We start from the raw sequence: 72089 nt of genomic DNA on the forward strand, positions 1-72089 counted from the left end.
TATTTTGTTAGTTATTTTTAGAGTAAATATATGATGACTAAAAACGAATTGATCAAGAGTAGTGAATCGATGCCAAGAGCCGCTATTCTATGAAGCTACCCTTCACGACGCCATCTTGTGGCACTAGTTCCGTGACGCTCACCTCAGCATTTTACTGTAGAGAGAAAAAGTAATACAATGCCAGTATAGAAGCTTTGTTTTAAAAATATGCCATAAGGAAAGATATAAAAGTATTCTTGTCATTATATTATATTGCATACTGTATTATTAACAAAATTTTTCATAATACATTCTGATACACGCTTTCTCTTGCCGCTAACGAACAGAAGTTTTTATTAACTTTTCGGTAATATAATTATGTAGGTATTTATATTTTTAACTTCTTACCATAATGCTAGAGTACAAACTTAGTTATACTCTACTGTATTTTTTTCGTGGGGGTTCTATTTTTTAACTGTGTGATGAATTCTTGTATTTCAGTTCGTACGATTTGCGTTAATTAATTTAATGATATTTCTGGAGTTACAAGTGTATACTCAGTTTCTGTTGTTCCGTTTATTTATCTGAGATATGTTATTCATTCTTCTCTAGGGATGTACTTGATCTCAATCAATTCTTTGATTTGGTTTTTGACCTCTTTCACATCTGTTTCAAACCCTCCGGCGGACTTTTAGGTCTTCATTTTATATAAGCATTTTTTTCTTAGCATTTTACTTTTACCTCTTTTAATAAAGTGTGTCTATTTTTCTTTCTCAAAGAGCCTCTTTTATTTTTGTTTTTATGTTGGTATTATAATTTTTCAAATTAATTCGACATTATTTCCACCTGATTCTTTTGTTTCAGTTATTGCTCTAGCCTAATTTGACATTTTTTTCCTTCAAATCATTAAATTTTCATAAATTGTTTATATTTCGTTGTAGTAAAATTCATATTTTCCGATAAGCCTAACATATGCAGCAGCGGTGTCATGAAACCGAAATAATCCAGTTCTGCATAACGTTTTTGCTGATCGATTTACAAATAAATTTTCAAACACATCAAATTGATCATCCTTTTTACTTTCGTATACGCTCATACTTATCCAAATTAAATTTTCAATGTCCAAAAACTTATGATACCTCCTCAATCCGCAACCCTGCGCCACGGACAATATCTATTCCGGCTATCGACATCAGTCTAACAAACCTATCTCAGTTAGTTTCAAATTGTCGTCAATTACAACCATCTTTTCGGCTGAATTATTCGCAATTCTAAAAAGACAACCCCCTTCTACTTCTTATTAAAAAAGAACTTAAAAACATTTCAAATAAGAACATCCAAGTTCATTTTTTATGGGTGCCTTCTCATGTCAGAATTGAAGGTAACGAAGTTGTAGATAAACTAGCTAAAAACGCACCAACTAACCTGATGTCCGAAGAAAGTAACATAATGGTACAAAACTATTTAAAACCATACTTAAAACAAAAAATAATTCAAAAATGGCAACAAACTTGGAACAACACTCCATTAAGGCTATACGAAGTTAACAAACATCCATATCTTTGGAAACCAAAAGTAAAAGACAGAAGAGAGCATGTGATGCTTACCCGTATCGTCTCCGGTGTAATTAATAAACGTATGAAAAGTCGATAGCATCTTGGTGCAAGTTTCCATGTTTATTAATGTCTCAAACTATTGCGCAATATGTTGCAATATTGCGTAGTTAGCCGGTACGCCCTTATTGTGGCATTGTCTTGAAAAAGACAATGCCTTTATGGTTTATTTACTTTTGTAGAAATAAAACACAGGTTTTCTAAGAATAAAAAAACTCAGCTTCAGAGTCTTAGAAAATTCGCAGAGCCCTTCGAGCAAAGTGCTCTAGAGAGCTACCCTAAACGGATAAAACCATACTGACTTGAGATCCGAAAATGTCCCATATTTAAAGATAAATTAACTTTTATATGAAACTTTTTCATTTCTCAACAAATTAAATTTAATTAAAAGTTCCAGAAGGAAGGGCAATTCACATCGAGGTGCGTGATTGGTGGCACCTGATGACACCCGTCTCCGTATCGGCCAGACACGACTTACTCATGGCTATTTACTACAGCGCAAAAATAAACCAGTTTGTGAAGTGTGCAACCATGTTCTAACGGTAAAACATTTTTTAATACAGTGTCCTAAATATAACAGTGAACGACTCAAATATAGCATACCCAACTGCCCTAGAAGAAAATACAGATACCCAAAGAATAATTTCTTATCTTAAAGACTGTCAACTTCTTCATAAGATTTAAAACATAAATTGTAATACACATACATATTATTATTATTAATTGTAAACTAATATATATACACTATTTGTATCAAGTGTAACATTAATCTAAATACGCTAATGCCTCTGCGTGGTAGATGCGTTTAAAAAAAAGGTATTTTTATTTGATTATATATTATATTAGATTTATATTAGATTAGATATTCAGTTTTGTGAAAGCGCCTGTCTTAGACAAATTAAAGGAGCGCTCCTAAGATTTTTCGGGGTTTGGCTTAAAATTAATTCGTAGTTTATTTTTATTATATTTAAGGCATCATTTAGATTTTTTTTCACTTCAGCAACAAAAGTTTTGGTTGTGCAATGTATCGTCTACATGAAAGTCCTAGTATCTACTGGTATCGGTTAATCATTTGTGTAAATGTAATACAGTGTAGGTGCCATTACGCTACCCCAAGCGAGACCATTCATCTGCGTTCTTCATCTTACCATTGAATGATACGAAAAATTTTCTGTTCTGTAGATATACGCGGATAAAACACGTGATGTTTTTATCTAAGGCGATTTCATACAGTTTTGGAGAAATGTCCTCTAATTTAATATGTCGTAAGTGGCATTTAGATTGACAAATACCACCCCTGATACCCGATATCTTTTGTACCCGTTGTTGCTTTTTGCAAAAACGGGTACGTTATTAAGTACGTTAATAAGTATTACGAATAAAAATAAATAAGCAAGAAGAATATAAGTGATCTATGTTTAAACCAAATGACAAAAAAAAGAATATTATATATACATTTACTTCTAAATTAAATATTAAATTTTGATATGCCTGACAGTGAAAGATACAAAAACACAATTATTTAAAGTTGAAATAACGATAGCTTGTACAATCACAAAGCATTTAAATCAATAAGACCGAACATATTATATGTAATTGTAATAGATATGTTGCCGAGAATCAGGTTACACTAAGGTACCGACATATTTCTTCTTTTAGTATCTGCCATAAGTGTATCTATGTGTTTATGTGTATCTAAAATATAGTATATAGGATATTGAATTCCCTACATTTAAAAATCTTAATACTGAAATTAGACAGTAAAAAATTGGAATTTTAAGAATGATTTATAAATTGTTATAATTCAAATTTTACTACTTCATGAAACAAATATTTTATTCGTCATAAACTGTAGCAATCGAAACATCGGAACGTACATTTATAATATAATAAATGTTTCAGTGCCAATGCATTAAAAAACATACTAGTACATAAAAATGGACCCTTGCCTTTTCAAAGTTTATAATAGACACTAATTTAAGTTTATCTATAATTAAAGCAAGTAATATAAATTACCACCATAAAATATTTAACTACAATAACCAAGTACGTATTTGTGAAATTTCTCGATGACTAAATTAATTGATATTTAAATAAATTTGAAGATCCAAAACGTACCTGCTGTAAAATTTAAAAATCTACGACTAATCAAATTATTGGCAACATCGGAGGAGTTTAGTTGTGTACGCAAAGAAATGTACACGGATCCCAAAAGTGTTTTAACCTATTACGGAGTCCACTTAATCCGACGTGTTGGTCGGAGTCCACATAAAGCGCTACCCAGATAATAATATACACGGTGTATATTCGCCTGGAGTTAGTATAATACCGTTTTAGAACGGAGCTTACATTAACCGCTAGATGTATATATATATATATATATATATATATATATATATACATATCTATATATATATATATATATATATATATATATACATATATATATATATATATATATATATATATATATATATATATATATATATATATATATATATATATATATAGAAATGTAGCCATAAGCTCCCTTACTATTAAGAATCAGCAGATTCCGATATCCGACGTTATAAATAGGAAGACATCAATATTTTAATTATTATTGTAATTATTATGTTTCAATAGTCAAGTTAAAATCATTAAATGTAGTAGTTTGTAGAATTTCTCAAAAATTGTAACTTATTTTCGAAATAAAGTTTTTTTTTTGGGAATATCGACGTTGAAGAAACATTTCTGGCGCTGCGAACCACAGGATATTTCATACAGAAACATAGTCGTTTCCTGGTCTACATTAGTTTAATGAAATCCTGAAGAACCTGGTAAAAGAGAAAAATGTATTGGAAATCAAACACGATCATCCTTGCGTAAGTTTTTCCTTTCTTTACCATTGTTTATGAGCATTTATTATTTTAATTGAATTCTTAAACATTTACATTGAATTTATTATTTATTGTTTATTGAATTTATATTATTTATAACATTTTACTTCAACGAATTTTTATATATACTTGCATTTATATTTTTGCATATATTTTATGAGTACATTGAATGATATTTCCCAAAATAGTATCGAAAATTTAAGTTTACTATTCGACAATTTAAATTTAAAAATAAAAAGAAATCTACAAACCTCTAAATCTAAGCCTGCATCTAAATTACGTTCCAAAATGCCGATGACCAATAGCGATATTGCTAGCCTTTGCTCAACTCTGCCCGAATTCTCTTCTGGAGACAACCTCTCCACCTTTATCAAAGCAGTAGATAATTTAATAGTTTTCTTAGGCACCCAAGATTTAAATCCGTCCCAAGAATTTATCTTAAATTCCCATATCGTATCTCGAATTAAAGGAGAACCTAGAAATTTCTTAAACTATTCTAATAAAACCAATTGGACAGAAATTCGTCCAGCGTTATTAACTAAATACGGAGACAGACGTTCCGAAGACATATTAGTAACACAACTATCCACTACCGTCCAAAAACATAGTGAATCCTACGACAATTATCATCAGAGAATAACTACAAATCTGAACGATTTACTCCAACACATCACCCTAAACGATAATCCCGCGACAGTCACTTTTAAAACTCCATACTTCAAAAACATTGCCCTCAAAACTTTCTGTACCGGAATCAACGAGCCTTATTGCAAATACTTATCGCATTTTGAATTAAATTCCCTAGAAGAAGCCCTTCAAAAGTGTATTGCCTACGATAACCACAAAAATCAACAACAATACATGAACTTCCTTAAGAGCCAACAAAACAAAAAGGCCCCACTCAAAAATAAACCCTATCAATCTTCGAATAATCAAAGATCCACAAACTTTCAACCCACATACTCAAACTTCCAACCCACGCATTCAAATTATGTGAGACCTTCAACTCACAACACAGAGCCCAATTTTAACTTCACTCCACAACAGAACTATAATTTTCCTCAGAGACAAAATTTCAGTTCTCACGAATAAACTCAATCCTTCCAACGAAACAATGTTCCGAAAAACAACCAACAAAGATTAAATAAATATAAAGCTCCTCGACCCCAACCAAATTTTGCTACTCCAATGAGCGATGTTCAAACTACCACAACCAGAAACCATCAGCCCATGACAATTACAACTAATAGAAGCCACAATTTTCACATAGACTCAAATGATACCCAATATTTCGAGAATGATTTCGAAAATTACGAATCCGAACAAGAGCCCGATTTGCATGATGAAAATCATCAGGATTTTCAAGCCATCCCGTTAAACGATCATCCACCCCCTGTATAAACCTACATAATATCGAAAGTTCCCCTGGGTTACCCTGCTTCGTTACACCCAAAACACATCTACGCGTTTTAATCGATACCGGCGGTTCCCATTCAATTTTAAATCCGCGAGCTCTCAAACTATTTGATAAAAATCATATTTATCGAAAACCTTTTTCGCTAACGTCAATGAAAATTACTTCCAAGCACGACTTAAATATTAAGACGCCACTATTCCTAGAATATGGAATTCCACAAACATTCGACGTAAAAGTCGCAGACTTTAGTCAGCACTTTGATATCCTCCTTGGAACTTACGATCTGAAAAGATTCCACGCCACAATTAGCTACGCAACTCATACTTTAACCTTTGAGAATCCTCACGTTAGCATTCCATTTGAAACATTATACCAAAAAATTCCAGTAAGCGTTCATAATGGCGAAGTTTTATTGCGCGAAAGACACTTTCAAGGTATCAAAATTCCCCATTCTATTCACGTTGCAAAAAACGGCTTTCTAGACACTTTCGACTTACCTATGCCTATGAAATTTAATAAGAGAATTGAAGTTGAGAACTTTTGTAATTATAATATAGTAAAAATTCCAACGACGCATTTTAATGAAAATAAAATCCGTACTTCGCACTTAAATAACGAAGAAAAATATAAAATTATTAATCTTTGCAAAAAATTTAAAGACGTATTTTACGACGAACACAAAAATTTAACTTTCACGTCAGCTGTTAGACACGAAATTAAAACGAAGGATGAAAATCCAATTTATGTAAAGGGATTTCGGCATCCCAAAGCAATGCAGGAAGAAATAAAAAAACAAATAAATAATTTATTAGATAATAAGATAATTCGACCGTCAATTTCACCGTACTCAGCTCCAGTTTGGATAGTACCAAAAAAAGCTGATGCCTCAGGTCAGAAAAAATTTAGATTAGTAATTGATTACAGGAAGCTCAATGATCATACTGAAAGTGATCGCTACCCACTTCCTCAGATAGATGAGATACTGGATAACTTAGGAAAAGCCAGTTATTTCACAACATTAGATTTAGCTCAAGGTTACCATCAGATTGAAGTTCATCCGGATTCTATTCGGAAAACAGCCTTTTCAGTTCCGCATGGTCACTTTGAATTTTTACGTATGCCCTTTGGTTTAAAGAATAGCCCAGCAACATTCGAAAGGTTAATGGACAATATTCTTAGGCCCTTTATTCATAAGTTTTGCTTGGTCTACATGGACGATGTCATTATTTTTTCCAAGTCACTGCAAGAACACTTAGTTCATATTGCGACTATTTTTGACACTTTTAGGAAAAATAATTTAAAAATTCAGTTAGACAAATCTGAGTTTCTCACGAAAGAAGTTTCTTTCTTAGGTCACGTAGTGACAACCGAAGGAATCAAACCTAACCCAGCAAAAATCGAAGCTATACAAAAATATCCTCTACCAAAAACAGTAAAAGAAATTAAATCATTTCTTGGTTTAATCGGTTACTACCGAAGATTCATACCCAACTTTGCAAAAATAACATCTCCATTTTCGAGATGTACTCGAAAAGGAGCAACTATCGACCCCACAAATCCAAATTATTTAGAATGTTTTGCAAAATGCAAACAATTGTTAACTAATTCTCCAGTCTTACAATATCCAGACTTCGAAAAGCCTTTTGTACTGACTACAGACGCCTCTAATATAGCTATAGGATCAGTATTATCTCAAAATAATCACCCTATTGCCTACTATTCTCGAACTCTAAATTCCGCAGAACGAAACTACTCCACTATTGAAAAAGAACTTTTAGCCATACTAGATTCTTGTAAACACTTCCGTATGTATTTATACAACCAAAAATTCACTGTAGAAACAGATCACAATCCTCTCGTATGGATCTACAAAATTAAAGACCCCACTTCTAGATTAGCCCGATGGAGACTTAAACTAGAAGAATATGATTTTGAAGTTAAATATAAAAAAAGCAAAGAGAATCAAGTTGCTGATGCTCTTAGCCGAGTCCAAATAAATGCCCTAAGCTCGAGTTCAGAATGTGCTGAACCCCCGAATTCAGAATGTGCTGAACCACCCGACAATTTCGACATAGACGATTTCCTTGCCGATTTTGACAACTTACAAAACAGTACTAACACACAACATACATCAGTTGAGAACCCTATCACTGGAATAGAGATTTCACCTGAACCAATTAATTTATCCTCAAACCAAATTATTTTTAAACCAGAGTCAAATAATTTTGAAATTAAATACAAAAGAATTTTTAACAAACACCGTTACACTGTCACTTTGACAAATAATTGAAAAACAGAAATAGCAAATACCTTCCAAAATATCCTTAGACCAAATCAAAAATTTGCAATAACAATCCCTCACGAATTTAGACCTTTTATCTGTAACTATTTTAAAGAAAAAATAAATTCCACAGTCAAAGCAATATTTTGCAATATACTACTTCAGGACATAGAAGAAGAAAACCAACAAATAGAATGCATAAAGAAATATCACGTAGAAAATCACAACGGAATAATTGAAACCTACAAACATTTAAAACAAAAATTTTATTGGCCCTCAATGCAGACAACTATTTCTAATTTTATCAATAAATGCGAAATTTGCCTAAAAAATAAATACGAACGACGCCCTTATAAACTTCCCCAATTAGGACCGTTGTTAGGTCAAAAACCTTTTGATATATTACATATCGATCTATTCCACTGCAATAAAAACCTGTATCTCACAATAATAGATTCTTTTTCCAAATACGGTCAATGCTATAAGCTCACCGACAAAACTTCCATTTCCATACTAAATAAATTAAGACACTACTTTTCGCACCACAATTATCCAAAAAAGATTGTATGCGACAGCGGCACCGAATTTAATTCCGCAGTCATTAAAGAATTCCTAAATATCCACAAAATCGAAATACATTTTACAACAGTAAACAATTCTTCCTCAAACTCTCCTGTAGAGCGCTTTCATTCAACTCTTATTGAAAAACTTAGGACCTTACAAGCCCAAAATCCAAATGATTCGTTAGACGACATTCTAACACACGCCATTCTTATTTACAACCAATCAATCCACAGTTCCACAGATTATTCCCCGTTCTCAATTCTGTACGGACCCTATGCAGAAGAAATACATTTCGACTTTGATCTTCCGATATACGAAACATATAATCAAAGACATAAAGAAGAACTCCAACCCTTTATTGCAGAACTATATAATAAACAAAAACAAAAAAGACAACAACTCTTAGATAGACAAAACGAAAATGCCGAAGATATTCCGGAAATAGACCTTACAAAATCCCTATATGTTTCTAAGAAAAAACATAAGTCCAAATTACAAGCCCCTTTCTCCACTATTCATCCAGAAACGCAAGTCAAAACAAAAATAATCGGTAAAACAGATAAACAAAATTTAACAAGCACTCACCTTAAATATGTAAAACGAATACGAAAACATGTAGATAAACCTACTCAAGACCCAAATTTTTCACAGGACAATCCTCGCCCTGGTCCATCCACTCAATATTCAGGAGATTCCGAATAATGGTTACTATGCTGAAGAGATAGGCAAATCAAGAGAAATCTCCCACTATCACAGACATTTTCTTCACATTCCACTAGACAAATTATCCGACAGTATTGACGCTAGTCCGACAAGCTATTTCAAAGATCACTTCAAAAATGCACCTCTCTCGCTACTGTACTCCCAATACACCCACATACAAGAACAAACAAAAGACGATCTACACAGGATTACGCGAAAACAGAAACGCGGACTTTTTAATTTTCTAGGTACAGCCATCAAATACGTGACTGGAAATCCAGACGACTCTGACTTAGACTTGTTAAAATCACACATAATCTCTTTAGAAAATAAACAAAACGAAATCATAAAAAAATTTAATAACCAAATATCTTATGGAAACTCTTTTAACACGAGATTCGATAAACTTTTAGAAAAACTGAATTCTGATAATTCAATTCTCATATCTGCACTCAACAAATTATCAGCTGATTTTGACAGCTATATCATTCTACACAATGAGATAATTAATCTCGAAAATATAAACGAATTTCTAATGAAACTTATAAGAACCATTACTTTATCTGAACTTAATATCTCTAATATAGAATTATTCACTTTAAAGGAAATAATAGACCTTAAAGAGAACCTTCTCAAAATTTATCCCAGAAATTCAATTCCCAATAGTAATGAACACCCTTACGAACTTATAGAGTCAACAAAAACTTTAGTTTGTGTAACTTCAAATACAATGCTCATAATAATTAAAATCCCTATACTCCATGAAATTCCTTACACTACCTATACAATCTATCCCATTCCAAACAAAGATCATGTTATGATTCTGCCACCTGCAAGCTACTATACAAATAATAAATGGTTCAACACTTGTATAGGACAAGGCGATAACATAGTTTGTTCCAACTATGTACAATCCAAATGTAACATACCCAATGTAGATAATTGCACAAAAACATTAATCACAGAGAACTTTTTCCAAGAAACCAGCAAAGTCATATTGCTAGGAATAGTTCACCCAATGAGAATCCAGCAGATAGAAATTAATTCAACCAGCCTCTTGACGACAGATGTACCAATAATGATTGAAGGTATCCAATTTAATAAAAAGACGTCTCAAGACATTTCCATTCCAAAAATTGTTCCAATAAAATTAATACCAAACCATGAGATGAAACTTGAAAAATTAACAATCCCAGAGACACATGGCCAAATTCAACCAATAGATACCATAGAAGTACTACCCCGATTATCAATAGGACTGAGCACCACTTCTGTTGTAATATTTTTAACTATTTTAGCTTTCCTAATAATCTTCCTAATTAGGAAAAGAAAACGAATTTCCAAAATCCTATTTGAAGAAAAAGTGCATCCTGCCCAGATCCAGATATTAGACGAGCTGATAGCCGAAGTAACCAAAACTTCGAGGACGAAGTCCCAACCAATGGAGGGAGGAGAAATGTAGCCATAAGCTCCCTTACTATTAAGAATCAGCAGATTCCGATATCCGACGTTATAAATAGGAAGACATCAATATTTTAATTATTATTGTAATTATTATGTTTCAATAGTCAAAAGTTAAAATCATTAAATGTAGTAGTTTGTAGAATTTCTCAAAAATTGTAACTTATTTTCGAAATAAAGATTTTTTTTGGGAATATCGACGTTGAAGAAACATTTCTATATATATAACAATGTATTTTGAAATTTTAATATAATTTTTGTCTGTTAGATGAGCTTTTGATATGATCATAACATCAATTTTCTTCTCGTCGAGAAAAATTTAGATTTCTTGGATATTCTATCTCTTTATTATTTTATTTAGTTTTTAGTTCTACATAAAAAAGTAAAAGCGCCGTTTTGGATCCATTCTTATATATATATTAGCAATATTGGTTATTTCGTCTTCCATTTTTTCTAACATTTTTAAGCATTTTCATCTACTATTTGATGAACATTACGAAGCACCACTCTAAATTTTCTTTCTTCCTTTGTTTGGTAGGCATAATAGTGGGTGTCTTTCTCATTAAGTGCTTTGGTTATGTTTCGGGAATGTTCAGAGATCATTGGCTGGATTTTTACTTGATCATTATAAAAACATTTGATGGAGTATCCCAGTGGGGATGTTGTTTTAACAAATGTCTAAGAGGTCATATACCACTTACATCTGTAACAAAAATGGATGGGCGTTGAACATCTTTTTTATCTTTACCAAATTCGGTTTGGTTGGTCTCATCAGGTACTTCATCTAAACTAGCAAATCTATTAGACAGTGTTATTGTGTGTTTTAGTTGTTTATCATCTTAAGGGCTGTCATTTTGCTGTTTTGTGAGATTAAACAGTTTCCCATACTTGCTCTTGATTTTCATGGCTATCTTGTGAATTAACATTATATAGTTGTGAGACGAAGAAAAAGAAGCATGATTAGAAACAAAAGAATTGTTCGTGTTGATTGTCAGTCGACTCCATCTCTTTAGGCAGTATAATATTTGTTGTGCAGTTATTACTTTATGATTCGCTAGACGAGGTTGTATTTCTTGATGGTTGTTGCATGGTACTTATTTGCAAGATAATGGTATTTTCTTTCAAAGCTTATTTTCTCATCGGAGATCTTTTAAAATTAACGATTTTGCCTTATTTTGCAGTTTACGATGCAACAAATTAATTCTATAACTTGTTTGACCCACCAGAACTCGTGCTAGTTAATAAATTAATGAGACAAACAACACTAATCGATGTGGTGACACCTAACAACAATAATCTGCATACTAAGTACAACGAACAGATCGCCAAGTACAGAGATCCAGAAATACAAATCAGAAGACAATGGAGAATGGAAAGTACAGAGACAGTACCTATTATTCTATCTACTATCGGTGGTATTCCCAAAAACCTTAGAGAACAAAAAACAGCTGAGTCTATATAAATATCTCAAGGCCTTGCAGAAAACTGTACTCCTCGCGACGTCCAGACGTGTACTAATGTTTTTGGGAGATACTCCAGCATACCAAGTCACCTAGGGCTCGATAACACGGAAAGAGTCCCACCAGAGCTCAATCCTTTTGATACCGTAGGTATCTGGGATGAGTGAATTTTCTCCTTAGAGGGAGTGTGAGCCGTATGCCTAAATCTAGATATTGTTTATTAAGAAGGCTAATATAGATTACAACAACCAAAAAGCATACTACATACTAACTTAACATAAAAACTCACGGAAGTAGAGCTATTATAAAAGTAGCACCTCTTGTGCAAGAGACTTAAAAATATATTACATGTAAACAAAGAAAAATTTATCAATTTTTTAAATCAGTGTCAAAAACCACTTAAAATATTTTTACTTATTTCTAATTTATACACACATTTTTTTATTTTTAAAGTGGGTGTAAAGCTAGTTCGCATCCGCAGTACTGCTCGTGCACTCTGAGTAATCTAAATAAACTAGCATAAGACCCGCCAGAAAATCTTTTACAACATTTTTTGGCAGAAAGAAATCACAGTTTTTCAAAGTTATTGAAGATGACGACTGAAGCAAAAATACCAGTATTTGCAGAAAAACCAATGGGAACGCCCAAAAAATCCATCAAATTCAATTAAGAGTAATAACACAAAGAAGAATATATTAAAAGAAGTGAAGAATAAGTCTACTGAGAACCAGCTCCACAAGTTAAGGCACTTTTCTAGGTTACGTTCATCTAATAAATAGGTGTATTTAATAATAATATGCCTACTTGTTTGAACAAGGATGCATTTATACGTGATTAAAATAACAATAATATTAAAGGTCAAACAATCAATACAATATTAGAATTCAATCATATTAGTAAAAATAGTAATTTACTCATAAAAATACTGCATATGAATATCCGAAGCATCCCAAAAAAGTTTGGACGAATTTATACTTTTTTTAAATCAATTTACATCTCATTTTGAAATTATTATTTTAACGGAAACTTTACAGCTCCTTGATAGCAATATATTTCAAATACACTAATACGAACTCATATATAGTAGACTTAAACAGAAATGATGGTGTTATTGTATATGTAAAAACAATCTAAACTAATGAATACAACATTATTGAAATGACAGAAGCCGAATTGAAAATCTACGGAAAAAATGAAAATATTAAACTCGTTTCTATATACAGATCACCAAGCTCATGCCCAAAGGTAGTTAACTAATGTATTAACAATTATTTACGCTATACAAAAAGATCGGACATTAATATTTTTGCAGGAGATACGACTTATTATGACTATGTATCAGATTATAAAAACTTACTTAACATACATGGACATGTATCATATACAAACCAAATCAGAAGACGTCAAAGTAAAAAAAAATTCAACTCTTCAGTTAGTACCAAAAGAAACAAAAGAACGCAAAGTTCAACAAACACACTGATTACATACAGTTAAACCTAATTTAAAAGACGAAAATTGGATCTCTGTTTATAATTCCACAAACATGCATTATACAACTGAGGAGTTTGTCAATACATTACAACGAAATATTGACATAACAACTAACGAAGTACAAATTCGAAAAAAAAAAAAATCAAAAAATAAGAAACCTTGGATTAATGTAGAATTATTAAAAGCTATTGAGGAAAAAAATAATTTATACAAAAAAATCTAAGTGATATGAATATCAGTAATGAATATAAATTATCCAAAAATTATCTTAGCAGATTATTAACAAAAGCAAAAATGAAATATTTCAATAACTTAATTGATAAAACTACTTGCACTTCAATGGCTTTTTGGACATGTGTCAAAAATTTGATGGTGGAACAGTAGTTAAAACAGAAATTGAACAGATAAGGACAGATGATAGTTTAATAACAGATCACGAAAAAATTGCAGATCTATTTATTAACTATTTCAGTGTCTTGAGCAAACAAATATGTTGATAATTAATTCACATTTCAATTATGTTGTACGAGTACGTAAAAAATAGCATATATTTATTTCCAACGAATGAAGTTAAAGTCATAAATACTATAAATATACTAAAAAATAAAAAATCGCTAGGTATAGATACCCTAAGATCAGAAATGTTAAAAGAAGTTCCGGAAAAAATTGCTAAACCATGAAACCATATTAAAAACAGGTGTCATTAAACAACTTTCTAAAGGTGAAGATCGTAGTGAATTTGAGTACTGCAGATCAATAAGCTTGGATTCGAGTCTCGAAAAAAATAATTTTAAAAAAAAAACATAATATATTATCTGAAAGTGAATATGGCTTGAGAGAGGAAAGGTCCACAGAAGATGCAATTTTAAATTGATAAAAATATTTACAATTCTTTAGATAGTAAAAAAGTTGTTTATGCATATTTCAAGATCCCTCTAAAGCATTTGATACTGTAAAGCACAAAATATTGTTACATAAACTAAACAATTACGGCATCAGAGGCGTGGCCTTCAAATTGTTAGAGTGTTAGACAGCTTATTAAATGACAGATAGCAAAAGGTAACTGTAGATGGTAATATCATCATGACCAGAATTGTGACTTACGGAATCACGCGAGGAACGGTGTTGGGACCGTTTTTATTTACTATTCAGGTCAGATCATAAGTTTTGCTGACGATACAGCCACTTTTTATAGCAAATTGGAAAAAGTTAAAGGGATATGTCGAAATGGACTTTCATCATACACCCCTTGGTAACCAAACCTCAACCAACTTCAAATTGACAATGATATAACAGTTCAAGAAGCAGAAAACATTAAGTACCTTGGTATTGTAATAGTCAGACACCTAAAATGGAATCATCATATCAAATATGTAGGGTTTACGTAAAAATAAGAGGTTTACTTCCAAAATTCAAATATCTTCAGATTTTCCTGGATGTTCACCACATGCAGATTTTATACTATTCTCTAGTACAATCACAATTAGTCTATGAGATTATTGAATGTGGTGAAGCCTACAACGCTCATCTTAAAAATCTAAACGTTAAACAAAATGCAAGCAATTTAATGAAACCCAGCCTGTCAGAAATGTTCACTCCTAAGAATTACGTTAACTCGAGTAAAAATAGGAGTCACCCCACCACGCTCCAATGCTCCAGACCATCCCTTTCTCCCCTATAGCACTCTGATGCGCGATAGAGGCACAACTATCAGCCAAATGCTCTTCATGTGGAGGTCCTGGGTAATAAAACCTCAACATGGTTTCCTAACCGAATGCAAAACTCAGGACAGCGCATTGTCGCTATATTCCTGCATTAAACAAAATTGGATCATTAGAATAATATATAGAAGAGGTATAAGATCTTTAGTAGACAAATTATTTACAGACAGTCATTTCATGGATTTAAGCTTGTTGCACTCCTACAAATCGTTATTATATTTACACCGTGAGAAATCATTTCTAAATTGTACCCACCATACATATCAAACTAGAAACAGAAATTTAACGATATTAGTAAAAAAAGGGAAAAGCCATTGGTCAATGTTGCATTGATTTTTTGGGACCAAAAATATTTCTTTGTCTACCATCTACCATCAAAAACATACACAACTATAAAAAATAAAAAAAAAAAACAATGGATCTATGGTAATAGATATAAACTATGAACAAGTGTTCATTAGCTAAAATTTCAAATAAATATTATATTTTTAAATTTTATGTTTTTCTAATTATAATTTGTCAACAGTTTGCATGTTACTACTTTAAATTTTTTATAATTGTAATTTGTGCGATAAAAATATGTTAAAAAAATTCAACCCTCACTTACAAGTCATAGTCCATGTGACACACAACTTCTGTGAGAAACTGAGTTTATTTATATATTGTATAAAATATGTAAATTTATATTGTAATGCAATTTTTTTGTTATAACTAAACTCTATTATTATTAATTGTATATATATAGAGTAAGTTATATATGCTACTTACAGAAATACAATGATTTTAATTTTAATATAACACTGACACAACTGTGAGTACACAATAAGTACCTGATATTAACTGCAGTAAATTCAACAAATGTTTTAGTTGATAATCAAAGTCTATTTAGATATTTATGACTTATTACTATTGTCCATTAATCAGCTCTTTTATAGCATTGTGTTGTTTTGTTTTTAATCCATTGTTTCACATTTATGTCTATGTTTTTTATAATTTCTAATTTGTTTTAAATTGTCTTGTAGATAAATTGTATAATTTGTGCCATATGTAACCAACATATCTCTGGAGTGTGGTTTTATTACATTTAGGTAAAATTGTATTCTTCCTTGCTTATCTAGTTTGATGAGCCTGATAGTTAAAGTTCAATATTATCTTTTTTTTCATGTATATGTATAAGGGCTTTGTAACAGAATACTTTTCGTTTAGTTAACAATTGACTTTTATTATACAACAGCTCGCTAGAATATCTTAAATGTTTCCATAAATAATTCTAATTAGCCACTTCTGAATAATGTTTATAGAACGCAAATCGTGCATAATAAAGAATTCGTAAATGAGTTAATCCTAAAAATTGTTTTAACAACTTTAATCTTGATAGTAGCCCGCTTAATTTAATTACTATACCTATTATTTGCTTGAGTATTCCATTGTTAATGTTTATCAATTATTACACCTAGATATTTAATCTCGTATGTATATGGAATTTTATTTTTTTGCATCGACCAATAATGAGACAAGATTTGAAAGTTTATTTACACACGATGTAAATGGCATATATTTTGTTTTATCTTCATTTAAGGTGAGCTTATTAAACTGAAACCATTTCTAAATTGTAGCAAAGTCTGTTTCGGCTTTTTGTTGTACATTACCCCATGTATTTGCATAATAGAAAATAGCTGTGTTATCTGCAAAGCTTATTATCTTACCTGTAATATTTAGTCTGAATAGATCATCGATGTAGATATTACAAAAAATTGGTCCTAAGGCTGTGCCCTCTGGGTCTCCATAGGTTATAATTCTTACCTTACCAATTTCTCGATCTATATATACACATATTATTGTCTGTTTAGAAGAAAACTTTCTACGATATTATATGCAAGCCTTCTAATACCATATTTTTCAAGTTTAGTTAGCAATATTTTATGTAAAACAATGTTAAATGCCTTTGATAAATCTACAAATGTATAAAAAGCTTGTATTGTGTTATCAAGAGCTTTGTAGATGTTAGCTGTTAGAGCACAGTTAGCTGTTACCAGACATCCAGGTATATCTCGACGCTTTTTTGAAAATTTAGCGACCGAAATACTGGATGTACATTTAAAAAACATGGGAACATCAAAAAACAAAAACATCCAGGGGAAAAGAGGGTGCTCGTGAAGAAAGGTTGCAAGTATTCTAAATTAATTCAAGACGCATCAAAGACATAAATTTCCATCTTTGCAGGAAATGAGGCTGGAAAGCTGTTGTCTCCATATATTGTTTATCCATATAGTAAGATGTGGACCACGTGGACGGAAAATGGGCCAATAGTTCGTCGCTATAACACTAGTTTTTCTAGGTGGTTTGATAGCATCATATTTACTGATTGGCTAGAGCCTCAAATGATACTCAGTCTAAGAAAATTAGAAGGAAAGAAAATCCTTATACGCGAAAACCCTTTTTGCATTTGCATTTAACAGTTCAGTCACTTAAAAATAACGTCAAGAAAACCAATCAATCCTAATTTGCTTACCCCACAATCGCACACACTCTGGACGTGGCATTATTTCGCCTAGTTAAAATAGCATGGAAAAAGTGTTATCAGAGTGAAAAATACCAAAGAAGACATTAAATATACAGATATTTAAAAACCGAAAAAACTTTCAACCAATGTTAGCAAAATTAATAGAAATTATTACACCAACCATCAAAGATAATTTGATATCCAATTTTCGCAAATGTGGGATATTTCCTTTGAATGTTCAGGAAGTTTAACCGTCATACCTCGAAGTTCAAACACAGATATTGTAGAATCTAAGTTTCTTCAAATACTTAAAACAAGAAGATCATTGTCAACTAACACTACAAATAATCGCAAAAAATCAACATTTCTCCTAAAAAGAGTGTGCTTTGATAACTCAATCGAAGAACCTGCGACCTCCACTACAGCAGAAGACGAGCACCTACCAGTATTCTTTACTTTTAGGGTGCTACAGCCCAAATCGAACCTAGGCCTACTTCAAACTATACCTCCAACCTTGCTGGTATCACGGTGGTCTTTTCCAGGATCTTATGTCTAGCAAATTGTGCATTCCCGCTGCCACTTCATCCTCCCACCTCTTCCGTGGCCTTCCTTTTGGTCTTAAGTCTTGCATTTTTCTACCTATTTTCTCTTGCTAGCTCTTTTTGGCAATCTTCCGGTCTCCATTCTCACTATATGACCAGCCCATCGAAGTCTCTGAAGTTTATAGAATTTTGAGATCGGTACCTCTTTGAACAGTTAATAGAGTTCATCGTTTTACCTGGATCTCCATACCTCGTTTTCGTTAATAGGTCCAAATATCTTTCTTAGGACATTTCGTTCGAAGACTTCAAGATTTCGTTTTGTGTCTTCTTGTTATCACCCATGTCTCGCATTCATAACCTACTATTGGTCTGATAATGGTCTTGTATATCCTGATTTTCAATCTCCAGTGTGTGTTTTGTACTATTGTATTCAGAAATGTAAGCTTTGTTTCCTGTACTATTGTTTTTTAAATTTATGGTTCTTGTCTTCCATCCGTATTTAATGTAACTCCAAGATATGTGAAGCTTTCTACAGTTTCAATATTGTCCTTTAATTCAACTGTGCATCAGTTTTCCCTAGCTCTTGCTCTTGGTCTTACCTGTGATAGTTTTTTATCTTTTAGATGAGAGGACACACATAATTTAAATAGAAAAAAGAGAAAGAAAGTAAATTCATAAATTTTGTAGAATAAAAATGCTATCAAACAAATAAGTTTTATTTTGATATGGTTGTAAGAGAAGTTAGATGTTTTTAAGTTAACGCGAATAAACAGTAAATTAAAGTTAGAAGGTGTCATCATAGCTCGCAACAAAGGGCAAAATATATATTTTACCTGCTACTATATATCATCGTCATCATTACCATTATTCGCAGCATATTATACCGATTATGGTGTAGCCTCCCTCACATATTTGTTTCTAAAACCTTATGACACAGTGTTTTTCATTGAATTTTTGCTTTTCTAGTTTTTAGTTTTGTTTTTAAGAGGTACCTAATGATATTTTTTTATTTTAATTTAATTTACTAAAATAATTCAAAACAGATTTTAGTTTTCTCCTATGAATTCTAAAAAACATTATTTCCTTTTTTTATTTATTTTGTGAGATAAAGAAAATTAAACAAAATATGTGCTTAACTTTGCATCAGTAGGCTATGTAGTGACGTTAAAACTAGCGATTAGAAGTTATTTTATCGAGAGGGGCAAAGTAACCGTTGACTATGGCTCTGCATTTAAAATGCAAAAAAAACAGTAATTTTTTGCTTTTAACCTTAAATCATTTAAACCATATTAGTTTAAAGTATTCTTTAGATCTAGGATTCAAGTAAATAAAGATATCTCTCTCACACACACACACACACATACACACGCGAGGCGTTCAACCCAACCCCTAGTGACATGTGTATACCACTGCTAGTCAGTGGGATCCACATGTCCGAAGATCAAACCGGTCTCGCTCCAGAAGAGCTAATCATTCTGGATCGGTACCTATCTGACCCCCAGGTTTTTCCACCACCTCTTCACTACGTCTGACATACGCAGCGAAGGCTTATGAACTTTACGTCGGGCTATTTGGGTAATGAAAAACCCTCCGTATCGACATTGTTGTGGTTAGGCCACCTGAAATTAAGGGGTAGCTTTGAGCTTTTCTCCCTAGTTACTTTACTGAATTTAATTTGGCATGAGCATTACTTTGGACCTGATGTCCCTAAAGAGTGTGTGCCCCTGCACGGAGAGGCACCAACCGTAATTGGTGCCCCTCCGTACAGGGAAATGTGTGTGTTCGGACACTCAGCCGCCGATTTGGCAAAAGTTAATTTGTTCTCTTCGCCGGCTGAGTATCCGACCGGTCTGGCCACCGAGCCCATGCTTGTCGCACATGGCCTCGATGCTCAGGGGTCGCGCGCCGGTCTCTTAAATTGGACCTGCCATAAGGGCCTAAGCCAACAAGTTGGCTGTACAAAGAGGGCAGACGGCTCTCTTTATACCATTCATTCGCGTGTATACCTGTGTGCTGTGATAGGGATCAGTATTACGTATTATATCGCGCCCGGGTTATGAATATATAATTCATTGTCACTATAATTCGTTCGCGGAAATTAGAGGGTCTTTTATCGAATTTTTATCTAAAACTAGAACTTAAAGCTAAATATATTTTTTTGGTGGTAATTCCTGGTGTGTGGAACTCTAAAATGCCAGACCCCAGTTGTTACCTTTTTTTTTTTCCTACCTCTAACCCGCGTTGTCTTCGACTAGTCTGTGCCTATCTTTGTCTTTACTATGTTTATGCTACTGGGACATATCCTGCTATCTGTTGTTTAGGCCGCCTATGTGTCGTCCTAATGTTTTCATCATAATCTGTTAGCTCACGCAGCTTTCTGTTGGGGTGGTTTCTTATTTCATTGAAGATGTCATGTGCTCTTTCGTTCATGGTGTGAAGAATTCTTTTCTGTTTTGTGTTTCTATATAGGTACCGTAGAGGTATATATCTTGGTACATTTAGTGCATCTCTGATTAGCTGATTTTGTGCTACTTGCAGTTTCTTTCTGTTTGTTTTACACGTGTGTCCCCATGCTGCTGATGCGTAAGTTAGCGTTGGAAGTATTATACTATTTGCTACCCTTATCTTCGTCCAGAAGTTTAATTTGCTTTTCTTACCTATTAGTGAGGCAAGTTGTATCTTTGTTAATTTAGCTTTATGCACTGCTTGGTTTACATGTTCTGTGAATGTGAGCTTGTGATCAAGGGTCAGTCCTAGGTATTTAGCTTGATTGCTCCATTCTATGTCTTCATTTGCTAAATTTAGTTGCATGTTGGGTATTTGTCTTCGTTTGCTGAACATGACGGCCTATGTTTTATCCGGATTAAGTGCGATTTTCCACTTTATGCACCATGCATATAGCCGATTTAGAGAGCGTTGTAGGTTTCTTGTTGCAAAGGTTATGTTCCTATTGCTAGTTGCTAGCGCTGTGTCGTCCTCATACAAGCTGAGCATTGTTTTGTAGTCGCTGGGTGTATCTGCTGTATATATGGTATACAGGTAAGGTGACAACACAGCCCCCTGAGGCACACCAGCCTCCAGAGTCCCGACCTCGGATAGGGTAGACCCTATACGAACTCGGAATCTCCGGTTTGCTAAAGACGCAAAGGTATGACGCAAGAAGACATGTCATCGCCTCACTGTATCCGCTGTGATTCATTTTGTATAGTAGGCCTTCGTGCCATACTCTATCAAATGCTTTACTAACATCGAGGAAAGCTGCAGCTGTGTACATTTTTTCGTTGTAACCTTTGGTGATGAATTCCGTTAATCTGAGCACTTGTAGTTCACAAGAGTGCCTGGATCTAAAACCGAACTGTGCTTCTGGAATCATACCGATTGCTTCAGACTCTGTTTGTAGTCTTTTTAAGATTATTCTTTCGGCTATTTTGCTTAAACATGATAGTAAGCTTATAGGTCGATAGTTTTGTGGAAAACTCCCATCTTTTCCCGGCTTTCCAATCATTATTACTTTCGCCTCTTTCCACCTTTTTGGAAAGTATCTTAGTCGCAATATTCCATTTATTATGTAAGCAATGTACACTATGATCTTGTTTGGTACATTTTTTATTGCCCTGTTTGTGATTTTATCAGGACCTGCTGCTTTTTTGGGATTTAATATTTTGATTAGATCTTCGATCTCTTGCGGACTTGTATGCTCTAGGCTTATTATGCCTTTTCTTCTTCTTAAGCGTCTAGCGCTTCTTTCTACTTCCTCCGTGAAGTCTAGGTCTTCTGCCGGGTGAAAATTTTGCGTATTATTGGTTTCGAGTGTTTCTCTCATTACTTCCGATTTTTTCTGATCAGTAAATACTCTGCCATTTGTTCCGTGTAATGGTGGTATGGGTTTTTTATCCTTTCTTAGTATTTTTGATACTTTCCAGAATGCGGATTGGTTTGGATTTAGTTCTTGGATATATGTGTCCCATTGTTCGCTTCTGTGCTCATTTAGTCTTCTTTTGACTTCCCTGTCTAATTCATTAGCAATTCTTTTATCTTCTTGATTTCTAGTTCTTTGTGCTCTTCTTCTTTTCCTGTTCTTTTCTTTAATGAGATCTTTTAGCTCATTTGAGATTTCATCGAATCTGCCTTTTGGTGTTATTTTGTTTTCTGTTTTTGTACTGGCCTCAATGGCATTTATCATTGGTTGCTCTAGTTTTATGATGCTTCCTTCGAGTTCTTCTATGTTGTTAATAGTTGGAATTGCTCCGATATTTTCGCTTATTACTCTTCTAAAATTTGGCCAGTTTGTCTTCTTTGTTTGGTGGGGCTGCAGTGGGTTTAGTTCCACTGCGCCTAGGGTCATGACAATTACATTGTGTGTAGAGTCGCCTTCATTTACCGTTTGTATTTCATGTTGTTGCCCTGTGTTATGCAGAATTGCTATGTCGATGTGTGAGGGAAGTTCTCCGTGAAAGCATGTTGGGTCTATAGGACCCGCTACAATGGTGTTATTTTTATTTTCTAGATAGGCACAGAGTCGTCTACCGTTCGCATTTGTTCCACGGTCGTACCAGTTGGGCGATCTAGCGTTCAGATCGCCAATAATTACAGTTGGTTTATCAGAATCTAGTATTAGATCAAGGTCTTCTCTTAATATCGGCTCATTAGGCCTAACATACGCTGAAACGATTTTCAGCGTCTCGTTAGGCATAATGATTCGTACTATCGTAGCTTCCATTGTGGCCAGGCCAAGTGGTGTGGGCACTAGATGGTGGTCTATTTGCCCTCTTACCATAATGGCCGTGCCACCTGAGCGCGCTCTGTGATCGTCTCTATAGATGAAATAGCCCGGAATTTTAGTTTTAATTCTTTCGACTAATTTAGTCTCTTGAAGAGCCATGACATCTATAGCGAGTCTGTTGGTAAACTCGTCAAGGATGTTAAGTTTCGAACGAATCCCGCTCGAATTCCACGATCCGATCTTTAGCTCGTCCAACTGTACTGGCATTATTTCGGTCCGCACTTACTCATCGCCTCGAAAGCTTTGGTGAAATTTTCAAACATACCGGAGAAGTGATCCGATATTTGTTTGAATTTGTTGTTTATTATCTCCAATATGTCGTCGTTAGTTATTGTTTTTGCTACAGGGGCAGCTGTTGATGGTGTTGCTGCCTTTGTCGCCGCGGCATAACTTGTGTTAGGCCGGGTGGTAGGTGCACTCGGTGCATCTCTGTATTTCGGTGGGGACGTTGTTTTCGGCTTCCTTTTGGGTGCTTTGGTGCCCCCCCTGTAGCTTGCTGTGTGCGCTCCATCGCAATTTGCGCATTTAGCTGGGGTTTCTCTGTCTTTGGGACAGTCCGACGATCGGTGATAGTCTCCGCATTTTACGCAACGCGAAGCACAGTGACAGGCGCTCGATCCGTGGTAGAAATCTTGGCAGTTGTAGCATTGAACAATGTTTCGTTGCTGTTTGGTTTTATCCGCTATCCTTATTCTTAAGTAGCAGAGGTTTGTGAGATTTTTGGCTTTTTCAGCATCTTCTTCAGGTACTGTTATTTTGTATAGGGGGAGTGTGACTCTTACTCCTTCTCTCATGGCTGTGACAGTCTCTATTTTATGGCTTGTACACCTTTGTTTTCTATTTCATTGATTATTGTTTCCATGTCCATGTTTTTATGTAATCCACGGATTACTAGCCTTTTAGTTTTAGGTGTATCTATAGGATACGCTATAAAATTGACTGCAGGTTTGTGATTTTCTAAGATGTTGACCATCGCTAGGTATCCCTCTCTGCTCTTTGTCTGTATGACTACAGACCGCTCAGATTTCGCAAACTTGTTGTCTGAGATGATGGCTTTCTCTGCGGCTTTGCGCAGGATATTTTGACTTTTGCCGACTGTTTTTATTATTATCGCCGGCGGTTTTGGCATTTTGGTTTGTTTTTCACCAGGCACCACTGGTTCGTCGCTTGTTTGTTTTTGTTCCTTTTGGACTCTCTTTGCTTGATGAGCTTTGATCTCATCATCCATTTTTTTCTCCTGTCGTTTTTCGACAAGAGTTCTTTGTTTTTGCGCAGCGCTCACAGTTTCTGTGGGCGTGGCTTCGCTGTTTTAGCAGTGGTTGCCTTACTTTTTTCGTTCTTAGCTACTAACTGCCAATTTTCCTCACTCGGTTTGTCGGTTATTACTACATTTTTCGGTTTTTCGACCTCCTCATGTATTCTAACCGATTTGCCTGTTTGACGTTCTTCGCATCTATTTGCACTGGCTTCGCGTGCGCGCTTTGCGGGAACGGCGGGTTCCCCTTTCTTTTTCGTTAGTGACACTCTTCGTGCCACTAATTCTCTGTTCTCACGGTCTTTTTGCTTTATCTCGCTTCTTAGTTCTTTTAATTGATCTAAGAGCTCCTTTATTTGCCTATTATGGCTAGTTTGCATCTCATCCACTTTCTGGATGAGACATTGTAATTGTGTTGCCGTGCTGTCTTCTTCTCTTTGCTTTTTATTTTCTTGCTCAGGGCTTAGCCCTGGGCTGGAGCATGGTCTTTTCACCTTTTCGGGGCGACGAGCGTTGTATGCGTTTTCGCGGTTAAAGATCTCGCGTGTCGAGTTGAACTCCACGGTGGATAAATTATCATCTAAGTTGTATGATTTGACTGACTGAGGGTCGGTCGCATCGTTGCTATACTCATTATCTGAGATCACGGGGGAGTCGTATTGCTCGTCCATTTCATCGATGATAATGGACGGCGAAGGAGAGGCTGATGGGATTGAGTCTGGAGTAGTGCCTTCCGACACACACTCTGACTCGTTAAGGTTAGGGTTTGGGGGGTTGACAAATTCTAATTGAGCGGGAAGCTCGGGGGTTTCATTCGAAACCAACGACATTGACAGCTGTTTACTTAAATGACCGCAGTTTTTTGTTTGTCCACCCGACACGTGTCGAGTGGATGCTGGGTGCCTTCCCAGGCCCTGCCTCGGTTGTTCACTCCTGTTTCCAGGAGGGATTTACTTGCTGTTCTCACTCTGTAGGGCAGGGGCCGTTTCTGTCCGACTTTGATGCAAACAACAAAGCCTTACAGTGTCATCCCTGACGGCACCGTACAGATATCCCGTTATTTCGTGAATTGCTATTTATTATAGCCCTCCGAGAGAGGCCTATAAAAATCAACCTCTCTGCGGTTCAAGATAATAATGAAATCGCATCCACTTTTCGCTTTAAATTGTTTCAAGCGCCCAAGCCACTTGCGGTGTCTTACCCACCGCTAGGAGCTGAAAAGCTCCGTTGACTCAGGTCGGTCTCGACTCTCCAAAGCACGTCCGCACTGTTCAGCTACTCGAACTGAACTGATCATAAAGATATCTCTCAATTTTATAAACATTTTATTGAAAATTTTTCAGAGACTTTTAACAACGGAGAAAAGTAACCCCGGTTTGCGGTAACGATATTTTCTGTACAGACTTTTTTTACCATTGTAGTTTGTTAATTGTAATGATGCTATTTTTTTTTTAAATGAAATATTTACTTTTGGGTTACCTTTCCTTATTTCGTTGTAAAATAAACATAAATTCAAAATACGAAAAATGTTGAGAATTTTTATATGCTTGTTTATTTCTAATTAATCTTGAATATTTAAAAAAAATATTTATTCTTTATTTTTTTCGAAATTTTTTATTTGGGGCTTGAGAGGCGTCACCCGTTTGTTTGTGTACCTAATTTTACTTTGCTGGGGGTTAAATGCAAATACATTGTAAATAATATTTTCGATCAGATTGTTTACAATTTTTTAATCTTGATTATAAAATGCAATACGTAATATTTTAAGAATTTAATTCCGAAGGTCGTATATTGCTATTTTGCAGCAAGTTTGAATTAAAACATTTTTAACCAGTTGTATCTTTTAAAGTTAAAAGTAAGGAAACTTGAAAAAAAAAACGATATTTTTAGGTATTTTTAAAAATTTTAACTTTTTTATTAATATTTCCAACCTACTTGCCAGTAAGATGAAGTTAAGGAGTAAGTGAATTAATATTATTATTCTAGTTATTACACAACTTTTTCTGCAAAAATAGGAATGCCACCTTTTAATTCCAAATGTATTCCTTTTTTACAGGTATCTTTTACAGGCTTTATATTGGTAGTCAGCGGACGATACTCGCATTTTAGGATTGAACTAGCTACTACTACAGTTTATTACATTATCTTTTCTTTTGTGAGATGTAAAAATATATGCCAAATTTAGATCCGATATGCGTCTATTATTTTAAATATGTTTTATTTTGTGTTTGAATTTTTTTTTTGATTAGGTAATTTTTGCTTAGAGGTTTCTATTTTACTTTTGTTTCTAGAACACTCATCATCATCATCCTTCTGTTTGCCTTTCCCCATGTGTGATCTGCTTCTCTAACTATTTTTCTTTAAACTTTTCTGTCACGGGCTATATTAGCGTAAATAACTTTTACACTAATATCCTGACTAACTGTCGCACTACGTCTTTTTCTGTCTATATCTTCCAAAAACTAAGCCTCGTTTATGGACGTCATTATCACGACTATGGTCATTATCTATCGGTAGCACATGTTCTAGCTACCTTAACTTGTGTTTTCTCATTTTGTTTTTAATATGAACCACACCAAACTTATTATATACTTATTTCTTACTTTTCATTCATTCATATCAATCAGTATTCGCATTTCAGCAACGTGAAATTTCTGTTCCTTCCTCTTTTTTACTACCCAAATACCTTTTAGATTTATTGGTACTTTTCTATCACCCAGCACCCCAATTGTCTCCTTACATTTCACCCATCCTGCTCTAATTCTACTACTTGCATCTCCATCTACCTGCCTATTCCTCTGTAATCCTGATCCTAAATTAGTAAAACTATAATCTTTTGTGAGTTCTTGCCTATACAAGCAAACTAGTCTATCCGTATTTGGAATATCGTATTTAAAAGAATATGTAAAAAAATGATGAATGGGTTTCACATGTAAGTTCATTTCAGTTAGGCCAAAATATATATATATATATATATATATATATATATATATATATATATATATATATATATATATATATATATGCTGTCACTATTTTTCCGGGTTTGACTCCGCGTTGTAAAATGCTGGTTTTCTTGAAAACTATTGTTTTGGCGACGTTTCGGCAAGGTCTCACTTGCCATTCTCAAGCCTGGTGGATCTACTTCTCGTCGTTACTTGATTAGTACTGGTCAGTACCGTCAAGTAACGACGAGAAGTAGATCCACCAGGCTTGAGAATGGCAAGTGAGACCTTGCCGAAACGTCGCCAAAACAATGGTTTTCAAGAAAACCAGCATTTTACAACGCGGAGTCAAACCCGGAAAAATAGTGACAGCACATATAGCTCCCGCGGAAACCTCAAAACAAACATATATATATATATATATATATATATATATATATATATATATATATATATATATATATATATATATATATATATATATATATATATATATATATATATATATATAATATATATATATAATAATATATTAAAAATAAATCAGTTAAATCAAATTAAATCAAACTTGAGGTTTCGCAAGTATAACTTTTTATATACTAAAAAAGAACAACATTGGGAACAGCATGTAAAATTATTTCATGATTTTTATGATTATTGTAACAGACGTCCCAGTAGAACTCTGTGGATAAAATAACAGTTGAACATGAAAGATAACAGTTTTTTTGGTGTAATGGTACGCGACTGGATAATCAAATTGTTCAATTTCTGTAGCTTACGATTTAAAGTTTTTTTAACGATAACACTAATTTGCGTTTATACATAAACAACATCACCAGTTATAGTTAACATCGAAAATACTACGACACCAGAAACATCACTAATCTCAAATAATGTCGCCAATTCCAAAATTCTAAAAAGACATATTATCTCCTGAAATTAGCAAAGACAATCCGTAAACCGATTTACCATTTTTAATACCTCTAAACAATCTAAACCAAAAAAGCCCAACACTTCTTTTAAAACTTCCCATGAATGTATCATTTACTCATTCGAAACCATTAAAGACAAAATCAAAAATAGATCACCTACATTTGTACTACATTTTAATAAAATATGTCATTTTCTGGAAAACATTTTACATTATCATAACCCTGAATTAATTTCAGAAGATTACTCCAACGAACCAGCTGAACTAATTTAGATCGTAAATTTTGTTTATTGTTATACACAAAATTCTAAATTTAGAAATAATATTACCATGCTAAACAAAAAAATAAACCCCAACCCTTCTTTAGCTGTTGAAACAGATGAATCATTATCACAAGTTGAAGGACCATGAAGTCATTACCAATTCCTTTATTATTCAATGAAACAGATGGGTTTAAACGTGAAAGAATAAATAACACAAGCATTTTCCCCGACAGCGAGATTTTCCCGAAAAGTGCTTCAATTTTTTGATATTTCTCTTTGAAATATTCGATTTGAAATTTGAACTACTTTTCATTAGCTAAAACTCTGCTTTTACTGAGTCTACAGACTTCATATAGGTATAAGTACATTATTTTTTTAACTTTTTTATAAGCTATATTTTTGCTAAGAATATGTTTTTAGAGAAAATACTTTCTAAGCTATTTGCGTAAAACAATCTAAAAACATGATTTTTGATTGAAAAATTATCATATTCACTCGCAAATAACTCGAGAAGTATTGACTTTGTGCAAAAACTGTATAGAGTAAAAGTTGCTTAGAATTAGTCAGTTTATTCAATTCTGGACTTATTTTGAACGCATGTTTTTTTACACTCGAGAAGGGGTGAAACTCACCCCCATGGCAAAAGCATACATCGGCACAATATCACTTTTTTTCTTTGCCGTTAGCTATGTATATGCCAAATTTCATGTCAGTCCAAGCAGTTCTTTAATATTTACAGCAAAAACCTTGAATAAATGGACTAAAAAGGAAATAAAACTTTTCGAAACATCAATAAATTAAAATATAGGTTTCTGTAACCTTTATTAAAGTGATTACGGCAAGCTATTTTAACTTTTAATTAACAAATACTTTGTTTTTGGATACTAAAAGTTCACTACACACTATAAAACTTAATATAAACACTTAAACCAAATTCTAAAAAATAACACGACCAGTAAATAACAATAACTGAAACAAAGAACACACAATATATTTTTTTATTGGCTTTAGGGAAAATACCCACACAGCCAGACACAATTTTTTAAAAACAGATACAATACAAGCATCACACAGGGATTACACTCTTCTGGCCCAGGGGCCGATGAGGGCATTTCTGTAAACGATAAAAGGTAGGCCTCGGACAGATAGGTATACATACATTAAGAAAAGACATTAGGTATCAACAAAGGTGGTTATACAGTGTGTAAAAGCCAAATGGAATAAATTCATTATTAAGGTTACTGTACATATTTATAAAAAATCCCAAAACACGTCAAATTTAAATTATAACTTGACATTCTTTAACGTGAAAATACAACCCCTACCTTCAACCCCCTTAGAATGACAGGTACAACCCCCAGTTTTTAAAATAGGAAGTATAGGCTTGTGATATATCGTTTGAAAGGTCTTTTCATTCTCCATTCAAAAATGTTGTCGCTTTCAAGTTTATTAAGATTAATTAAGATAAAATAAATGAAAATCATGTGGTTACCGAAATTCGCTACAATACAATCAAAAACTAAAATGTAATGCAAAACGTAATAAAATGTAGAACAGGAAAAAGAACTATGAATGTTAATGAAGTAGATGTTCAAAATGTTCACTACAAACGTCTTGACAACATCCTAATCTCAAATAAAACTGTCTTCTAACATTATTTAACATAACAGGCGTGATCGACCTGGTTCTTTTAAGTCATTTAAATCAGAAGGTTTAATTTTGTACACATGGCTCTTCACATATCCCCATAAAAAGCAATCTAATAATGTAAGATCAGATGATCGCGCTGGCCATTCAATCGATCCTCGCCTCCCTATCCACCGATTGGGAAATATTGTATCGAGGTACTGCTGGACATTAAGTTGGTAATGTGGTGGTGCTCCATCCTGCTGAAATCATATCGTATTCGCTGGATCTTGAGGGTTTCCTGGATCAGGATATAAATTTGCCAACGTTGGAATGACATAATTTTGAAGTAGTGCCAAATAACTGTTGCCATTCAAGTTGCCCTCAATGAAAAAGGGACCAATGATATTGTTTCCTACAATCCCTGCCCAAACATTAACCTTTTGAGGGTATTGAGTGTGTTCTTCTCTCATCCAGTGAGGATTTTCCGTGGCCCAGTAGCGGCAATTTTGCCGATTAGCATGACCGTTAAGTAAAAAAGTACACTCATCAGAACACATAACGTCTTCTAATTGGATAATATTGTTATCCAACATGTCCATCATTTGCTCACAAAAAAAAGTTCTCCTATCAAAATCGTCTTCCATGAGCTCCTGAGAAGGTATCATCTTATAGAGATGCAATTTATTTTCTTTTAATATGTTTACTATCGATGTATGGCTAGCATTGAATGTAGTGGATGCCTGTCTACTCGATGTATGTGAATTTTCCTGAAACTCAAGCAACACATCTAATTTGAGTTCATCACTCAGTGCATTGGCAGCTGCTTTTTTTATCTGCCTTACATGACCAAACTAGCGAAACTGCTTCTCTATATTACTTATTGTTCCTTGGGATATAGGCGGTAAATTAGGAAATTTCTCATGAAATAGGCGAGTTACTTCCTATTGTGTTCGGGTGTTATCTCCGTAACCAATCATTTGTAAAACTGTTATTTTATGCATTTCCGTTAATCTTACCATTTTTCAAAATTGAATTGAACGAACTTTTTACTTAAATTAAAATACGGACAACTTAAATCAGGGATGCACAGACTTATTAAGACTAGGGGCCACTCGGGCAAATCATGAACTGATGGCGGGCCGGCCGCCAGAAGTATAGGTAATTAAAGACAATACAGAATTGATAATAATTTATTAAAATTGAAAAATAATTTATTAATTTGAAGCGTGGCACTGCATAGTGCTTACAATCTTTTTTATATTTGGCTCAAATTTACTTGTAGCAACACGTAAAACTGCTTCCAAACTTTCATTTGCAAGGCGGTTTCGATTTTTTGTTTATTATTATTTAGTATTGAAAAAGTTTGTTCACATATATAGGTAGAACCAAAGAAGCTGGCACATTTCAGAGCGTTTATGCGCAACTCTAATATATGATGCTTACTCCGAATAAAGGGTATATTCACATCACAGGAAACAAAGTGATTAAAGTAGTCGGTCCCTACCTTTGATTGTGGTTTTAAGGTCACGTTTCTTAATCCATCACAAATAGAAGGAGAGTTTTTATGAATCCAAAAAGGCTTAGTTAGGTCGTATTCGTTTACCTTATATATGATGCAAATGAATGGTGAGTTTTTCTTTAGTGACTTAATAATAATTTTTTCATCTAAAAATGATCTTCTCAGTTCTAATGGAGGTTTGATTGCTTCAGCTATTAATGGTTCAACTGGTGTAGATTTCATTGCTCCCAGACAGATTCTGAGTGATTTGTTTTATATAATATCCAGCTTACGTAGATTTGTTTTATTGTCTGTTCCATAAAGTGTACAACCATAATTAATTATTGATCTTATGTAAGCCTTATAGAAGGTTAGAGCTGTTTGAGGTTCTGCACCCCACCAAGTTCGCATAATGGATTTTAAGATGTTTAGTCCTTTATTGCATTTTGTCTCTACTTGTTCAATATAAAGTTTCCAGATTAATTTTCTGTCTAAGTGATTCCTAAGTATTTGATATCGGTATCCACCGGAAATTCTATACCATCTATTGTAATTTTCTGCATCGGTGTCATGTTATTCCTGGTAAAGATTATAACTTTGGATTTTTCTGTGAAGATTTGTAGCCCTAAATCACTTCTCTCTCTCTCTCTCTCTCCAATGGCGCTACAGCCCAAATCGGGCCTTGGCCTCCTCCAAACTACGCTTCCAACCTTGTCGGTCCAGCGCCGATCTTCTCCAGGTTCTCACGTCTAGCAAGTTTTGCGCGTCCGCTGCCACTTCATCGTCCCATCTCTTCCGTGGCCTTCCTTTTGGTCTTGCGCCCTGCATTTTACTATCAAGGGCTCCTTTCGGCAATCTTTCTTTCTCCATTCTTACTACATGACCAGCCCAGCGAAGTCTCTGAAGTTTAGCGAATTCTGAGATCGGTGTCTCTTTGAACAGTTGGTAGAGTTCATGGTTATACCTGGATCTAAATCACTTATGGATCTTAAAACGAGTTTCGTGCTTAAATTCAAACGATTGTTGCATTCGTCAAGATGTTTGCTACGTATATAAACAACAAAATAATCGGAATATTGTATAATAGTTGCTTTAAATATGGAGGCGCGTAAATTAGTAGTATATATATTTAAAAGTAATGGTCAGATTCTTGTGGCAGACCTAAAATTGCAGTTTGGTATTTTACTGGGCCTCATAATGTCCTCTGAGCCCTACTTGGCTGTTTATATATAATTTCCATATCGTGTTAGCAACTTCTTGAGGGATTTGTAATTGCATCATTTTTTCCCGTAAGATAAAGCAGTTGACTTTGTCGTAGGCACCTTTAACACCTAGAAACATCGTTCCATTATAGTCGTTTTCAGTTAAGCCTATTTGTATGTCTGTATCTAAGTATGTCACCGCATCTACGGTGCCAAAACCTTTTTTAAAACCATATTGTATAGTTGGCAGAGCGCCGGTTGTATTTAACCACTATTCCAATCGGTTTTTAATTATTCTTTCGAAAACCTTGAGTACCTATACATGGCATAAGTGCAATAGGTCTATATGAGTCACATAGGTGGAGGTTTTTGGTTGGTTTGTGTATTGGTATTACAATAGCCTTTTTCCATTCTTCTATACTTTCCCCATTGATCCAAATATCATTTAAAACTTTGATTAGAAACATCTTGGTATTGTTTGTTAATTGGAATATCATAGGATATCTAATATCATCATATCCAGGTGATGTATTCTTTCTGTTTTTTATGATATAATTTAATTCTGGTAAGCTAATTGGTTTACTAAAAATCTTATGGTTGGTGTTATTTTGTCTTTGTTTTGAGAACATTTGTAAGGTATTATCCAAAGCATTAGCTGATGTAATTTTATCTAAAAATTGTCCTTGCCATACATAATTCTCCGATGTATTATCTTTCATATAGATCCTATTCATTTTTCTGGCCTGAGTCCATATGTTTGTCAATGGTGTATTTCTATTTAAGTTTTCGCACCAGAGGTGCCAATGTAGTTGGCAAAAAAAACTTTTTTGTTTTTGAAATTTCGTTTTTACATTTCACATAATTTTCCATGGTGCTTTGTTGCTTATACCTGTTGAGCATTTGTTTTCTTTTTTTAGTAGCCTCTTCGCAGCTTTGATCCCACCATGGTGGAAGAAGAGTTTTTTGTTCAGTTTAAAAGGTTGGTGAATGGTTGTAGAAGCATAGGCTGCCTTATTTATCCCTTCAATTAATAAGCTATAATTGTGTTCCGCGTTGTTGCTATTTTTAATGTGTTGTGCGAAATATATATTCGCAACTTCTTGATATAGACTCCAATCTGCTTTATTTAAATTCCATTTTGTTTTTGGATGTATTATGATGTCTTTACTTTCCATGCCTTTGTTAATTTCTATAATAATTGGAAAATGGTCTGAACTCAGTACATCAGGTAAAGTTTCCCATGTACAATTAATTGCTATATCTGGAGTTGCAAAAGTTAAATCCACGACTGAATTATTCCCATTATTTGTGAACCTTGTAGGTGATCCGGTGTTTATAAGTACCAACTTCGTATTGTCTGAAGCGGTTATAATTTGCGTGCCTTTGGTGTTACTTTTGTATGATCCCCATCTTGAATGATGCGCATTGAAATCACCTCCAAATATACCATTTGACTTGGTACAGTTGAGAATTGTGTCCAAATCGGAACTTGTCCGTATGTCAGGTGGGTAGTATAATGAGAAACAGCGTTATTTCACTGTTATTCAATATTTGTATACCCACATTAAAATATTTTCATTAAAATTTTTTTAGTTGGAATTTCTCTAAAACAAAATACATTTCTGACAAGGATTGTCACACCTGCAGAACCATAATTTCTATCTTTACGAATAGTATTATAGAAATTATTTTGATTATCTGGCTTAAACCATGTCTCTGAAATTAAGGCAATATCAATTATATTTTCGTTTAAACATTTAACTAAACTCAGTTTATTAGCTACAGCCGATTGCGCATGGCATTTGTAAATCTTTATTTAATTTTTTATTTTATTAGCCATTACTCAAATTTGTTGAATTTGTTAATTTTATCATAAACGTATGCTTCATCTAACTTTTCCAAATCGCTAAAAGAATCAAACTCTTCGAGTTCACTTTTGTGGACTAAAAATATTGAAAAATATGTTTATAAATTCATTTGTATTAGGATCAGGATCGGCACTGTGTAAAATATTTGAGGGAAGCGGTCTTTTTGGACCAAATTCAAAAGGAAACATAGCTTTAGGTAAGGGAGATTGGGCTTTTCTTTTTTTTTAAATGTGAAGAAGTTCCAGGTTGACTTGGAGGTACTTTTTGTGTTTGTTTTTGGGTGTTGGATGAGGATGGTTTAGGTATATGTTTGGTCTTAGTTTGACTTGGAAGAGGTGGAAAGCTTTTATTATTTAGCATACCTAATACTTCAAAACTATTCCTTGTACTAAAAGCACATGTATAAGAGTTTTTAGACTGTCCTTTGATTCTAAGAAAGTTAAATTTTTTTCGACCATATTACTTTGAATTTTGTTTTGTTCTTTAAATTTTGGACATAGTTTGGAAATGGATTTATGCTCATAATTTTTACAATGTATACAATAACTGTCTTGTGGGTCTCTACAGTTATTATAATCGTTTTTCTCCTGCCCGCAGTTAATACATCTGGTTTTTGTACTGTTACAATAACGAAAAATGTGTCCATGTTGCTAGCATTTAAAGCATTGTATAACTCTATTAGCTCATTAGAATTATTCAAAAGCGCAGCCAATAAAATTAAAATGGCGATGATGATTTCCAACCTCCGATAGGAGAAGGAACCTGAAGAGGATAACTCTATGCACATAGGGTTCTACGGAACAGGCAACACTGTTTATATATACATATCTGGGTAAAATGCTTGCTTCAAAAGCAAGTAATACCAATTTTTTGGGAACATGTACTTTTTCTCCATTTAAATGAATTTTCCTTTTCGGAGTCGAGTGACTTCCGTTTCTGATAAATTGGATATTATATTATCAAAAAGATATTCATCATTAAAGAAAGTATCTACGTTTCTTATTATGCCTTTTCGTTGAAGCAAATTATTTGGAATATATGCTTTTAGCTGTTAGCTCTTTTAAATTTTCATTTTTTACTAAATTGTTTGCATCTTTGGGACTTTTAACTTACTTTAACTTTTACTGGTACTCTTAACCTATTCTTCCCTTCTCTGTCAATACTAAGAATATTTTTGATTGCTAAATTTTTATGTAAAATATGACCTACCTTCATAGGATGCAGTTTGCCAATATTTTCTTTATTTGTTTTTTTAATGAATACATATATGTACCTTATCTTTATAGAGATAAACTTTTTGTAGACAGCTTGCTTCCTTTTACCTGTTCCTTGGTCTGTAGGCATTCTTCCACTTGGTCCATATTTTGGGTCCCTCCTTAGTCAGGGGGAGAGTTTTCACCCATTTTTGTAAACTACCACTACATACACACAAACAAAAAACAAAAATAAACAATTATTTAAACACAAAAACTAGGTTTATTTGCCCGGAGTGAAATTGATTTATTTTTAATAGTCACAAAAAACTGGTTTTAAACACTATTTAAGCACGTGTAAATTTACCTGTACTCGCTGTAAATGATCGAACAAGACTGCAATATATTAACTTAAAAACCGACACGCTACAATTTGAATTTCAACAGACTGACAAGTTTGGACCTGTAAAATGAGAATCCGTCTGGCTTAAGGCAATCAATTATATTTAATATCCTCTTGACGAATGAGAGGGCAAATATCAATACGTGCGTTAGTTTGCAGTTTAGAAATTTGCTGAATAAATGTACTTTAGTCACTATTATATAACGAATTTAAAGTGTTCCATGACAATGTAGTTGAGAGTGATTAACTGCATAAGGATATATCGATGGCGGAAAGTGAGCCATTACTGTTACTAGTTAAATCCCCTTTAATTAAGTAAAAAGAAATCAGAACGATCAATTAGGTTCTTCAATAAATTACTGTTATTATCAGTTTTGTGAATGATATCCCCTAAAATTAATTTAGTATGTGAAATTTGGTCAAAAAAAAATAATTAATTCGTGTATATCAAGATCAATAGGGTGTGGTAAATATATATTAATATTCTTATGATAAGTTATAGAAACTTCTACAGCTTTAAGATTAGTATTCATTCATCGATTGGTTTCATCTCTTGTAAAGAGCTACGCCGCCACTAGCTTGCTGAACTATTCTATTTTTTTTTAAACATAGAAATTTTGTTAAATTTATATGTTAGTTTGTTTAAAGTGAGTTTCTTAAAAACGAAGAATTAGGAGAGAAAGTTCACGGATAACTGTTCATAGTGGGTATAAAACACATTCATGTTTCATTGAATAATAAAGAAATTGGTAATGACTTCATTATCCTTCAACTTGTGATAATGATTCATCTGTTTCAACAGCTAAGGAAGGGTTGGGATTTATTTTTTTCTTTAGCCTGGTAATATTATTTGTTTATCTAGAATTTTGTGTATAACAATAAATAAAATTTATGATCCGAATTAGTTCACCTGGTTCGTTGGAGTAATATTCTAAAATTAATACAGGGTTATGATAATGTAAAATGTTTTCCAGAAAATGACATATTTCATTAAAATTTAGTACAAATGCAGGTGATCTGTTTTTGATTTTATCTTTAATGGTTTCGAACGAGTAAATGATATCTTCGTGGGAAATTTTGAAAGAAGTTTTGGGCTTTTTTGGTTTAGATTGTTTAGGGGTATTAAAAATGGTAAATCGGTTTTCGGATTGTCTTCGCTAATTTCAGAAAATGATATGTCTTTTTAGAATTTTGGAATTGGCGACATTATTTGAGGTTAGTGATGTTTCTGGTGTCGTAGTATTTTCGATGTTATCTACAGCTAGTGATGTTGTTTATGTATAAATGCAAAGCAAAATGTAATATTTATGAACAATTTAGTGTTATCGTTAAAAAAATTGTAAATCAAATCGTAGGTTATAGAAATTGAACAATTTGATTATCCAGTCGCGTACAATTATACCATGTAACTATAACCACCTACCATGAAAGTGCTTGTTTTTTTTTTATTCTTTCACGTTGAAATATTCGATTTAAAATTTGACGAATAAGAGGCTACTTTTCATTAGCTAAAAATGTGCTTCGGGCTTTATACGTACACCATTTTTTTGTTGTTTTATAAGCTATATTTTTGCTAAGAATATTTTTTCGATAAAATAATTACTTTTTGAGTTATTTGCAAAAACCCTCTAAAAACCTTGTTTTTTTTTCGTTATTGAAAAATAAACGTATTCACTCGCAAACAATTCGAAACATATTGACTCAGTGAAAAAACTTTATAGAACAAAGGTTGCTTAAAATTAATTAGTTCATCCAATTTCTTACTTATTTTGAAAGTATGTTTTTTCACACCTGAGAATGGGTGAAACTCACCCCTAGGACAAAAACACACATCGGCACAATATAACTTTTTTTCCTTAACATGTTATCTATGTGTATGCCAAATGTCAGGTCAATCAAGTTCGACTCGAGCAGTCGAACAGTACGAAAGTGCTCAAGAGAGAAGCGTGCTTAGGTGGGGGCGACTGACCTATTGTCAACGGAGCTTTTCAGCTCCCGGTGGGTAAGACACCGAGTGTGGCATAGGCACTTGTCCTACATATTAGCGAAAAGCGGATGCTAGGTTGTTACTAGTTAAACCGTCGAGGAGCTGTTTTTATAGGCTCCTCGCGGAGGATATAATAGCTTCGCTTTTGCGAAGAATTCGGGATCACCTCAGTGTGTCGTCAGGGATGACCATGTAAGGCCTTGACATTTGACAAGGTCGGACAGAAACGGCCCCTGCTCCTGAGGTGTGAGAAACAGGAAGAGAATCCCTCACTGTGAATACAGGGAGTGAACTACCGCGAGGTACCTGGGACGGCACCCAGTAAGCCGTACTGACAGCGGTCAGTCGGTGGAAAAAAAACAGAGTCGTCTAAGTAGAATTTTCTTTTATCTTATGAACTATTTGTTCACTGCCTTACGGCAATATGAGTGATATTCCCCTCTCAGAAAGTGTTGTCACGCAGGTGACAACACAAGAAGAAGAAGAGAATGATTTAGCCGAATCATCAAACCCCTTTGTTGCCAGATCGATCGAGCTATATAATAAATTTATTAAATCGACCAATACCGCGATCGACGACATAGAAATCGTGATATCTTCTGACGATGACTCCTATCTGCCCGAGTCGGAGGAAGAAAAAAGGAGCGAAATCGACACCGATGACGATGTCAATACGATGGACGCCATCAACGAAGAGCCGAGCCCAGCTGAAGAATCGCGCGAAGCCCCGCCCCAACTGTAGTAGAGACACAACCCGCCGTGGACAACGTCTCAGAAAATGAAGCCGAGCCCGAAATCGGCAAGAAAATGAAAAGGCTAAGGCCCAAAGAAGAGTCTCCGGAAGACGAAGAAGTAAAGAAAAAGGCCAGAGAAATGGCGGAAAGGGAAAAGTCCAATGAGCTTTTAAGGTCGGTCAATTTACTGGCGGAACAGATCAAATCCCTAAAAGAAGAAAGCCGTATCCGCGAGGAAAAGGCGAATAAACAAATTCAATACCTTCTCGCTCAGATGACTGAGCTGAGAAACGAAAACAAAGAAAAGGACAAGGAGATACAAAAACTTGTACAACATATAATGGCATTAACAGCAGTCAAGGAGAAAGAAGAGTCAATAATGGAAATCGACCCGTGGAAAGCCTCCCTCGATAATGACGTTGTAAAGCTAGTGGAACTAGGAATCGGTTCACCTCCCCCCGCAAAGCCATCCGGTAGCAAAGGCAAGCCTAAAGAGCCGGAAAGAATCATAACAACCAAAGAACCTGCAGGTTGGACACAAGTCCAAAACAAAAAAGGAAAAAAGACAGGCACCACTACTAAGAAATTAGACAGTAGTGTGAAAACACAAATAAGCGTTGCCGAAAAGCAGACGCAGATAATAAATCAGCGGAAAGAAAACGAATTTAACAAGGCTGCGAAAGAGGCTCATGAAAGAAGCCAGAAAAAGAAAACTGCCCAAAATAACTTAAGCAAAAATAGCCAAGTTGAAAAAGAAAACGACGTACCAAAAGACTCACCGCAAACAAGCGAGGAGCCTATAGTAAAAGAGCTGAAACCACCGGCGATAATCCTAAAAACTGTAGGAGAACACCAAAAAATCCTGCAGAGAGCAGCCAACCAAGGCATAATATCAGTCAATAAGTTTGCACGATCAGGCAGATCGATTGTTATTAACACAAAAACAAGAAAAGATTACCTAGGAATGGTACACATCCTAGAAGAATACACTCCAAAAGTAGAATTCATCGCATATCCCATAGATAGCGATAAACTAAAAAGAGTCATTATAAAAGGGCTATCTGCTACTACTAGCACAGTAGCAATTAAAGACGAACTATACAATAAAGGAATAGAAGCAACAAGGGTGATCAATATGATCTCCAAAAAAGCTGATAAAAAAGTACTGCCACATTAAATTTCATCGTCACCCTCAAAGAGGAAGTATATATAGTATTATCCTACCAGTCCTAACATATGCATCCTCTGCGTGGGGACACACCTGCAAAACAAACCGGAAAAAGATACAGACCACTCAAAATCAAATAGTCAGAGATGCCCTTAAGATACCAAGGTACGTACCCTTGAGATATGTATATAGAGACTCAGGACAATCAAGAATCCTACGCACGCTAGACGAAAGAGCATATGAAATTTTCAACGGACTAAGAAACCACCCGAGCGGAATGTTAAGAGAGCTGACTAACTACAATAAAAACACAAGGACGGTATACAGAAGACCAAAACAACAGATAGCTCGATATAGGGAGAACCCGAACGAATAAATAAAGAATGAGATGGTTGAATGAAGAACGAACAAAGAAATGCAGTCAATCAGAAAACACACCAAAAATAATCTGGCGAGAGGGTACGCTTTTCTTGTTTAGGTTTGTAGGTAATTATAAGTCCAATATACACCGAGGTGTGTGAGAGCATTATACACTTGGGAATAGTATTATCCTGCCCGTCCTAGAATATGCATCCGCTGCGTGGGGACACACCTGTAAAACAAACAGGAAAAAGATACAGACCACTCAAAATCAAATAGTCAGAGATGCCCTTAAGATACCAAGGTACGTACCCTTGAGATATGTATATAGAGACTCAGGACAAACAAGAATCCTACGCACGCTTGACGAAAGAGCATATGAAATTTTTAATGGACTAAGAAACCACCCAAGCAGAATGTTAAGAGAGCTGACTAACTACAATGAAAACACAAGGACGGTACTCAGAAGACCAAAACAACAGATAGCTCGATATAGGGAGAACCCGAACGAATAAATAAAGAATGAGATGGTTGCATGAAGAACGAACAAAGAAATGCAGTCAATCAGAAAACACAATAAAAAAAATCTGGCGAGAGGGTACGCTTTTCTTTTTTAGGTTTTTAGGTTTTTAGGTAATTATAAGTCCAATATACACCGGGGTGTATGAGAGCATTATACACTTGGGGATAGTATTATCCTGCCAGTCCTAGCATATGCATCCGCTGCGTGGGGACACACCTGTAAAACAAACAGGAAAAAGATACAGACCACTCAAAATCAAATAGTCAGAGATGCCCTTAAGATACCAAGGTACGTACCCTTGAGATATGTATATAGAGACTCAGGACAAACAAGAATCCTACGCACGCTAGACGAAAGAGCATATGAAATTTTCAATGGACTAAGAAACCACCCAAGCAGAATATTAAGAGAGCTGACTAACTACAATGAAAACACAAGGACGGTACACAGAAGACCAAAACAACAGATAGCTCGATATAGGGAGACCCCGAACGAATAAATAAAGAAAATAAAGAATGAGATGGTTGCAAGAAGAACGAACAAAGAAATGCAGTCAATCAGAAAACACACCAAAAAAAATCTGGCGAAAGAGTACGCTTTTCTTTTTTAGATTTTTAGGTTTTTAGGTAATTATAAGTCCAATATACACCGGGGTGTGTGAGAGCATTATACACTTGGGAATGCATACCCCAATACACGCACACTATAGGATTAAGGAAAAAAGGAAAGAATTGTTGCCCAGGCATTTTATAGTCCCGAAGTCCACAAAAAAAATGTGTTTTCTGATTAAATAACGTAAATTCATATTGATACATTCATACTTTTCATTAAACCGTTTAACGTAAATTTACCTTATATAGCAAATATAGAAGGGGCTCGTCAGGCCTTCTATATACCGTTCCGCGGACTAGGCCCTTAAGGCAGATCGAATGAAAGATCTACTCGCGAAATCCGAGCACTGAGGTCATGTGCGGCATACATGGGCTTGGTGGTCGGACCCCTCTCGGGTGCTCAGCCGGCGAGGAGAACAAAATTTATTTTGCCAAATCGGCGGCTGAGTGACCGAGCACACACTCTTTTCCGGACATAGAGTCATCAGCTCAGTCCGATGGCTCTATGGTCGGAACACACGCTCTTTTTTCTTTTTTTTTAGGGACTAAAGTCCCGACGTAAAGTAGAGTAAAATCAATAGAGTCAGTAAAGTAAATAGGGAGGATTTACTAAAAACCGAGGATGTCCTATTACACAGGGCATCTTAAGTAAATTCCAGATCATAAGCCTCCTCACGTAAGTCACACGATGAGGAGGGGTGGTGGAAAAGCCTGGGGGTCAGATAGGTACCACTTCGACTAGCGAAGTGTGACCGGTTTGATCTTCGGACATGTGGATCCCATTCTTACATTGGTATACACATGTTCCTAGGGGCAGGGTTGATCACTGCGTGTGTGTGTGTGTGTCATGTCAATCCAAGCTGTTCTTTGGGGAGGTTTTATCGTGAGTGAATGGAATATTTCTGGACTTAAAAAAGTATATAGAATGCAGTTTCATAAATTTACCGATATTTTCGGTGATGCTGGTTTTATTACAATACATATTATTTTTTCCTAGGAGAAATGCAGGAGATGCAAGAAAATGCAGGAGAACTCTACAATGTCAAAAAGTGCGATTTCTACTAGAGTAGCAGATAAAACAGGTACTGATATTGTTTCGCCATTATTTATTTTAGATTGCGAATTTTTACTTTATTTCACAAATATTGTTACTTTTTATCTATTGTAGGCGTGTGTAGCCATAGTGTACGCAATGTGATTCATGAATATGAAATTACGGGAACACTGTCGATACCAAAATCAATTGAGCATCGTAAGAGTATTGTTAACTCGCTGGATGAATTTGACAGAGAAGAAATAAGAAGAATAATCTAACAATTCTTTTTTCGAAAATGAAATACCGGTTTTGCATAACTTCAAAAGAACTTCGTTTTTTAAATTATTGAAAGAAATAAATTTTAAGTTTCAAAGTCGTCAGCGAAACAGCATTTTGATGAACAGGGACGAAATTATCTTGTGGAGACGAGAATTTCTGATAAAAATTAAATCCTACAGAAATGAAAACCTCAAAATTTACTACTTATACAAGACTTATCTAAACGCTGGTCACACCAAATCTAAAGTACTTATGGGTCGGTAACGTCTTATAAACAAGCGTTTTTAGATGCACTTTCTACGGGTTTAAAAATCCTGCAGGTAAATGTTTATGTGCTTTTTCACTTCAAGTAAATTTTAAAATAATAAAATGTGCAGGAAAAGGAAAAAGAATAATAATCTGTCACATTGGCAGTGAAGATGGGTTTGTTCCAGAAGGACTGTGGGAGTTTGAATAAAAAAAAGTGGGAGCTACCATTAAGAGATGGATGGAAAATCTTTCGAAAATTGGTTCAAAAATATACTGCCCCGATAAGAAGACAACTCCATTATGGTATTGGACAAAAAGTCTTATCATTCCAGAAAACTGGAAAAAATTCCAGCTACTGCTTCTAGGAAAGCTGACATCCAAGTGTGGCTGAAATAAAAAAATATAGGGTTTAAGAACTCCATGTTAAAAGTGCAACTGCTGGCTATTGTTAAGGACCATAAGGCAGCGGCGGCCGGCCAGGTGAAGTAGGTGAAGGTGAGGTTCACCAAAAAAATATAATTAAATTGAGATAAATAAATAAAAAATGAAAGCAACATTATTATATCTAAATTCTGAAATCAATTATTTATTCTCTTTTAATTAATCTAAAAATTAAAAAGACAACTAAAAAGCTTTATTAGCGGTACGTACTTGACGGTCAAGTCCTGACCTGTGTCACTAGTCGTGTACTGAATCTTAGTATTCAGGAATAGGTAAATATAATTTTTAAAATGCGAAATGCATCTGCATAAGCGTTCTTGGTTGCCATGGCAACGTGACGTCAACCTATCCTTAGTGATAGCTGAGAAAACTGGTGAGTGCAGTTCCGTCTATAAATATATTATTCGTCTTTACCCACTGTTGGATGTATATTTGGTATTCCTATTTTTCGGAAATTTCTCCCAGCGACAATATTTTGAAATTTGGTCTATTATATAGATATTTTTTATATAGTATAGTGTATAGTATAGTATTTATTAGTTTAGTTTAGTCACAGTATTAATTTTATTTGTTTAGTGCACTTTATTAATACATTTCTCTGTGGTTTGTTTCGGATTTCAGATATAAAGTGTTCTCGTGGATTTCGTTTGGACAAAAATAATTTTAGACAGACATAAATCCAATTAATGACTTCTTCTTCTTCTTCCTATGCCGTCTCCATTAACGGAGGTTGGCGACCACATTTCTAAAAATTTCTCTGTCTTTTGCCAGGTGGAATAATTCGTCTACAGTCATGTTTGTTCAGTCTCGAATATTTCGCAGCCATGATTTCCTCTTTCTACTTATTCCCTTTTTGCCATCGACTCTACCCTGCATGATGAGCTGCAGAAGACTATAATAAATGGTGGCTAAATTAATGACTTGGTGTGTAATACATTAGAGACTCCGTTTAGGCATTGAAAAAATTAAGATAAAAGGGATGTTCTTTTACATCGTCGACCAACCAGTATTTTAAACATCTGCGTCTGATCCAGAGTGGTCGGCTGCAATCAACATCTGACTCAGAGTGGGCGGCTGAATCGAAACTCACCAACCCGTTTAAGCAGGCGTGGTGTTTTAATCGACAAAAAACCCTCAATGAAATGTCAAGGTTCAGAACTAAAATACCCCAGGCAAGCAAAACAAATCGTATTTAGTATAAGTGCACTAAACAACTGTTTTCAAGTTATTAGGGCCCTAAACTCTATACATTTTTTTTTAACAAATTTTTAATGAGTTTTGGGCGCGACGTAGGTACCAAAACTCCTTTTGGTCCGGCAAGCTTTCCTCATCTTCACCACTTTTTTAGGCCACGAGCCGCCGCTGCAGGGACAATATATAATAAATATATCATTGATGAGATTGCAAAAAGCCAAAACAAAGTAGTGTTAACGGTGCCCCCATACAATTGTTAGCTCAATCCGATTGAGATTATCTGCGCAGAAGTAAAAAATTATGTAGCAGCCAAAAGGCCAAAAACACTACTTTTAAATTTGCAGATACAAAACATATTTTTCATGATGCAATAAATAACTTTAGTCCAACTACGTGGCAGAAATATATGCAACATGTTTAACAAAAAGTCGAGTCCAAAATGTGGAAGTTGGACAATATAATAAAGAACCATATCGACCCCATAATAATAAATCCAGAAGAAGACAGCAGCATATGTAGCTCCTCAGCCTCTGAGTAATTTAAATGGTATTTTTTCATGCTCTGATACTTATGGCAATCCTACTTTATCCAAAATGTTCATTTCGTTATGTAACTCTCAGTCAATGAATATTTTATTATAGCACATTGTTTTTCAATGGAACATTAAATTTTGCTTACAATGATTCAATTTCAAGAAATTCTTACACTAATAGTTTTAAAAGTAAATATTGTTCTGAAGCTATTTTCTTGTGGCATTTTAAATTAATTACTATTTAAATGGGAATATGCCACAATTATTGAGAACGATTTCCGAAGTGGAAATTGAAACGTCAATAAACGTTTTTTAACCTTTAATTGTGGCTTATTCCCATTTAAATAGTAATCAAAAGTAAATATATGATACACCTTAGTATGCCCTGTTTGGCTTTCACGTGCGCTTGTGTACAGTTGGGAAATTGTAAAATGAATGTAATTTACTTTTAAATTTCTATAATATTAGATCACATTCACCCGCTTGATTTACCAATTTATCAGTCCTGGAAACGAAAAATGCAAACTGGATACCTTATTAATTTAATATAGATAAAAAACTTAAAAATTTCCATTGAAGTGATGATATAAACTATGATAATACATATTTAAATAACATTATTATAGAAGCAGCGTTAAAAAATATAGGAAAAATAAAACCCTGTAAAAGGCAACCTGTATCATGGTAGAATACTGAATTTGCACAAGCATTGACATCATGTAAACTTAGAAAACATAATACAGGCGAAAACTTACTTAACTTTTGAAAAACTTAAAGCTAAATCCAGATTACAAAAACGCAACAAAGATAATGAGAAAAATTACTTATCATCTATAAATTCATCATCCCTCACAGGTTATTCGGTCTCAAATTCGTAAACTTAAAAACTCTTTTAGGCATAGAATATATAATATAATGAGATCATCACTTGTAAAGAAGCTATTAGTGAAATTATAGCTGAAGTCTACCAAGAATATTGTAGGTACCAAAATATAACACCAGATTTTTATTACACAAGCAAAATACATATAGAATATTTTATAACCGTGATACAAAACTGACGATCCATGAAATGCTGCTATAACTCTTTAGGAACTAGAATTCGCCATTGTAAACTTCAAAAACACATGTGCATGACACCAGGAAATTCCAAAAATATTCATAAAACACCTACCTTTCACAGCAGAAATAAAATTGTTAGATTTATTCAATACCTGTTTTTTAAAACATAAATTTTTAAAACTCTGGTCTCAGGCAATAATTATTCCCTCACTATTTAAAATGAAAAAATTTTAAATCTTCGTCTAACATGGTATCTATTCCGAAACAAAAGACCTCATTACCCGTTGCAAAGTGGTTTTCGCAATGGGACGGTCTACATTGGATAATCATATTTCGCTACAGACCTCAATTATTATTATTATTTATTACTATTTTACAATACATTTCAGCAGGGTTCGCGAAAGCCATATGTCCATATGAATACAATGTTACATAGTGTGCAATTAAAGGTTACATTACAATAGTTACATATTAAGCACTAACTAACTAAATAAATATACAAAAACATAGGTAATAGCAAGTGTTTAGTACAAATTAAATGAACTATGGAACAAATGGTCATCCAGTTTATTTTTGAAAATATTCACAGATAGAGCATCTATGATCTCAGCCGGAAGGCTATTCCATATCGAGAACACTCGATTACTGAGAAAAAATTGTCTAGTTGTTGTTAAAAAAGTTTTCTTTTTAAACTTAAGTTTGTGGCCACGAAGACGATTGTCATTGTCTAGTATAAACATGCCCCCCACATTACCAAAGTTGTATTTTACTATCCGAAACGTAATAATTAAATCGCCTCGAAGTGGACGTTGTTCAAATGTAGTGAGATTGGCCATTTCAGTCTCTCTGTATACATACGTCTTGAGCGACCAAAAGACATCTTACTGCCGCTGTACGTTTTCGAGAATATTACGATCGCGCACTAATACCGGACACCAAACAGTTCCGCAACATTCCAGAACAGGACGAGTGTACAGTTTATACAGATGAACTAAGCTCATAAATGACACTTTCGCAAACGTTTTATTTAGTAGATATAATTTACTGTTAGCTTGTTTAGAAATATGCAAAATATGTTCCGACCAACTTAGATTGTTATTAATTATAACACCTAGATCATTATGTGATTTTACTGTTTTTTACACGCGCCCAATAATAGAGTAAGGAAGACACGGATTATTTTTACCCATGTGAAGAACTAAACATTTGTCCACATTAAGAGGCAGCATCCAAGTAAAGCACCATTCCAATGCAATCAAGGTCATCTTGTAGTAACTGGAAATTTACAGAGGGATACGAAATAGTTTCATGTCATCTGCATAGAAAGCTTTGCTGCATTTAATGTGAAATTGTAGATCACTTGAGTATGCTATGAATAAAAGTGGGCCCAAAACTGATCGTTGTGGTACCCCACTTAAAACCGTTCGCTCAACCGAGAAAGAGTCCCAACTCTAACACAAAACTTTCTGTCTGTTAAATACGCGTCGATCCATCTCAGTAGTTGAACACGGATACCAAGGTGTTCTAATTTATGCAATAGTCTTCGCTTTGGAACTCGATCAAAAGCTTTATCAACATCGAGGTAAATAATGGCTAACGGGGCTTTTCTGTCTAATGCTTTTGACCATTCCTTGACACACCAGAGAAGATTTGTCATTGTAGAAAGTCCTTTGACAAAACCATGCTGCTGTTCTGGTATAACCAGTTTATTTTGCAGCAAATTGGAAATTGTGTCGGCAATAATAGATTCCATTATCTTAGATATTATAGGTGTTAAGCTGACAGGACGATAGTTATTAGGATTCAATTTGTTCTCTTTTTTAAAAATTGGTGTTACAGATGCGGTTTTCCATATTGGAGGCAAAATATGTGTGGTGAATAATAAGGACATAATCACATATAGTGGGTAAGTTAAAGTATCAGAACGTTTCTTTAAAAATAAAGAAGATATTACGTCGAGACCAGGAGACGAATTATTTTTTAGGCTTTGAAGATGATGTTTAACTTTTTCAGGAGCAATGACTATATTTTTAAGGGAAGAAGAGACTCGTGACGAAGTAATATTAGGCAACTGATGATTAGTGAGTTCGGCAGAGAAAACTTTAGAGAAAGTACTGGCGAGGACTTCGGCATTCTCATAGTTACTTTGGGATATATCCCCATTATCATTTTCCAGTAAAGGTATAGAAACTTTTCTTGTCAACGAAGATCTAATATACTTGTACAATTTTTTTACAATTATTACTAATGGCTATACTCTCTTCGTAGGCAACACTAGCTCCATGTAGAGATTTCTTTAAATCTTTGGCAAAGTCTCGATGAATTAATAAATCTTCTGGGCGATTTGTATGTCTATATTTGTTCCACAACTTTCTTTTATACTTGATCATATATATTAATTTCCCATTAATCCAAGGTTTTATGTTATTTTTGTATATGGTTTTTTAAGGTATTTTGATTTTTGCAGAAATTAACAACGTGTAAGAACTTATCCCAGAAAATCAGCTGGATTCCTTATGTCGCCGAAAACATCATTTCAATCAATATTAGCCAGTTGACGATTTGCATTTTTAAAATCAATTATTTCATATACCGTTTTATTCACATTAGGATTAGGAGTACAGTACTGTAAGTTAAACTGAATATGAAACTTTATGACTGCATGATCTGAGTTACCTAATAGAGAGCTTATTATAGGATGTGTTAATTAATGCGGATCATTAGAGAATACCAAGTTCAAAATAGATGGTAAATTATTGATTCTGAAACGAGTCGGCTCTGTTATGAATTGATGTAAATTAGAATTTAATACAAAATATGTAAATACATTTTTGGAAGTTGTTAAGCCACCAGGCCGCTAAACACATACTAGGTGAAAAACAAAAGAGTTTTTATGACATATTTTTAAGCCAAGAAGTTCCATATTAGGGACAGTAACAGAGAAATTATTAGTAATTTCTGAAGAAAAGTAGATACAAGTTCCTCCTCCACGTCTATTACGACAATCACCCCTATAAAGGAAATAATTATCAATGTTATTAAGAGAGTCAAGATCATTTGGTGTTAACCATGTTTCAGTGATAAGAATTATTTGAGGATTTAAGTTTTAAATGTTGCATACAAATTCATTAAATTTGAAATTTAAAGTAGCTAGATTAGTATAGAAACAGAGCCAATTATGAAAACCTGAAATATTAGAATTAGTGACAAAAGTTTACAATTTTCGGGACACCTTGTATATATTTTATGGTTAAATTTTCCTCTCCATTCGATTTTCTCTGTTTCAGTTCCACTCGAAGTTCTTTTAGGCATTCTATTTGATTCGAAGTCTTATGGTCGATAATGGAACCGTTTTTTAAAGGAACGTATTGTAAAAGTTTCTTTTTGTTTTTCAAGATATGTTTGGTTTCATGTTTATTTTGCATAATGACCTTTATCATCCTAGGGAAGCGATTGTTTGGTTTTCCAATCCTTAAAAATGTGATAGGAGTGGAGTTACACATTACAGTATCTAAAATATTTTTTAACAGGTTGACTGCGTTACCGGTTCCCTGGGACCGGTGTTCGTTATTATTAAAGTGCCGCATGTGAAAACTGCAAGCTTTTAAAAATTGAGAAAGGCATATCTTCGTTAATATTTGTTTGTTTTAAAGTTTTAAAGTCTTAAGATTCTAAACATTTCTCACAGAAAAAATGTACCGGGCTTTGGAGGCCGGTAACGCACAGAGATTACAATTTGTTACTCGGGTGCGAGACCGGTCCTGCGGGACCGGTGCATATTTATATATCTGCATGCTTGCGCAGTCAATCGACATTTAGTATTGTTTGTATTTCAATAGCAGGTGTGTTTACGTCCGTGTTTTACGTGGTTTTACTAGTCTAAAAATGTCATCTCGCGTTAAAAGATTTTGTTTTTAGCTCAAAGAGCTGATACAAACAAAAGAAAAACGGTAGAGTGTAACGAACCGAGTACTTCAATTGAAAATAAAAAATATGTAAAGTAAATTCCCAAGTATTGTAAATTCGTGCCAAAGTCCAACTGATTTAAGAGACCATGTGCTTGCAGAGTTGCCAAATAATGACAGTGAAAATGAACGGGACGATCCTTTTGATTCGGACGATTCTGTAATCGACAAAAACTATGTTCTTTCTTCAGATGAATCGTACAGCGATGTAAGTGAGAGTGATTTATTCGACGATGATAATAAGACAAAAATTGATAACGAAAAAATGTCAAAATCTGAAAATGATGATGAAAACGAGTGGCATGATATAGGTGAGAGTGACAATAAAACTGGTGAGTTGAATCAATATCGAGATATGCCTATATTAAGTTTTAACGTTAATGAAATAAAAAGTGCTATAGACGCTTACAAGTTATTTGTAACCGATGATCTTTTACAGAATATTGTTACTGAAACAAATAGAATTGCTCGGGAAATGTTGTTAAATATATATCGATTAAAATCACGTATACGTTACTGGGTTGACTGCGATATAGCCGAACTGAAACGTTTTTTTTTTTTCAATATGTATAGTTATGGGATTAGTCGATGGTTCCGCAATAAGTTTATATTGGTCGAAAGATCCTATGTTCAGGAATGAATATCTTTTATTTTCCTGAAACTTTATGGTTTTTTTTTGTTTAATAACTAAGGACATAAATAATATTATTTAGTTTACGTGTTTTTTTGTTTTCAAATATCATTTATACTAATAAAATATTAAGAAGTTTTGATCTTTTGATCTAAATCTGTAAAAAATAGTAAGCTGTCTGGATACTTTAAAATATTGTTAACAGGAAACCTGATCAAAAAACGAATGACAATGGTAAGTTTTAAAATGTTTTTACTGTTAATAATTGATCTTAAAACTCGTATAATTTGTATTATAAAACTGAAAAATGTAAAAACTAATTACGTCATTACCGGTCCCCGACGGTGGGTAACGCACCGTGTTCGCGTCAAGCCACTGGTCCTGGGGGACCAGTAACTCACTGTTCTTTGGTTGACGTATTTTCGGAACGCAGTCAACCTGTTATTATTCCACCATCGTAACTTTTCTTTGTTTCTATGTCTCCTGTAATTTCTGGTACAAACCTAACAAAAATATTCTTTTTTTTTTCGCCTTTATAGAGGGGGGATCTGGAATCTTTAAAAGACATCTCTGCCATCCAGCGATCCGGAAGCGGAATGGCCGCTGTGAGGCCGGCATCACTTCCGAAGCGCTTTCATATCATTTATTAATTTTTTCATTCAGTTCATTTATTCTCCATTCATACACATCCACACTCTATTCATCAGCAAGGAGGCTCCCTGTCTCGTTCCAGGTAGCGCGTAGAAGACACTCATCGCTCCTAGTTCGGCATCATTCCCAGATGGGCACTTCCTTCTTCTCCACAGTCTGACTCAGGCATTTTCTAACTCATACAGTGTGACTCACTTTTCTAGCTTCACCTTTCAGCGTCATTCACTCTTACCTTTAGCGTTGGTCCAGCTGTCTTTCTTCCTCTTCCTTTTTCTTGATCACTGCACGAATATAGCTGTGTATGTTAGTTCAAACTAATTTATTTTCAATCATTCTCTTTATCATTTCTCTCACTGTAACAAAATTCACACCTGTCTTTCATTCCATTTTCATAGGCATTTATCTGTATCAGCGTTTCCGATCCTATAGAGGTAGGCCCTAAAATACCCGTGTCCTGTGAGCACCTGCGTCAGGAAATAATCCAGTCTCCTGTGGCCGCAGTCCACCCAATCTCTTATGTTCGGTATCAGCATTTTCGTCCACTGTCCACATCTTCCCTGTTGTTCCATTCTTCTTGCCATCTTCCAACTGACCTTTCCTGTCTTCTCTCGGCCACAGTAAGGTTTGGGCCTCTTCTCTTATAAAGCTCTTTTCTTTCCTCCGCCAAAACATGCAACGGAACACATCCAGTGATGGTCCATAAGCCTGCCGCGGACACATTCCTTCCATAATCTTATGGATTATCCCGGACAGATACTCCGCCACCACATTCATCAGGTAACCAGGACATTCTCTCTTCTCCATTGCCTTCATTACCTCGTTCCACTGCAACGTATTGAATGCATTGTTAACATCAAACAACAGCAGGGCCGCCCAGCGATGTTCATCCCCTCTGTTGCGCAGTGCTTCGAGTACACTCATGATTGCATCAATCGTGCTTTTCCCTTTACAAAAACCAAATTGCCTCCGAGATAAACCACCTGACCTCTCACTCATGACGTCTATGCGTACTCGTAGCATCCTTTCATACAGCTTACTGATGCATGGAAGAAGACAGATGGGGCGATACCTTTCCCTAGCTTTGGGAAGCAGTATTAACCTCGATGCCCTCCAAGGCTCAGGAAAGGTTTGTGCTTCCAGCAGTGCATTCATGTGTTCCAGAAGCCACGCAGGTTCTACCCGTCCTAGACCCTTCACCGCCTCAAGTGGTATATGATCTAGTCCGGGGGACCTACGAGTCTTCAGTGAACCCAATCCTTCGATAAGTTCATCCATGGTAAAGGGTACAGCCCGCTCAGCTTCTTCATCCGTCCATAAACCATGACATCTGCCGTTCGGAAAGAGCTGTCTTGTTACCTCAAGCTTCTTGACCATAGGCATTTCGTAAGGAGAATACTCATGGAACTTCTTCATGACGATCTTGTATCCCTGACCCCAGATGTCCTCATCCAGCTTTTCACACAATTCTTTCCAGTGCCTTCTTTTTCTGTACGGATTTCTGCTCTACCTCTTGCTCTTGTTAACCTTTTTGTCATTGCTATACATACATTTCTTAGGTCCTCGATGTCAGCATTTCACCAATATAGCATCCTGTTGACATCTTGGCGACCAATCTTGCTTCCTTCCATCGCTTCTTTAATAACTCTCTCCAGGCTTTCCACTGTCGGTGATTGACCCTGCATTATGCTCACTCTCCATGGTCCCGGATGCACGGACCGTGTTAGTGGTCCTCGTTCCAGTTATCGAGAACTCAATGTACTGATGTTCAGTTCCAGTGTAGTCTGGCAAAACTTTCCAGCCTCTTGCTTTCGCCCCTATTTCTTGTGTCGCCATGGTCACGTCGATGTACGTACCTGTACCTCTCCTAACAAACGTAGGTTCCAGACCTGTGTTCAGAAGCACTAGGTCTAGAGGACCCACCCAGTCAGTTAGTATCCAGTATCCTGCCTCGAGTATTGGTGATGGAAGATCCCCACTCCGCTGCTTTTGCTTTAAAATCTCCCAGCAGTACGTATTCTCCTCGTGTGTTTCCCACTTGCTGCATGATCTTGTCTATCTTCATCTCATACTCGTCCACCGTCACGTTTGGAGAAATATAACAGCAGACCAACCGCACCCCCTCCATCCGAACAATCACATATCCTTCTTTTTCGTACAGCAGCCCTCCCGGTCGTATTTACAAACCATCCTCTTCTTTTCACCGCTGTTGGATTTGGTTCCGCCGTCACCAGCACATCGATGTTCTTTTCTACTGCGGCAGTCTCAGCAAGATCATGTTCTAATCTTGCCGTTCCCACATTAGTTTGGAGCACTCTCAGTTCTCGAGTCATGTTTTCTTTGTTTGCCCATTATAAACCTTAGACTTTTTCGCGCTCTCTTTTACACTCTCGTACTGTTCTTGGGACTAGTCCTGTTGACACATCGAAAGCAACATCCTCTTCTGTTCTGCCCCTTGCAGTGCCATTGTTTGTGTCCGAAAGACATCTCAGGCATCTCGGTATTTCTACCCTTGATTTTATTACTCGGCAGGATGTTTAGTCTACTTTTATTCTTTTCATTTTCAAGATCTTTTCGGCAGCGTCTTCATCCACATCGATTACGGCACTCATCATCCCTCTTACTGCGCCTCGTGTCTCGGTCCAAATTTTTATAATGTCACAGGCCCGCTCTTTGCCAGCTGCTTCTTCTGTGGCCTTTTGGATCTCTTTCTTCGTTGTATTGGGTGAGATTTCCTGTACCAAGATTCTTCTCTTCACGATGCCTTCTTTTGCCACTGCTCTCGGCACGCATGTATTATCAGAGAGAAGTTTCTTCACTTCTTCCGCCATTTCCTTTCCTCCGACCAACTCGCAGTAATATTCCTTGGTCTCTAGTCTGTCTGATCCTTTTAATGTCAATGTCCTTTCTTCCTGTCAGATTGTTTTTTACCTCTGTCATTAGATCCCCAAAGGATTTTTCTTTGGTTTTATTGATGATTACGACTCCATTTTGTTCTTTGGACTTAGTGTTGATATTGGTCCACCTTCTTGTTGTTTTTTTACCTAGGACCGTGATCGTTACATACATAATGCGATTAACTGCTTCATTGGCTATGGTGTATGTAAATTTTGGAGATGAAGAATAATCCTCAATAGATAACTTGTTTTCGATCTGTTAAAGTCTTTCACTGATATCATTAGCTTTTTGATCTATCAGATCAATTTTTGATTGAAGATCCTTTTTTAGATAAAGAGCGTCTTTAAATTAGCAAAACTTTCGATATAAGAGCAGCAGTTGTTCCAAAGAATTTTAACCCGGCGTCCGACACTTGGGGTGTAAGAAACCCCAGAGTTCAAAGGGTAACCGATATAAGTTCAAATTTCACTCCAAACGCCAATAGCACTTCAGTAGCTTTCGAATACATATTTGTCTACAATCTGATGTAGTCAGGTAGACATACCGTGAATGGTGTCGCTTTCAAGTTGTCTAGGGTTTGTCACACCCTGCGTGTCGGAACTTGCAACTTTATTTTTTCCGTTTTTATTTTGTACTTCGACGTAATTTTCAGAGGTAATGCATCTTATAACTACTATTTATATTGAGTTAATTACAATTTCACTCTCGTAGATTTTGAAATATTTTAGCGACTATGAAAAAGAGCAGGCTCATCTCATGCGTATGTGGGAAGAGTGTGAAAATGAAGACGAATTTATTGATCAGGATGAGTCAGAGACAGAAGGCAATATTGACAATGTAAGTGTCAACAGCAATTATAGCGATATGGAACAAGAACCCAGAGAAGAGAATGAAAATCAGCAAGCTGTTGTAGAAAGTATCAGACAAGGTTGATATTATTTCGGAAAGAATGGAATGAAACAGAGTAAAGAACCAAATAACCGAAATGTTCTAACAAGAACAAACAACTCAATTACACGTTAATTTACCGAGAGTCAAAAATCACGCAAAGTATGCCAAGACATTGGATGCTTCCTGTTATTTATTGGTGGACAGTTGTAAAGTTGAAAGATCTCTCCAGATTATGGGAATACATCTGTAATAGAAATCAAGGCTGTGTTGGGGCTCCTTTACCTGCCTGCTACATTCAGAAATAACAATGATAATTCATGTAAATTGTGAAAGACTGACGAAACAGGAATATCGTTTTTCGTTGCACAATGAGCCAACGTCGATTCGAATATTTAATTTCATGTCTAAGATTCGATAACAAACAAAACCAGAAGAAAGAGTCAAGTTAGATAAATTTAATCATATCACAGCATTCTTCGATAGATTTGTAAAAAACTGCAAATCTGTATATTCTCTCTTTGAATTATTGACAATTGACGAGAAGCTTGAATCGTTTAGAGGGAGATGTGCTTTCAGGCAACATATACCAAATAAGAAATCGAAATACGGAATCAACGTACACGCATTAGTTAACGCACGTACAAACTACCTACTCAATATAAAGATGTATGTGGGACAACAGCCGGAAGGTCCATTCCGAGTTAACAATTCCCCGAAAGACATAATAGAAAGATTGGTTGCTCCCATGTCTGGGACCAAACGCAATATAACGTTTGATAACTGATACACTAGTCGTGATCTCTTAGTGAAGTTGCGTGAGACTCATAATTTAACTGCAGTAGGTACTATCAGGAAAAATAAGCCTGATTTGCTAATAGAATTCCTAAAGAGATAGGAAGAGAAGTTTTTTTCAGTATATTTGGATTTCAGAATGGATACACTACCCTTTCGTATGTAAAAATAGAAAGAAAAAGTTGTTTTATTTATATCTTTCCTCCACAATAATACAATAGTAACAGATACTCATAATAAGCTGCTTGAAATTATTTCCTTTTATAATTCAACCAAAGGCGGAGTTGACGTAGTAGACGGCTCTCTGCAACGTAAAATGTAGCACGCAACAGTCGTCGCTGGCATTTGACAATTTTTTCTGTCTAATGAACACTACAGGAATCAATAGCTAGATCAAACAAAATCTTGTTTTATTTGATCAATTATTTTGTTTGAACAAAACAACAAAATCAATAAACAGACAAAACAACGATGGTCCTAACATTGCTAGAAGTCTTTCCATGAAGAAACTGGGTTTCCAATTGATCAAAGAACATTAAAGAGAAATAATGAGTAACCCTAGATTATCTAGAGAGTTGAGAAGCATTCTCCGAAAGATTTTTCAGGAAAACTAGATACGTGTGTGGGGCATGTGAAGTTTTTTTGTGTTCAGAACACTGTGCGATATACAATGAAAATTGCTCCAACTTTAAAAACTCATAACTCAATAATTAATCTGTAGAATTTGATTATGTCTTTTTCTTTGATAAGCTAAATACTCCTTCCATTGTACTTTTATATTTTCATACTATTAATTCTGTATCTGTAGAGTAGGGAGGGCGAGTTAAGTTTCACAGCACTTAGGCCACAATTGACCCATTGTGCATCCTCCCAGGGAGCTGTCACCCTTAGCTCATTGTCCATCCTGCCAATTCTAGGAAGGTGGACAAGTCACCAGGAGACATCTCTCTTATGTGGGCAGGTGTTGGCCAGGACTCGCCGAACGCGTACTCTCGTAATAACGATAACTCTGGGCATTCACATAGGACATGCTCTACAGTTTCGTCTTCTCGTTCACACTTCCTACATAGAGGTGTGTCTGCTAGCCCCAGTGTATGGAGGTGTTTGCTTAGTTGACAATGACCAGTTAAAAAACCAACTGCCAAACGTAGGTTTTTCCTGGTCATTCCCAAGTACTTCTTAGATGTTGACTCTTCAAGGTTACTTAGTGTTACCCTGGCAAGTTTACATCCTTTCCCTTCTTCCCATCTTTTTACGGTTTGAGTATGGGAGTGACATTTGACAATTTCCGCGATTGTTGTAGTTGACCAACCAAAAAGATCCCCAGGTCCTAAGAGTCTTAGGCCTGCCGCCTTCCTAGCTAATTGGTCAGCAATGCGGTTGCCTTTATTCCTATTGTGTCCTTTAACCCACCTCAGGATGATGGTATTACCATCCGAAGCTTGGGTTAGTGACTTGTGACACTCCATTACTAAACCTGATGTGACACGTAGTCTATTCAAGGTTAGTAGCGCTTGTCTGCTATCTGTGCAGATGATTATAGTTTTACCTGCTATACCTTTTTGGGTTATCTCTTTTGCGGCTATGGAGATACCAGTCAGTTCTGTCTGAACTACGCTGGCATTTTTGCCCATACCCCACTTTATTCTTAGGTTCAGTGATCTGGAGTATATCCCGCATCCTGAGCCTTCTTTCATTTTGGAGCCATCGGTGTATATGCAATAGGCATTTGCCACGTTTGTCTCCATGTACTGTCCTGTTTCAATTTTGTAGGGTTTGTTGAAGACAAACTTTGGTTCAATTGAGTCGCAGCCTGCCTGTAGAAGTGGTAACGCATCCAACTCTTCTCGCCAGAAACGAGTTCTCAATTGTCCCATTCCTACATCAAGGTTTGCACCAGCTGAGCGCAGTCGCATCATTGTCACTAGCGCCACCTCTTTGACATATATATCTAGAGGCGTGATGCCAATGATCAACTCCATTGCAGCAGTTGGTGTTGTTTTCATGGCACCTGTTATATTTATGCAAGCCATCCGCTGAATATGGTTTAGTTTGTTAATCGCTGTTGCCTGTAGCACTTTTGGTACCCAAGCAATAGCTCCGTAAGTTAGCATTGGCCTAATGACAGCGGTGTAGACCCAGGCGATCACCCTGGGCGTGAGGCCCCAGGTGCGTCCGACCATTCGTCGACACTGCTCATAGGCAATATATGCTCTTTTAGCTCTACCATCTAAGTGTGAGTTCCATGTTAACTTCTTGTCAAGGGTAATACCAAGGTACTTCACCTCGTCAGAAAAATTTAGACTGTAGTTTAGAATCCTTGGGGGTATTAAGCCCGTGATTCTTCTTTTCCTGGTAAAGAGGACCATCTCAGTTTTCTTTGGATTTATAGATAGTGAGTGTTCCTTGCACCATGTTTCTATTAGTCGGAGAGCAACTTGTGATCTCTCACATAGTGTGCTCTCAAACTTACCGCTTTGCAGGACAGCAATATCGTCTGCATAGGCTATTGTGTAGAAACCGTTGCTGCTGAGTTGGTCAACCAGGGTATCTAGAACTATGTTCCAGAGTAGTGGTGATAGCACCCCTCCCTGTGGACAGCCCCTCGTAACCATGCCTCTAACAGAAACGTCTTCTACATTTATGCTTATTGCTCTATTAGAGAGCATACTGAATATCCATTCGCTTATGGCCAGGGGAACATTCCTGACGTTGAGCTGTTGGGTGATAGTTGGGAATGTGGTTTTATCAAACGCTCCCTCAATGTCTATGAATATACCTAGGGTGGATTCTTTATTATCCAGCGATCTTTCAATTCTTCCCACTACATGATGCAGTGCAGAATCGGTAGATCTTCCCGAAGTATATGCATGTTGATTTGGGTGAAGTGGGTTATGGACCAGAACTTCATCCCTTATGTACCTCTCGCATAGCCTTTCCATTGTTTTCAACAGAAAGGATGTTAGGCTAATTGGTCGGAAAGCCTTTGGTAGGGTGTAGTCCATCCTACCTGGTTTTGGTATGAAGACCACACGTACCTCTCTCCACTTCCTAGGAATATATCTCAGAACCAAAGAGGCTCTGAATATTTCCACGAGGTGCGGCAGAAGGATATCCAGTCCCCACCGTAGTAGGGCTGGATATATGCCGTCAGGCCCTGGTGATTTGAAAGGGGTGAAGCACAATATGGCCCATTTTACCTTTTCCTCATTAATCATTGTTCTGGCGAGATGCCAGTCGTTTGTTGACGGTATGATTGCTTCTTCCATCCGGTTTGGTGCTGATGAGACACTAGAACCGGGAAAGTGTGTTTTCATCAGGACCTCAGCACTTTCGCGAAGGTTGGAAGTTTTATTCCCATCTTCCTTCGTTAGTATGCCGACATGCCGATGTGGGTCCTTTGAGAGCGCTTTTTGTAACCTGGAAGCCTGCGGGAAATCTTCGATTTCCTCACAGAAGGTTCTCCAAGCAGCTCTTTGTCTTTGTCTGCAGACTTTTTTAAACTCTCTGAGATTTGATTGGTAAGAATCCCAATCCTCTTTGAGTTTGGTGCGTTTTGCTCTATTAAAAGCTGTTCTTGCTGTCTTCCTAAGGTGTTCCAATTCAGTGCACCACCAAGAGTTGGTTTTGCGACTTTCCTGGACCATCCTTATTGGACAGGATTTTTTATAAGCATAGCTTATTTTGTTTTGGATAGATACCGCATACCTTTCCAATTCTGTATTAGTTCCTGGAGTTGAAGCCCTTTCATTCCGCAGAGCATCTTCTAAGAGTCGGTTGTAGAGTTCTACATCCGTCCTCTTAGGGTCGCGCGATTTGATAAGGCTTTTTTCCAGACTAATATTATAGGTTAGCCAGCGGTGGTCGGACATAGAAATATCCTCCGATACCTGCCAGTTCTGAATTTTATTCGATATTTCAGCTGTTGCCAGCGTGATATCGATGACTGTTTGGCTACGAACATTAATAAAGGTAGGTTCGGTGCCCTTATTTAAGATATACAAATCTTTTATAGTAATATAGTTATAAAGAGACTTACCTCGGGCGTTGTTATCTCTGCTGCCCCAGCCTAGATGGTGAGAGTTCGAATCGCAGCCGATAATAAGTTCTACCTTCTGACTGAGACAATGGTCTACCAGATCTTCCATTTCCCTTGTTGGTGGTAGGGTGGCTGCATCTGAGGGTAGGTAGACTGATGCTAGTATCAACTCTCTATTTTTGCCCTTTCCCCATGGGCACTTCACTTTAACCGCAGTTACGTCTGAGGTGCAAAACTGCGCCATAGGGGAGGCTTTGATTTTTCTGGGAACATATATTGCTGTTCTCGGTTGTTGATTGCTTGGTAAGCTGAAAATTTGACCGTTTAGGCTGCTAAGACCAGTTATTTTGGTCTTATTTATCCAAGGTTCTTGGATTAGTGCTATTGCATCCTCCGTTACATCCAGGCGGCGACATAGTGTTGCCGTTGCCACCTTTTTGTGTTGGAGGTTGTATTGAATAATAGTGACCTTATTTTTTTCGACATCCTTGCCCATGGCTTAGGTATCGTTTCGGCTCTTTTTAGGTGTCCATTTCCTCCTCAGTTGAGGAGGGGGCAGCCTCAGTTATTTCGGAACTTCCTCCGCAGAGTTCGTCAACCATCATTTGATGATCTTCTCCCTGCTATGAGACCAGGGTTGTCTCAGTCTCAGCAACCGCAGTCGGTTGCCGCGTGTCTGAGGTTCCTGGTTCCGAGGAGGTATCCTGCACTTTGCTTGTGCTTGTTTTTAGATACAATGAGGTAAACGTGCAGCTCAGCCTCATTGCCCTTTTCCTAAGGACAACCATGTCATCGTCTCCGATTCCGAAGACAAACAGGTGTCCTTTAGGATCCTTTTTTACCTCATGGTGAAAAGTGCACCATCTCGCGACTGCCATGTCTGGATTTTGCGCCGCTAACCTCCGCAGCACTCTTTCTGGGTCATCAGAGGTGCTAATAGCATCCTCCGGGATCCATAGAGAGGCTTTGGTAAGTTTTGGGAGCTTATCCTGACTGACAACAGCCAGTGATGCTTCCTCCCACGGTTTGAGGTCAGATGTAGCCTTTTCCAGCCATGCAAGCGCCTCATCGTCATCACAGACTACTCTGATGATCTCACCTGAGTAAGTCCACGACTTGAACGTGGGTGCTTTTACCTGGCTGCTCGAGGGTGACAAGATTGTTCTGTCCAATTCCTCGATTAGGCTTTGTTTGATAAGGTTTGCCCGGTCGGCGGTGACCTTTCCATACGGGTTTAACTTATCTATAATAGCAACCTTAAGATGTCTTAAGGTAGCTTCGGCGAAGCTTTGGGAAGGCGCAGCGGTGTTTCCACCACCGCGTGACTTCTTATGCTTCCTCGGCGTGCCCTCCGTGGAGGTACTTGGGCGAAGGCGCTTCACACCGGGGGCTGTTGGTTCCTGTCCTCTTTTGGAGGTGGAACCGTTGTCAGCCTCCGATGTGGGCATCTTCACCTTTGTTTTGGGAGGGGCTGGAGAGGGATGAGCTGCTCCCGTGGGTGCTTTTCCCATCGCCTCTCTGGCCTTCTTCCTTCTTTTTGCCTCGGCGCCGCTAATTCTGTGGCGTTTTGGCCGGTTTTCCCGAGGTGGTCCTTGTCCATCCTCCGCTTGGGCCGAAGCTTGAGGTGAACATTGCTGTTCATCCTCAGCTCCGGCTTCAGGCTGAGGTGAACGTTTTGGTCCAGCCTCCGGTTTGGCCGAGATTAGAGGTGAACATTGCTGTCCATCCTTATCTGCGGCTTCAGACTGAGGTGAACGTTTTGGTCCAACCTCAGAATTTGGTTTTGGTTTTTTATTTTTCGTATACATGTTGTTCCCACGAGTAGCTAGGGAAAGCTTGGTCGCCCCTGGCAGAGCCCCGCATTACCAGGGGAAGGCTTTATACAGTGGGGTTTGCCTGGTTCCCCAGGGGGATCGTTCACGACCACATAAAACCCTGTGGCCATACAGCCATCGGCACGATTACCTCACACCTTAGCTTGGGTAGGCTGCTTCTTGGTCGCTGAAACAGTTCTTCCCTTCCTAGTCTCTCGAATACCTGGGAAAGATTCCCAGATACCCCAGAGGGCTATGTGGTGACAGGAACTGTTCTAGCGTGGTCGTTTCACACGTTTCTATACTTCCCATTCACTAGGCCTAGCCCGTTTATAGGGGGTACCTTCATTCAACAGAAAGCTCCTTATTAGGGAGATCCCATTCATTCACACACACATACTTGTTCCACTTCCTACGCCAGACTACAGCCCTGTCTGAACAGTCAGCTTAAGCCTCCGAACCAACGTCAAGGTCCTGCAGCCCCTATCGGAGGATACTATTAATTTCGACAGAAATGTACCTGTTGATTCTCTGGTCATAATACACATTTTTTTTTGGAAAAAAAAAATTTTATTTCATATAATTGGCTATATGTTCAATAGTAAACTATAATTAGCAAATGTTCTTCTGGAATTTATTACCGTAATGTATGCTAAAGCTCTAGTATCACTTAATATTATGAAAATCACGAGACATGGAAATTTTGTATATTTTCAACTTGGGGTTTGTCACACCTCACGTGTCGAATAGCGTTACAAAATTTCACCTGTCGGATGCCGGATTAATTCCATGTAGCTTATGCCTTGTAACTCGATCTTCGACTCGTAGATTAGTGCAAGCTAGATGTATTTTCTGTTTACAGGATTTTCATTAAAGTTGTTTTGATGAATCTCGATCATCGATTGACTTTGAACAGTTAGCGCAGGTCGACATGGTGGAAGCAGCAGAGCAGCAGTGGGAGTAAATTGCCGTAAATATATATAAACAAAATAAAAAGACTGACCTTGCAATCTGAAGATAATCCAAAATACGGGGTTTCGGATGCACTTTATGGCGAAATAAAAACACCACCAAAGAAAAAATAGTAAAAACGAAGCTGGAGGTAAAAGAATTATTAAATTAATAAAGAAATTAAAATAATATAATTATATAAATATAAATTAATAAAGATGTGACGTTTATAATGTTACAATATAGTTTAGGAATATTTGTTGGCCTCTTATAATATATTATGTAGAGGTGGTTTTCTCGCTAAAACTGGTAAGCTACTAACAGAACTAGATCTAAAGACTGCCAGTGCTAATCTCAAAGCTGCAGATTGTATGCTGTTTAGTACTGTGTAGTTTTTTTAAAGCCATTTTGCTTGCAGTACCGTAATGTGTGCAACCGCATTTAAATTTACTTCTAACAAGTGATTTGTAAAGGTTAATTAATGTTTACAGTCGGCACTCCACACTTTATTAGATAGTATATTAAGTATATTTAACCGCCTTGGCATGCTTATTACAATTTATTAATATTCACATTCTAATTCATTGTTTTGTCAAAAGTTAGGCCTAAAAAGTTACTTCCATTGACTGCTTTATAGGTAAATCATCTAACGGTAAATTAATTGAAGCTTAATGTGAAACATCGACAAGCTTCAGAAAGGTAAATGAGAGATATTTGACTTTAAATGTTAAAATGCATATTATAAAATCCAGTAACAGCTTTTGTTCTTTTAGTTTAAATATGTCGATGCATCATGCCCTATGGAACTATAATTACAACAATATTAATAAAGTTACTTTAAACTTAAGAAAAAAATAGTCTTTATTTAACCCTAGAAAGGTGGACTATTATTTACTGACAGTTATGGTGGACTATCGTAATTTTTACGACATCTAACAAAAAATTGAAAAAAAAATACAAATATAATTATAAACACTTTTATTACAATAAATTAGAAAAAATGTAAGTATTAGTAAGTGGTACACATATAAATAAAGTCGATGTACACTACTCGTTTGCACACATTGTACATATATTACCTTGGTGTTCGCCACATATAGCGTGATGGCATTGGTTGCAATATGTGGTAGTCATGCGCCTCTTTTTACTCGGACAATGGAAACATGCCTTGCGTTTCTTTTTTTCAGGTAACGGACGTTCAACTTCTTCGGAAATTTTGAGGACATCTTTAATATTTTGCTTAAGATTTCGACGTAAAGTTGGAATACACAATCGTTCTCTCAGCCAGGGTTCGGCGAGATGACGAGCCAATTCAACCATATATTCGTATCTGGATAAAACTGTTCTGTTTGCTTTTAATGTGTTTGTGGTGTAAATAACATACGAGTTAATACTTGCAATATTTATCATATTATAGAAGATACACAAAGGCCATCTCCTCGTTTTACGACCCGCATTCATATTCGAACACATTTGATCAAATGTATCCACTCCGCCTTTTGTTCCAATATAATCAGTTATTATAGTGGGTTTGCCATTTATTTTGGAAACATCAGCACCTTCGTGAAGTGTTGAAAGAAGTAAAACTACCTTATTTTTCTTTGGCATATATGATACCAATGTCTTTCTTTTATCAAAACAAAACATAGATGTATTGGGGACTCTGTTCTTTACATTTAACAATTCCTGTGGAATTTCTCTTTTATTTTTGCGAAGAGTTCCGATAATTGTCAGTTTGTACTGATCTTTTAATAACTCCTCTGCTAAGCTAACTGATGTAAACCAGTTGTCCATGGTAATATTTCTGTTACTACCATGAACTGATTTTGTAAGTTCCTTTACAAAATATGTACCCAACGGCAAACCATTTGTATTGGTTTTCTTGCCTAAATAAGGAATAGCATCGATCATATATTTCGAAGAGCTGTCACACATCATTACGATTTTGAGACCATACGAATTGGGTTTATCAGGTAAATACATTCGAAAAGGGCAACGTCCTCGAAATCCTACTAACTGTTCATCAATAGTCAAATAGGATGAAGGTGTATATGATTCTCTGCAGGTGGTAATAAAAATGTCCCATATTTCGCGTATATGCGCAAAAGGATCATCTTGCTGCCTTTCTTTTCGTGTTTCTTTTTCATCAAACCTAAGACAGTTTATGAGATATTTAAAACGCTGACCACTCATGCAAGCCTGATAAAATTTTCCTGATATATTACTGTCAAACATATATTTCACAGATAGATGACTGTCTTTATTTGCTGCAGACATTATCAAAATTGCCAATAAAGCTTGTAGCTCATTTTTACTCATGTCAGAAATATTAGGACGACTGGCATATTTTTTAGATTGTCTTGTAATTTCAGTATTTGAGTGTAACAGAGTACGACATAATATATCCTCTGAAAAAAAATGTAAGAAATATTCTTCAACTTTTGTGTAGTTTTTGGCATTTCCTTTGGGACCAGCTATAAAATGAATAATATTTCTAGCTGCCGTTCTTTTTGACAATGAAGGTATTTTGTTTGACCACTTATGCCCGTTTTTACCTTTTAGAGCCTTTCCCGGATTTACAATAAACTGAGAAACAGTGGAGTTCTCACCTGATGTTCCAGGTACTTCTTCTGTAGATTTTTCGCTTTCCACCACTATTGCTTTTATATCTGCATCCATTAAATTTACAGATGAACTGGATACACTGGATGGCTGGAAAATTTTGGAATTATCACTATTTTTAGAGTCATCTTCTTCATCTGAATCGTCCGATTCAAACTCCAAAGCATCTTCTTCTAACTTCCAGTCACTTCCACTATCTTCAAAAGGTTCCTGCTCACTATCTTCACCATTCATTATACGCTGTATTTCATCGTTTATTTCACTTGCCGTTAAAGGTTTTCGTGATGACATAGTGCTACAATTAAATAAAATAATATTTACTACAAATATAAAAAAGAATTAGATAATGACTTACCAAAAACGTCACCGGCGTCCAAATAAACTTGAGAGAAAAAAACTAACGTAGAAGGTGGACTTTCGTAAAATTGACGACGTGCCCTCAAAAAATCTAATACATAAATACAGTAGTGGAGAAACGCACTCACCGCCTGTTAAATCAAGACTAAAGAAACAGCTACTGAGAAGTGTATGGGCAGAGGTTACGCGACTGCACCCGAACTGCGGCGAAAACCGAGGAGCGTCGTCAAATTTACGATAGTCCACCTTTCTAGGGTTAAAAAAAACATGTGGCTTGTTACATTATTACATTAATAATAAATACCCAAAATCTTATTTAATCAACCAACTCGGCGACCTCATCAGCAACATCAGGGCTGACATCCTCTCGTAACTATTCTAGTAGTGATGATACACTGAAGGTATGTAGGATAATAATGATCTCACATTTTCGAGTTTCTTTTTTGCAATCCGAATGGGCTTAATATACTTCTGTTGTAAATCAGATACAAAAAGTACATTTGTCTTCGATCTATCTACGTCTAGATCTTCGGTAATAAGTACTCTGTCGTCGGCAAAACGCAGATGATTGAGCATTTCTCCATCTATTTTTATTCCCCTCATTTTCCCACTTTATCATTTTAAAGGCGTATTCGACGACCGTTATAAATAATTTAGGTGAGAGAGTGTCGCCCTGTCTCACACCTCACTTACTATGAATTTCTCTGGTGGTATTATGTAGTTTTACAGGCATTGTGGCGTTTTGGTATAATGTTTGTACTAGCTTTATGAGCCGGTAATCTATTCAACTATTATTCAGAGCAGTTATAATGCTGTCTAATTCCACAGTGTCGAAGGCTTTGTCTTTTTTTCTCTAGTCTTGTCGTAATTGTTCGGGTAAACATTTCATAGATGCGGTTCGATAAGCTGATTGTCCTATAGTTTTCTAGGTGCTCCTTGTCTCCTTTCTTGTGTAGTAAAATTGTCACTGCATTGTTCCATGTTTTTGGTATGTAACAATCTGTTAGAAAAAGGTTAAACAACATTTTTATTTGGTTGAGAAGAGCACGTCTGCCCATCTTTATAGCTTCTATTACGACTCCATCTTCTCCTGGCGCTTTGTTGTTTTTCATCTTCTTCATTGCGTCCTGGATTTCGCTTAGTGTGATCTCTGGCATGAGCTCTGAACCCTGGTTAATAATTTTGCGTGATGTGGCGGCTTCCAAGTTCTTTTGGTCTTCTCTTTGGCTTATGTATAATTCTTGATAGAAGTCTTCAATTATGTGTAGTAGTTCTTCTCTATTTGATGTGGGAACTCCTTCTTTGTTCTTTAGTTTGCTTATTTCGCATTTTCCATTGTTTAGTCGTATTCTAGGGACTTTCAGACTTTTATTCTCTTTTATAGTTCGCTGGACTTTTTCATTCTTAAATTGCCTTAAATCTTTCCTTATAGCTTTTGATACTTCTTTGTTTATTTTTCGCAGTTTTTCTTCGTCAATGCTTTCTTTTCCTTTGATTTTTCTTCTAGTGTCCATTAGTTGCTTTGTTTCAATATTTATTATTTCGTTTTGCGTCTTTTAGGGCAGAATTTTACTTAAGCCTCGTGAATAGCTTCTACGATATTTTTGTTTAGGGCATTTACATTATTCATGCATTCATTTTGTTGTAAGATTTTATTGATATTGCCTTGATATTCATTTAAATTCGTTGGGTCATTCTATATTGGATTGGCTTTCTTCCTAATTATTTTGGATCTTTCTCTTATTAAGTCTAATTTTAGTTTGGCTCTTACCATTCTATGATCGCTACCTATGGTAAAGCTATTAAGGACTGTAACATCGTTGAATATATATTTTTTGTCAATAATTATGTAGTCTATCTCGTTTTTGGTCTTACGATCTGGGCTTTTCCACGTCCATCCTCTGTGATCTTTTTTAGAGAAGAAACTATTCACCTGGTATAGATTTTGTTGTAATGTAAATTCTAGTATTGTTTGTCCACGTTCGTTTCTGCCTTTGAAACCAAATTTACCTAGTGCTGTTTCCTGTTCATTCTGCTTTAGACCGATCTTTGCGTTAAAGTCGCCGCATATAATCGTGTAGTCTGTTGGTGTTTCTTTCAGTGCTGCAGATATATTATCGTAGAAGTCTTTAATCTCTTCATCCGGATGGTCCGTATACCTGAATAATCTTTGTTTTATACCTTCAGTTTAGCTTTACGATTAAATAGGCTACTCTTGTGAATATACCTCTTGTAATTACTATGTCATCTGCAAGTTTTTTGTGTATAAAGAAACCGACTTCCCCGATTGATTTGGTTTCACTACCTATACTGTAAATTATATGCCCTGATTTTAGTGTTGTCAGGTTTTCTATTTATCGTCTTACTTCAGTGACTCAAATGATATCCAATTTTATTTTGACATCCCGATTTCCATTTCAGTGAGTTTTTTTTCAGATAATAGTGTTCTGTCATTGTAGGTACAGATAAAGAGTGTTAAAGGTTTTTTCGTCTTTCACGTCGTCAGTTTTTTGTTCCCTTCCCCCAGATGTTAGAGTTTCGATTTCTCGCTATACTCACCTGGGGTACATCCGCTTTTGTTTTAAAATCTGACATTTTGTTAAGATAGAGGTATTTGCCTTGAAACACCACGCTGGCAAGGCGGGTTGGTGAGTTTTTAATTTAGCCGCTCATTGTGAGTATTGACGCTGTTTGAAGCCGCCCGCTCCGGGTCAGACGCTTCTAGGTTTGTGATCTTATGCTACCCCTAAAATCAAGCGTTGCTAGCTCCACCATCTTCGCCGTACCGGAAGTATTCTTCGTCGCCTTGGATGCCGTTCTGGACTTCATCCGTGCGTGACCGTGGACAAGGGACCCTTAGCAGGTGCTAGCTTCCCGGGAAAAGAAGCTCCTGGAATCTGCGGGGGCAGAGATTGATTCACTTTCGCTGATGGGACTATCCAATAGAATCCAAGGGACTCCAAAGGAGTTCCTACCCGCTAACCACAATAACTTGTTTAAACTCCAACAATTAATAGAAAAAAGAATACCGGTTGGTACCAAAATACATCTAGCCTTCATCGACCTAGAAAAGGCATATAATACAGTTCCAAGACTTAAATTGTGGCTTAATTAGTCCATACCCTTTAGGAATAATCACAGAAGTATACAGTAATAACACTACTTACCTAAAAATCGGAAATAGAGTATTAGAGCCAATAAAAGTAACTAAAGGACTAGGCCAAGGATGCAATATGTTTAATTTATATATTGATGCAGCACTTCAAAATTGGAAAAACCAATGTCAGAGAATGGAAATCCCTATAGGAAATGCCGTACTGTTCTCCATGAACTTTGCGGATGACCAAGTCGTCCTCACTCAAAATATTTAGTTTTCAATTCAGATGCAAGGTTTGATAGACGAGGAAGTGGAAATCAAACAGTGGAAAAATTTAAATATTTAGGTGCACTTATTGATAATAACGGCTTGGGAGAAACCGAAATTAAACACCGAATTTATCAAGGACGTAAAATTGTAGGATGTCTGAACTTCTTATGGTGAGATCGCAACATTTCCAAAAGGAACAAAAAAATAATAGGGCAAACCATGGTTGAATCAGTTCTTTGCTATGGCTCTGAAGTATGGACAATGCAGACCCGAAGAGAAGATTGTTGGCAGTTGCAATGGATTATTTGAGAAGTGCAAAAAATCAAGGCTGAAAAGGAAGACCAACGAATCTATAAGAAATAATATGAATGCTACAGAAACGGTCATTGAAAGAATAGAAAGAAGAATTTTAAAATGGCTTAGACACCTATTGAGAATGCCTGACGAACGTTGGTCCCAAAAACTTCACAGATGGAAGCCCCCTGGAATAAGAAAGAGAGGTGGCCGTCTCCAAAATGTATTGTATTTACAGGTTGGATCCCCTAAGATATATATATATATATATATATATATATATATATATATATATATATATATATATATATATATATATATATATATATATATATATACTATTTTGCCTGGGACAATTATCCGTGAAGAGAACGAGATGTTCTACTTCACCTATCTTTGAACATCAATATGAGTATTGATGCAATTTCATTCACTTCGTTTTTGCAACGTTTTTCATCCGGACAAACATATGACCAGCGTCTTCCGCACAATCATGGATTCCTAGTTTATACATCCATATTTATTTGCAATAACGTGCAGGACCAGTAGCCCAGCAAAATAAGCATTTTTTCATTACACTCGTCCGGCCAGGCAAAGGACAGTTGTTTTGAGTAGTATGAACCTCTGTAACAAAAACCTGTATGTTTCCTGCAGTCGATTTTTTGGACTTTAGTTATTAACAAATTAAGGTCAAAAAACTGAAAATTTTTGCTCTTTTCGTCCATCAGCAAAAATTCGTCATCTCCATTCTTGTTAAGAACAGTCTTCAGTCGTTCTTGGAGTATCTTCTTAGACCCGCTGCAGTCTTCATCGCGTTCTTCTAGTTGCTCACGTAACTGTTTTACTGAAAGTTATACTAGCAGCATCTTTGGTCAGGCACACACGTACTTTTTAAATGTTCTTTCGTACAAAGATCACTACCGATCTACGCGGATGTTCCCGACGAACAATAATTTTCAAAAGACTTTTTCAAAATTCACTGCTGAATTTATTTTTAAACCCCACACATGACACCAACTGTAGCGAGATTAAATAAAATGAGCGGTTCGAATTTATATAAATATATTTATTTATAAGTTTACAGTTCGGTACACTCTTATCAACTAAACTAAACTCATAACATCGTTACATATATATACTAAAGTTACTATGTTCCAAAACATTCTGGCGTAGTCCCACCTCTACTTCGTCTCATCGAAAGCGCATGAAGACGGGCGGTATTAAAATGCCAATTCTTGACTTCTCTAAATCTTTCGTCTCCATTTGATACGTCTCTAATACCAGTTGTTGTTTATTGCCCATATAGAAGAATATACAGAAGAGTTTATTGACAACATTAAAATTTATTGACCATATCGAAGAATATACTAAAGGGTTTATTGACAAGATTCAAATTTGTTGACCATATCGAAGAATATATTGAAGAATTTATTGGCAAATTTATTAACCACTTAATCACGAGGCTACATCCACATGTTAGAACGTAACATCTAATTGGGAGGACATATAAGCAGCCTATCTATGCCATAAGTATCATCCTCACAAATTATTTGTTAGGATGTCAGCTAAGAGCTCGGGTTCAATCCCTAGGTTAAGACAAGACAAACTTACACTTGAGATACTGAGCTACGCAAGGCATAGACGATAACCTCCAATGGTTGATTGATGTATTATTTTTTTAATAGTACTTCAATTCTCTTTAGTAGTCTTATCGTTACATATTGGCACCCAACCATACTTGTTTTATTTGAGGAATTGAGCTCTGGATTTTTGGTTTGGTAGCAAAAAACAAGCTTTATTAAATACTATTCAATATTTTGCAGTAAATCTTTAAATCTTTTTTATTTAATATATATTGTGATGATGTATTATTTGTGAATGATTTTAATGTGAGTAATGAGTGTTTTTTAATAATATATATATATATATATATATATATATATATATATATATATATATATATCGTCGCCTTGGTGGCCAAGAGGCGTAATCCACAATTTTTATGAATCGGAGGTAAGTACGCAAGATTATTTTAAATTCGTCAAAAAATGTTGTGGTCAA

Source organism: Diabrotica undecimpunctata, chromosome 11, assembly GCF_040954645.1.
Source record: "Diabrotica undecimpunctata isolate CICGRU chromosome 11, icDiaUnde3, whole genome shotgun sequence".
In the NCBI taxonomy this organism is placed as follows: domain Eukaryota; kingdom Metazoa; phylum Arthropoda; class Insecta; order Coleoptera; family Chrysomelidae; genus Diabrotica; species Diabrotica undecimpunctata.